Here is a 63,111-nt window from a genome sequence, read left to right on the forward strand (position 1 = left end):
CAGAAAGCCTAGATAAAAATAATACACTTTAACAAGCAAACAGGAGGTAAGGAAAGCCCAGGAGTGAATGCCAGAACTTCCACACAGAAGTCAGTCAGTCTCACTCTTTTCTAATATTTTTCACAAGAGGAAAACACATACAGTTCTGTAACCAAAATAGACATCTGACCTGACTCATTCTGGATACAGTCAGCATGCAAGTCTGTTTATTTGGTTGGTAAACTGTCTGTAAATTGTCTAAACAGGTTAAGATCATCTAGCCCCTCCACCTGCTCTGTGCTAGTCCTGCTCACACTGAGCTTGTCCCAACTGAAACATGGACCTACTCAACCATTATTAATTAGCTCTCCTAAGCCTCCACCCAGCACAACTGGGAGCTGTGTCTTAGTTTGAATAGCTACACTTCTAACACAGTTTACTCTTTATCGGCTGAAGGGAGAGGTTTCACACTGCAAAGTTAAATGCTTGCAAGCTGCACAGGAAAAAAGCATAAGCTATGATTTCTTGCTTGTAATGCACAGAAAGCATTAGCAACATAAGTAAACAGAGAGAAAGGTCAGTAACAGCCAGTTAATAAACTAATTCACACTTCTTAGCTGGAACTTGGTCTCTTAAAATTAGTAAAAATCTAGCTGAAGCCTGAAAAGTTTCCAGATACAGGCAGTTTCTCCTTTGCCATCTCAAATTTCTCTTTGGCAAACTGGGATTAAGCTGCATCATTCCTCTTGACAAGACATTTTACCTGTTCTCTTGAGCCTCAAGACACTAACCTAGTTTAGACACAAAAGCTCTTGTGCTCAACCACATACTTACTTCCAAAGCATGTTAATTATTACACTAAGAGTCCTAGCAATGCTGTATTTAAAAAAAATCAGACAATCTTTAGCTGTAAGAGCATTTAATCACAGCCTGAAAACAGTTCAACGCAGGAGCAGACTCCTCCATACATCACGAAACTCCGTTTCTGTTTCCACCAATAACACACACAAGCCTTTTACTTTCTCACGGCATATCACAAGAGCGTTAATCACAGCCTCACATTCATTCCCCTGCCACATCAAACCATAACGCATGACACACCCCACATCACGGCTCATCTTTGGTTTTGCTTATGGAACACCTCCAGGCAAGGAGCCAGGGACATGGGAATATAAACACCCTACTCTCTCCCAGGTTATTTTATCACATGTGGAGCACAGAAAGAGCATGGATAGTTACACCACAGGATGCAGCAGCACAACCCAGAGTGCTTTTGCCATTTGTAACTGATTATTTTTTTATTTAATGATTTTTAATTTTTTTTTAAGAAGTCATATAGTGAAAACAAGCAAAGAAAATCCAACTATCCCTTGTCAATTACCAAGTACTCTATTACACAAAGTATTTTCATACATTTCAGTGATTTCTTTCCTGGCAGGGCTGATGGCTAACAGCAAGGAATTCAGCCCAAAAAGGGATTTGAGCATCTCCACAGGTAGCACTGCAGGATCTAACTGACCACCAGGCCTTGAGTAGAACTTGGGACTGTGTTAACACAAGCACTGAGCTGACCCAAAGCCCAGGGACAATCAGGTACCTCAGGAGGAGATGCAGGGGCAGACAAGTGACACAGCCCAGGATCCCTGGCAGAAGCTTCTACAGCCTGCCTGGGGCCTTCAGGGGTTTATTAAGAAGCAGGATCACTGGTTCATGATGTCCATCATCTGGTTAGAAGTAAGCACCTCTAGTCCTACTCTTAGAGCAGGAGACATTTCCTTCAGACCACAGCTAGTTTGGCATTTAGCTGAGATGTGGTAGATTAGTCCTTAAAGCTCCTCTATTCTGGAGGGGATCCAACGTTATCATTCTTAGTTCCCAAGAAAGCATCCTAACACTTAAGCCAGCAGTATCCCTGAGCCTGAGCTTTCCCCTCTCTTCCAGGGGCTGCTCATGCATTTATCATTCTATGGAGAAGAGCATGAAACACTAGAGCCTGCCTCTCCACTTCAGATACAGGCACTCGGACAACTCTCTCAGGTTGCAAGATTAATTAAAAAGGATGGATGAAGGCTGCTCCCACTGAACAACCCATTCCCACCTCACCAGAGAACTCCTTCGCAAGGCACGAGGTGGGGACTCCAAGCCCTGAGTCCAAGGAAAAAGTTACACTTGCATCCTCACAACTACCTACTACCATAACATCCTTTCTCCTTCTATTGAGCTTTGTGTTTCAGCCCTGCTAGGAAGTGCCCAGGTACAGCTGACATTTTATTATGGGCATTACTCTTCCGTAGTACCAGAGCAACAATATCAGAGATAGCTGTGAAGAACAACAGTATTGTTAAATCCTGTCAGTCCAGTCACACTACAAGGAAAAGTAACATGTACTCTGAGGTGCAAACATGGTGGGAAGGGTAAGAGGCAACAGAGGCAGCTGTTAGTGCCCTTCAACATACACTTAAACTCCTTCACAATTTAAGCTTCAAGATTTCTTGCCAGTTAAGCAGCTCAACACTTTCCAAACACACCAGCAGTCTGGCCATGTCCTTCTTAAAGTGAGCATTAACTTTAACTAGGCTGATTTGAGGCCTCAGGAACAGAGCACTGCATTCAAAACACATCAAAACTGTATGAAAACCAAAGGTACTAAATTGAACTCACCTTCTTAACTTGCTTCCCCCTAAAGGCTGCTACAGCCTACCTTGAAAAGAGTCCTTTCCTCCTTTGCTTTTGTTTTGTAACCTGACTTCAGAGGCAGCTGGCCTTTGCACCGCGACCAGACAGGGCACCCTGGGATGGAGAAAACCCTACCCACACCTGGGGAGAGCAGCCCCCACCCCAGTGCTGAATTAGTCCCACTCACACCCACTCTGCACAGCTGTGAACACTCTCAACCAGCCCAGAGAGCAGGTGAACATGTTACTAAAAAGCTGTAGTATTGTGTCAAAACCAGAGTGCTTTCATTTGGATGCTTTCCTCCTCAATGCTGCCTGTGATTTCCACCTAAAAATTGAAATACTGTGCCCTTAAAAGATTCTGTCTCATAGGTGTGCCAATTTGTCTTAAAAAAAGTGGAAATGACAGAACCTGCTTTTTGCATTCCTCCCAGTTAATTGGATTTAACTGGGTGGGGAGGAAGGGAACTCTCTCTCTCCGCTGGTTTGGTTACTTTCTGTGTCTGTAATTCAGCTTTTCCCTGACACTACAGAACTCTGCCATCCCTTGCTCAACAGCAAACTCCCATTCCTGCAGTCCAGATGGTTTCTGTGGCTCCACAGCAGACTGTCTGAGATTTCTGTCTAGGGCACAGAAGCATAATTATATTAATTATGAGAGAGAAAAGATAATAGATACAGAAGTTCTTTTCCCTAATCAGCTCTAGGTCAAAGCTTTACCTACAGCTAACAAGGAAATAATCTATTAATGAGCCCACATCAGGAACCAGCATAGTCACAGTAGTGCAAACACAGAAAGCCATAATTTGCAACAAATGGGTTAGAGCTACATTTTTAAAAAATGGCAGTCTTGGGTTTATTTAAATAGAGACATTATTATCTTGAAACTACAATCACCTCAGTGCTTGGTCTTAGCTTAGAAAGAAAGAAGGCATCCATCCAAAGCAATGAATGCAATATACTGAAACTTCAGAGTTCAGGACTACCAGAGTAAATGCTGAAAGTACAGAACAACCTTTGAACCAGCCATTTGGAAAGGTGCTTTTTTCTTATTTCTCCTGCTAAGCATGCTGCTTGTTCAAGAGAAAGATGCCATCCATTCCTCAATTACAGTAACATGTAGATCACCAGGACTCTGGGCATCAGACCACCCCAGGCAGCTTAGAGCTTTCTAGAGAAACTGGACTGTTTTTCTTGTACAAATATTTTATTATGTTTTTTATGTACAAGCAGGACACTGAAAAATTGATTGTTAGGGCCACAGAAATATCAGTGCAGGCTTTACATATGCTACAGCGGGATTTTTTTCGTAACTGCTGGTAGATGTCCCACTGGCAGCAGAAGTGCAACAAGATGCAAGGAACTGATTTTCAGCACTGTGTCGTCTATGCTTCTAAGAGCGAAGTGATGTAAGCATTATAAGCTATCCTCGCTATGCCTTCGCTGTCGCATGACTGATAAGCTTTATCAGGGTAGCAGGCTGGAAGGAAGTCTGATTTTTGTTTTGCCTTTTTTCAGGAAAGAAACCATTGTGCAGATGCAAATCATGACTGACATGCTCTGACAGCAGCCTGCAGTGCAGGTGGGACGCAGGGTCTGGCTTTATGTTAGCTCCTCTAATTCTTCTTCAACTGTCATAATTGAGTAGTTATTGGGGGGTGGAGGATGTTAATGTATATTTAATATACAGACTGCTGGGAGGAGGGTTTGGGAAGAAAGTAGTACCAAATGCTACTTTTTCTCTGTACCACATACTTTAAGAGTACTGTGCTGTTAATGCCCCTAAGGAACAAACTATTAATTTATTCGTGGACCTAGGTTTTTGACACAGCAGTGCTACACAAAAGCACTTAACTATTTTATTCTCTAGATTTTGCAGCAGAAGCAACAGTTGTGATTTCAGCAAGTAGGTGAAGGACTTGATGCTTCAGAGCACGATCCACGCAAAACAGCTCACCAGCATCAGGGAGCACCAAGGAAAGAGAAGCTCCTTAAACCCAGTTCTTCTGGGGGCTCAGGCTCTTCATGCAGGGCAACAGAAGGCCCTTCTTTTCATTTGCAGTTCAGCACATTGAGCTCTGACCTGCCTACCCCTTTGCTCTCACAAGGAAGAGCAACATCTTTACTACACAGCATGGCCAGAGGAAGCAGCAGTTTCCTTGCCCTTCCTTAGCGGTTAGAGCACTCATTCAGGATGTGGGAATTAAACATAGTTCCCTGTCTACTTGCCGGGACTCAGATCCATCTGTTCAGTTTTGCAAGAGCTGAATTTCCTCAGAAAATGGAGACCTGAACACTCTAACCTCTGAGCCATCGTGTAAAAAGAGCGCTCTGAAAGCTGCCTGAAGTGAGCACAGCAGGGAGAGCAGCCTGTCTGTGGCTCAGGCAAGATGGATGTGCCACACAGCTTAGCCCTGAAGAAAAGGCAGGTGTTTCTGAGAGCAGCAATAGCAGGACTGTCTGTGTCTGAGGCTTGAAGTGTGAAAAACTAGGAGCAAATAGTTTTCAAGTTCAGATGACAACGAGCTAGCTGAGAGGGGAGGTGTACTAGTTCTTCCTGTAGACCAGTGCCGGTGACACCAATGCTCCAGATCAAAGGTGGGAGAAACGGCATCTCTTGTGTACAATAATCAGACCCACCAGAACAGAGCCCAAGCACAATGCTTCCCAAACAACGAGAAATAAATAAATCAAAGAACTATCTGCCCCTTCAGGAAATTAAACAAACAATATCCAAGGCCATGTTTCTTGCTCTGTTACTTATTAAAATTTCCCAATAAAAAATAAAACTCTGTATGTCTGTTATTTGCCCATTTCCTCCCACTTTGTTCTTGATTTGCTGGCATACATGAGAGCACACACGGTACAGTCCGAGCATTTTACTTTCCATCCTCCCTGGCATAACGTTCCATGTTTTATAGCTGACCAACAATCCAGGATTGTAGCCTGAGAAACACTGCTATAATGAATATACCACCATCCTTTTTTAAAAGGATATTTCATTTCCAAAGATAATAGGGAACAGCTATCCAAAGCAAGGCAAGGCAGTATCCCCTGTCTTGTATTAAGAAAAGTCTGACAACCTCGCGTCAAAGACAGAGGTCATAACTGCTTTGTTTGTGATTGTAGTTAAGAGTTCAAATAAGGAAAGCATCCACTGTAATGAAATTGTTAGATTCAGTTGCAGGAATGGGAGAAGTAGCTTACACTCTAAACAGGATAAACCAGCTCATACTGGTTTACATAAAACGCCCTAAATAACAATGCCAACACAGTGTGTCAAATCACTGAACCAACAGAGTACAAGATCAAATTGCTGTTGGATAATCAACAAGCCCTCTGAGACAGACTGTGCTTCTCTTCGAAGAACTGGTATTCACCTACTGATTCTCTAAGGTGTCCCACGCTCTTACACCCTAATTTTCTTTATAAAAACTTACAACGTCAAAATGATGGTAAAGGGAAGGGACAAGCATGGCATGGAGAACATCTAATCTTCTCTGTTAAAACGCTCCTTTTTTGGCTATGGCTATCACACTACTCACAGTGTATACATTTAGACTCCCATCCCGTGCAACCTGCCAGCTGAAATGGCCTTGGCTGGTGTATGCATAAGAGTACAGACCTCATCCAGAAATTACTTTGTATTGCTACATACCGAATTTAAACATATCTGCAGTGCACTGGGCTTCTGGTCTGGAAACTCTGTCTCGGTATGTCCCTGTGCTTTTATTGCTGTAATGCTGCAACAATTCAATCACAGTACCAATCTCAAATATGATTCTAGACATGACACAGCAGAAGTCCATTTTTATTTGTCCCAGCAATTATAGCTCACAGCTGCCTGCTTCTCAGCTTTTGGGGGAGCTTGCTTGTTCCTGAGTTTTTCACGCTTTTCAGGGGTAGGGTTCTGTTTTGATTTGAAAGCAGGAGAAAAAGAAAGGAAAGTAGCTGTTAACCTTAAAAATCTGTGAACATGAAAGTTGTGTATTCTTTTTCAAGTAATGAATGTTATTTCCTGCCTTTTTATTTGTGATTGCAATTATGCTTGTGTTGATAATGTAGGAGTCAAGGCAATCTGCTCGCTTTCAACTACGTTGACCATGCAAAGCAGATTATAATCTAAACAATAAGCAGATTCAAGCCAGAAATAAACATGGTCTCCAAGTAAAGGAAGCCTACAGGATATTCTTAGGGTAAGATTTTTCAGCATTGGTTCCACTGATATTTGTTAAGTGAAATAAATTAGCAACAGCCCCTTTACAGACAGTCACAACACAAAACACAGCAATTCCAATCATTATTTCCATTTCTTAACATTTATAGGGGACACCAGTTTTTGGGACTTTCTGGCTTTTTTTTTTTTAAGTGATTACACAGGATATGTGTAGTTAATCACAGGATCCAAAAATATGTCTGCCCACCCTTGTCATTGTTGCATTTCCCTTGACCTATTTACTAAAGAACAAATTACACTGCTGATTTATGGGGTCTGAAAAAAAGCTATTAGTGATGATTTGATTTGCATAAGTATCACCATTGAAAAGTAAATGTTATTTATTATCACAAAAAAGCAACAAAATTGAAGTGGTGTTATTAGGTGGTCACTTGCATTGCAATGGGAAGAAAGGTCAAAAGCATTCAGCATTTTTAAAAAAGGAAAAATATGTTCAAAGTAGGTCACTTCCAAACACCTAATTCATTCCTAACAGCAATTCACTGTAGCTTCCATAATTTATGAATCCCAAGGATGCACTTAAACATCTGCAATTTCATTATTTCATTTTTTTACACCATTAGCTTAAAATTTTGACAAGCCATTGTGCAGGTAACAAGAAGTTGAGGATTGCTATTGCAGGAGAACCAACGAACCCAGCTGTTCACCATGATCAAGAAAGGATTATTTCCTGTGACAGGTCATAGCAGAGGATTTTCTTGCTGTTGTTTAATACCTGCAACAGCTGAAAAAACAGCTGCTTAGTTTGAACATTTAAAGATTCCCCAATGAAAAAAATAACCTTTGTTTTCAGGGGTTTTTGTGTTCTGAGGGGTTTGTTTGGTGATTTTTGTTTGGGTTTTTTTTCCAGAAAGAAGAAAAAACTGCAGACCTCATAACCAACTTGTTCAAGATCTCTCAAATTCATACAATCCCACTCCTCTCTTACTAAAACATAGCAGTCTTTCATGAAAAATAGCAGAGTAGGCACGTCATAACAGCCTCATGAAATAACCGAGGCTGGTTTAAATACATTCAGCATAAGGTACTGAAGTCTTGGAGCATTTCCAGAATGGCAGAGAAATATTATGTAGTCAGTAGTGAAGAGCTTCTCACTGCTCCTGCCCTTCCACAGAAGCAGCCACTGCCACTCCCAATATGGTAGGGCAGCATCTTGCCCTGCTGCCAGCCCTCTCTCATCATCCCTTTAGGATACCCTTTGCCTCGTAGAAAACGGACCCGCCTTTAGCCAGATCTGACCCCTTATGCCAGTTTTCCCTCTCCCTGTAATTACAGGAAGCAAAGCTGATGTCTCAATGACTCCACAGCTTTCAGATTCACACACTTTCTCCAAGAGTTGCTCCATCACCACATGCAGCCACACATGCCTCTCCCATCCTTTTCTGATGTGTTGTGTGAAGCCAAAGGATTACAGCAACAGAGCTAAATTAGTCACCTCTGTCTGCTTTTCCCTCTTTTACCTGATTTTTACATTTAGTGTTGGACTAAGTTTGGAGAATGCAAATAGCAGGTCTGATTCAGCAGTTCTGCTAATAACCAGGTAAGCAACACCACCACTTGCTTGCTGCACCTTACTGGTAACAACTCCTTCCAGAAGCAGCATTCACTTATGGCACTGTAGTTTCAAGCAGGCTGAGAGCAGTAATTCACTGGCTTCCCTTCATCTAGGTCAGGACTTCCCAAACTGCGGTATGCACACCATGCATATGTGCAAAGCTAGTTCGAAGAGATATGCACTAAAACCAGTTCGAAGAGATATGCACTAAAACCAGACCCACAGTTGTTTCTCTGGAGGAAACGGGCACAGTAAATACTGCCCATGCAGCTGAATGCTTCTTCCTGTGCTTGCTGGCAGCTCCAGACCTGCCACCACATCTCTTCACATGAAAAAAGTCAATGCTGAAGGTGGAAATTAGCAGTCTTTGAGCATTTACTCATCTGCACAAGAATTCTTTGCACTGTTTTAAGCCTGGGTTTTCACAGAATCGGGCTCTGTGCACAAGGGTATTTCACTGTTCACTGTTTTCACATCCCAGCATGAAGCACAGAACCAGAGACTCTCCAGCACTGCATGGCAGTGGGTCCCAGCAGTCTCTCTGCCTTCCCCTTTCTTGACTTATCCTTCGGAAGTAACCAACAAACTGCTTAGTGAGGATGTGGATTATGTGACCACGCAGCCATGCAGCTCTGCTCAGTCATCTGACTGCCATGTGCCACTAACTCAGAAGTGAATCTGGACGAAACTGTCATTTCTCTTCATCTTCCTTCCCTCTCCCCTCACCATCCTGTAAGCCTCCTATAGATTCAAATGGTGTTTCCCCATTCAGGGTATTGAAACATTTGTCACAAACTCATTACAACATCAAGAAAGCAAACTTCAGGACATTCAACCAAAAGTCTTGCACTGGTGGGGAGGAAGAAAGGGCGACGACAGTAACTCCCAGCTCCGCGCACACTGCCATAGGAAGCGGCATGCTTCCAGGAAAACAGCCCCCTGAGCTGACACACTGCACCACTGCCCCTTTCCTGTCCCCGAGGGGGAGCAGCTCTCTGGTTACTCTCTTGGTCCTTTCTGCCAGGCAAGTAAGAGCGAGGAAAGGGAAGGCAGAGGACTGCCAGAGAAGGCAGCAGTTTAGCTACCCCTGCTGATGGCAGGCAGAAGTGCGGGGTGCTGGGCCCTACGGGGCACCCGCCGGGCCGTCCTTCCCTGCCCCCTGCGTGGGTCACGGACAAACCCAAGGGGAGGCCAGGGAAGCTGCAGCCATTCCTCACAGCTCAAGATCAAGCTCCGTATGTAGGTGTTTAACCAAGAGTCACCCAAAGGTCACTAAATGACTCAGTCTGCAATAAAACTTGAAAGTCCCAATGCTGTAAATCTGCCACTTGTCATAACCACTAAATCACATACAGAAATCAACATCTGTAATACGTCTTTAGTTTCACAAAGCATGACTGCACTTTAAATTTTGGATCTGGAATGCAAGAGACAATTTTCCAACTACTTCAAGAGGAAAAATTACCTCAGAGTTAAGCCCACTGTTTGATTTGGATAACATTTTCATTTCAACTTAATCTTTATGCAGCTCCCTCCCTCCAAACATATTTTCTTAAGGTTTGAGCTTCTTTTCATTTGCCTGCACCACTGAACTATGTTTTCCAACCAACTTCCACATGTGATCACCTTAATGAAAAAAACATTGTCTGTTCTAACTCGTTACAAGGAATTGGACAAAGTCACTGAATACAAGGAAAAAAAAATTTAAAAAATTGGAAAACCGTGGTAAGTGCACGACCAAATGTTTCTGCAAACATGGAAGTACTCCTTCCGTTCCTCCTGACATTTCCAACTACTGTTTCCCTTCTTGGGTCAGTGCCTGCATCATACAGCATCTTTTCTTGAGAAGACACTGTAACTAGGAGAATAACACAAGACGGCTTGAGAGCTTGATGGCTTTAAGAAGTGAATGAATCAACTGTTCCCCCTAAGTTCATCCTCCTTTCAGAAGTAGTTGGGGCCTAAAATAGCTGGGGAAGTTGAGGCTACCATCTGTATAACCCCTTTCTAATCATCACCACAGTCTGACCACGTTCTCAGGATGAGAAACAAGCTGCTGTGGTCCAAGTGTGTGTCACAGGGTTTTGCCAAGTGATGGAGAAAAGCTGATGGGCACTGAGAAACAAACAAGGGAAAGAGTGGTCTCTTTCATTTGCTCCCGCTCACAAGTATAAAATTAGAGTAGTAACACACAAGGCAGGAAAAAAGATCCCTCAAAAAGATCCAAGTATTTCTTTCATCTCCACAGTCATCTTAGAACCGTAATCTGTTTTCATATATATCACCCCCATAGTGTATATTGCTTCCTCTCACCTTGAGAACCCAGACACTCTCTCCAAAAATGAGTGCACAAGCCCTTACTGTGCCTGAACACCCACCATCTCCAGCCTCAGAAACATCAGCTCAGCAAGAAGAAAACTGCCTACAGCTCTATTGCTACCTAATCCCATGTGGCAGATCAATTTTTCCTCTTTGTAAGTTCCTCAGCTTTTCATTCTCCACTGTGCACCCCTTCTGCTGTCTTCGTGTCTCAACAGAGGCAGAACTCCTCTGAGGGCAGCCATACTGCATACAAAATACACACGGGATGCTGAAGGTCCAGCTTCTACAGAAATCACTTGTGGCTGTATCATACTATGATGCTAACTCCCTGTCAGTCCTCTCCAAGATCATCTGGAATGGGCCTAACTAGAATTAATAACTTTGGAAGGGGACAGAGGGGGGGGGGGGGGGGGAAAAAAAAGAAGGGGAAAAAAGTGACCTAGTGTTTGCCAATAAACCATAAAAGTGTCGTTTAACTTCTCCTTTCTGTGCTCCTCAGATGGTTCTCTTTTTCAGATGGAAAGGGGAACTGTAAGAAGAAAGACTTTTCTCATCCTCTTTCCAAACTGGCATGATGAACATCCAGGGTTTGAGGTGGTTGTTAGGGGTTTGGTGGGGGTTTTTTGAAGGTTGAATGCTTATTCAAAGTCTGAACTTCATCCTACCACTAGCTGTGACTCCACTAGGCAGCAACCTATTCATTACTGTTTCAAACAAAACACAGAAGTTTTATTCCTGCATTGCAGTCCCAGTTCTGACACCATCTATGAACAGACCATTTCCCCTGGCTGCAACAGAGCAGAAGAGACACATCCATCACTAACCGTTCACACCAAGCCTTGCTCACAGTTACCACTTCCTCAAATCTGCTGACTTGTTTAGTCTGGTTATCCCTCCATTAGCCATTTCTACCAATTCAGTTATACAATCAAAACTGTAGGTCTTTGCAAGTCTGATCTGAGAGGTAGAAACTTCATGAAGCATTTGCTGCAGTTAGATATTGTGCATCCACAGCCTTCTGGGGACAATCTACTCAACTGCCTCAGTCTGACCTGTAAAATATCTCTTCCAGAACTACTGCTTAACATAAACAAATCATGCATTGTTGAAAGAAAGCATAGAACATTTTCTAGTCACCTAACAAGAGGGAAGGAGTATGGAATAAAATCCTGGATATGCTTACCTTCCTATCCCTCCCTCTCAAGGGTTTCAGGTCCAAGCGGAACACCTCTTGGAACCCCCTGCTGCACTAGGACTTACAATAGTAATTAGAGCACAACTTCCAACAGGGGCAGATCTGCCTCAGCCTGGGTGGAAAGATTCAGAGGAGAAAAAAAGAAAAAAAAAAATCACAGCTGGTTTTTGCTGATAATACTGTAATCCAGTTAATAAAGTTGCAATTGAGTTTAATTTGGCTCTATGTCCTTTACTGTAAATACTCTGCTGCTGGCATTAAACATGTTAACATCTGAGCATATGGCTGAAACACCACTTTTACTGAAACAAACATCACCAGCTTGAATAAAAAGCCAAATATACAGACTCCTACAACCAGAATGTCTTATTAATGGAAAACTACTAACAAACATAGCTAATTATTGGGACTGCATGAATAGTTCAACTTAAATGGCTACAGTTCCATCACACAAATATTTTCAGTCACCCTGCCAAAGGAATTACCTCTAGTTTACACTTTCATCAACATGACAAGATCAGCAGTAAGAAGGAAGACAAGACCTCAGTAGGTTTGCATTAGATGCAGAAGTTTCTTCATGTAATAAAAGGATTTTAACCTCCTACCCCTGGCACCAGGTGACAGTTCTCCGTCAAGGCTATATAAGTGTTTCATAGTAACATAGTGTAGGTCAGTAATCTTCAAATGTCAGCTCAAAGGGTTTGCAAAAACAATCCAAGTGATGCTAGCTTAACTCCTGGAAGGTAGTAATTCTTCACAGTTTGGTTGCACATTAAAAGAAATACATGTTGGTTGGTGTCATTCATGGAAGCTCTAGGATTCAGCTGGCAAAAGAACACAACGGATAGGTTTTAGTCCAGGGAAAAGTACTTCCTCAAGGTGAGTTGCACTTTGTTTACTTTGATCTCCTTTGTGAACACAAGGCTTCCTCTTCTGGGCCTCAGCAACACGTGGTACGTAGACCAGCAAGATAGTAAGATACAACAGCATGGATCTGAGGTCCCATATCCTACTTTTTTACTATTTAGGGTAAGCTAAATTTATCACTTAAACTTTAGTCCTGCTTACATGACTGTTTTCTGTTATAACCAGCCACTATCGCTCCACATAATATATAACTGTTTGTCAAACAATAACAGCATGACATTACAGTATAGAGGTTGAGGGGTCAGGATAAATCTCTCCAGAGTTCACCTCCTTCACATATCAGCCACTGCCCCTGAGTAACCGACTAATGTTCACTGTTCCTCAAGTTCTCTCAATAGCAGATCAGGAATAGCATTTAATTCTCCTCCCATCTCTTACCTGTTTTTTCTACTTAGAGCATCAGCTCTTTGAGGTGCTATGTGTATTTCAACATACCTACTACAGTGCTCTCTGATCATGATTACAACAAGTTCTAATAGATGCAGAAAATGGTTATGGCTGCAAAATGAGTTTTTTTCATTATTCATATTCTGGAAAATAGCATCTTTAAAATCAGAAAAAATAGCTTCCTAGTTGTTATATGCAATGAGCATTTCATTTTTATGGATACTCTGTATCATTTGATGGGTCAGAAGACTTCAGTGCAACATTGTTTTGAAATGAATAATTTAAAAATAGGTGTTTTTAAATAGGAAAATTTACAATTTGAACATTCAGAAAGCAAAAACCAATTATTACAGAAGAGAAATGAAAATGAGTCAGCTACCTCTATTCACTATGCAACTAATCATCATAAAGAAACAATTTTTGCTAAACTTAAATTTTAATAAACCTACATTTAGGAATGGATTACACTTTTAAGTTAAAAGGGAAAAAATCCTGAAGTTTTAGGAGCTGGTGTGCCTAAGTTCATTAACTGATACAGTTTGCTTGGTCCCTTCCTGGTAAAGGGCAATTCCCCCTCCTTTATTTTTCTCCCTTTTCTGAAAAAAATAACTTTTAATTTTTTACATGAGATCACACATTCAGTGAAAAATACCACACGCTGTGCAACTTGCATACATTACACTTTCAGGCAGACCATAAGCATATTGGTATGATTCAGATTAGCTATACTACGTATATAACAAAGAGCTTGCACGTCACAGAAACATCATTATGATATTTTCAAGAATTGTGTCATTTCTTCCAAGAAGTGCGAATTGAAGAGAGACATCTATGGCTAATTTGCATTTCAGTTGCAGGTCCCACAAACCATTCCAGCTCAAGATAGAGAGCTAAGTGAATCAGAAAGCTACTTTCACAAAGCAGATTATCATAATCAGGGAGCAACACCTGTACATGATTTGTAGATAACAGACAAAGATGTTCTGAGGACACTTAGGTCTACATGAATCTCAAATATCTTCTTGTATTAGGACAGGAGATGTCATTTCCTTTCCCACATTTGGGTCCCCTTGTTCTCTTTGTTCATTGCATGACAAGCTACAACTTTCTTTTCATATGCACTTCACAATGACCCTTGCTCAGTTGCCCTGCTCTTACCCTGACTCCTTTTCTCTTGCAGGATTTCCCTTCCACACACACAGCGCTACAGAAACTTTGACAGGATTCCAAAACTCCTCATCTGAACACTTAGAAGCTTTGTGCTGCCAACCTATAGGGTCAGAGAGACATCTGTTAGTAATAAGGCTTCCTTGATGTTTAAAGTTTTTAAGCAACTAATGCCTACAACATTACTGTAACATAAACAGATACTGTCCCTATTTATAGACACAAAAAGAGAGAGAGGTTTATGTGGTTTATCTGAGTCAGAAAACTGCCCAAGTAAAGGTCTAGGAATTCCTGAACTCTTGATTCCCAAATCATCACATACAAGAAATAAATAATCTAGTTAAAGCAAGGCAATAATGAGACAAGAAGTAAATTTCATTGAACAGCTCTATCGGAGGAATTTTGTCCTCACCTGATTGTGCCTTTCCTCTCATCCCAGCTCTCCAGGGAGAGCAGGCTGCCAAATGCCATTCAGCTAGACATAATTTTGTAGCACATAGCAGGTCTTCTAAACAGCAGGAACTAGCAGGATATTTTCACTTTGACTCTTAAACCAGCTTTGTTCCCAGGCCTCCTATGATTTAGAGTTAAAATGCTCAGAACTCCCAGGTGGTCACAAGTTACACTTTGAAATTGGCTTTTCTGCACTCCAGAAACACCATGCATAGGCCATTAGGGGACTTACTTAAAGACCTGCTTAAGAATTGAGTCTAATCTCCTGCAGAACTCACAAGGATGAAGATGCCAATTTACACCTTCAACTTTCACCACCACTGATGCTCTTTTCACTCTTAAGATAATTACGCCATCAGACAATCCTCGGGCAGATCAGTCTGACTAGCAAAGCTTGCATCTTCAGTCAAGTCCTTCAGAAAGCCTGTCAGTGTAGCCAACCTTCTCATCGTAAACAAAGCTGAATGTATCCTATGTTTTCCTAGACACTGGAAGGAGTTCCCCTCTCAGTGTCGGGGAACTGTCAGGTCTCTGCTAGAAATCAGACCACTCACAGAAGAAACTTTTCTACCCATTTTACAGGTAGCATAAAGATTACATGGTCTGCCCAAGCCCACAAGGTACGCTATGGAAAAGCAGAATTTAAAGTTAATTCTTTGTATTCCAACCCAAGGCTTTTAACACTAGGTAGGTGTTTACTCTTCAGCATATTTAAACTGTGAAATAAGAAATGCTTAAGAAAAACCCCAAACCTGTAGTTGGTATATTAGCAGCAGAGAGCAGTCAGATACACAGAGTGGACAAACCAGTTTCATAACGTTGCAGTATCCCTGTCCTGATACAAGCACCAATAAATGAGCCTAAAGCTAGTAACAGCTACAAAGTGCAGCTATTTCAGTGACACACTTACTCTCTTCATCCCAAAAGAGAAGCTCACAGTACCATCCAGTAATCTATTAGCACTGAGCACTGCACACAAAACCAGATCTTCAGGTCTGAAAAAAACCCCTTAATTTCCAGGCAAGCATTAATACATATACAGAAGCAAACCACAAGGAGTGCAACTGAACACATAAATTTGCATATGTGCTGTAATACCTGGGTAACGCAAGTATTATTTTCCAAATATAATAAACAAAAAAGTTAGTATTAAACTTGGTGACATCTGTGAAGAATCTAGAAACTTTATGAGTAAGTTTTAAGGGAAAAAGCTAACGGGCAGCAGTGTTCTGGCACACAAGACACATTCTTCATGCACAGAATAGTGCAATTCTTTTTGGCATCTGCATTTTCCCTTACAAAGGGAAACCCAGTTTTGACCCTTGCAGTAGACCAAACCATCAACAAAAACCTTACTTTTGACTCAGCATACTGAATCACTGGTAAGATTGACTCAGTTGTAACTTATCAGATCAAGAATGAGACAAAACATGCAGCACTATCTGAATTCTGCCCATAGCTCCAGAACACTTTCAAGCTTCTGCCCCAAGAATTAGCATTTAATTAATTCGCCAAAGCTGAGAAATAGTAATGAAGTGACAATCTACTGCAGTGAGTTTCGGTTTTTTTGGTCTACTCTCTAGACTCCATCTGTAGTTTCAGGAAGAGAGCACTGCATACATCCAGCATCCTGCTGCACAGAACAGTAAGCTGTGAGAAATCAAAGACCATGTGTGGATCAGTCAGTCAACACTGCTGAGCACCCAGGACATCTCTGCACAACCCAAAAGACTCCCAGAGAGTGCTGCTTTCCCCCAGTCAGGAGACCAAAGATTGAAGTACTATTTCTGGGCACTTAGTGGATGCAATTCCAACTTTTGTGTCGTGGGTTAATGTTCTTCTTCCTTGGCAAATGCATCCTATTGACCTCTCCAGTCGCATGAAATACAGAAATGTAGTGCTGCAACATTTAGGCAAAATTGTTTTAAAACATTTCAGTCACTCCTATATAATGTTCTATTCATTACTTCTATTTCTCTCCACCTCCTAGATCTGTCTTTCATTCTTTCTGTTCTCTTCCAGCTAATTTTTCACCTCTTTGTTCTATAAATCCCAGATCTCTTGTCAAACCTCCTAAGAAATCACCTTAAGCTTTACAGCAAGGGCAGGAAAAAAATTTCACACCCTACTGACTTAATATTGGTTGACTAAAATTGAATTAGAACCCATTAAAAAGATTCAATCCCAGTAAAAGCAAGGAGAAGCATGACATAATACTTCAGTCAGTTTAGGACTGCTTTATGTTGGAGCTCTCAAGTGTTAATACACCAACAGGCAACCACAGGCAAGTTATGGTAAGGCACTCTCCTTGCATAACATCTATGACCAGTGCTCCTAAACACACTTCAGAATTACTTTCTATTCTTTCAGGGGTTTTCAGAGGATGTCCATTGTTACTAACAGCACGAAAATAACATCCTAACAGTGACAATAACATACTATTTTCACACTTTAAAGAATAATGAACATTATTTCCACAGTAAAATTCAAACCCCATTTTTGACTAGGGGGACTTAAGTGTGGACTCCATGTCAGTAAGAGAGAGTATTTTGAGCAGTAGCTAATGATTTGCATAACTAAAAAGAACCTTCACCATCCCAATATGTGTGTGTGTGTGGGGGGGGGGGGGGGGGGAGGAGAGTAACCTCTTTTCTCTCCAAAACAGACAAAAAGAGGAAATCAAGATGCAAAGTTATCCTTCCAAGAAATATATACATATGTGTATTATATATTCAACAGAAAATACAGTTAAGATAGATTTATTTCCGGGGGGGGGGGGGGGGGGGGGGGGGGGTAGGGGGGTGGGGTGGGAATTCTCTTCAAGACATCTTTCCAGGAGATACTGGTATCAGATGTAAAAAAGTTCTTTTCATAAAACTGAGACGTGGACACTGCTACACTAAGCTTCCCACTACAAAGAAACCAATTTTAAATACAACAATATAGGCATATAAATACAGACAAACAGAAGACCTAGCCTGCAAAAAAATCCAAAATAAAATAAAAAATGTGTTTACTGCACAGACTTGTTTTTCCTGAGATCTGAAAAATATATTGGTTTTCTGTCCCATCCCCCTAATCCTCTTATTAGCAGACATTCTCTCCACAGCTATTTCATTATGTTTCATTTCTGAAATCCATGTCAGTAGCATTCAGTACATTTTAGTAGCAAGGCTACACATAACGGTGTATCTTTTTGTCCCACTTGGGAAAAACCTTTAGAAAACGTACATAAACACATGTTGAAAGTAGTCTGAAGACAAGAGGGTCATCTGTTTATCTACTCTACACATAAGAAATATTTTAACATTTTCAAATTTATGATAGTATTGGACATTCACAACCACTTCAATTTTCAGCTTTCCCAAGTACTAATTGTTATTTTCTTGCACAAAGTCTATTCCGATCTAGAAATTTATTTCTCCTTCTGTATTTCTAACTCCATGCTGTCAATACAGTTATAAGTTTAAAAAACTACTAAAATTATTTGAAGTAAAAATGAAGTAACATCTGACCTATTCTTGACAGTTCAGCATGGGTACGTTTGTAATCAATATGTGTTTTTCATATGCATACCACCTTTCATTCTAGGTCTAAAAAAAAAAAATCAAAACCAGGACAGCAGTGACCAATGTATAGGGAAGATAATGTGGTTTTTACACAGTGCCCTTCATTGTCCAGATGTCCCTAAGCACTTTACAGAACAGTAAGCCTCCTAGACGTACCACCATAGAGACAAACACAGCAGCTATTCTGCACTCTACAAGTGCTAACCTCTAACCAGAGTAATTTCATACTGAAAGGCTGCACACGAACCCAAGACACTAAGGAAACATTTATTCTATTAAAAAAAAAAAAAAGGCTATTACATCTGTAGGTATAATGCTGCATGTACTTAGAATTCTAAACTGTAAAATAAAGTATGGAAAATCAGTACTGTAAATGTTGGAGGTAACATATCTCTTAACTTAAAAAAAGTAGTCCTTAATATCTGAGGTTTATGTTGTATTTTTCATACCACACCTCAACTCTGCATATAAAACAATGCAAAACACTCTGCAGATGGGAGAACTCCCATCTACTCATAAGTGCTGAGGCCCAGACTAAGATTTCACAACTGACTGGTGCTTATACACTGGATAATATTCTAGAGGAAAGTCTCTAAACCAAGAAAATAATCTCCTAAAATCAAAGAAACGTTCCCAAAGGTGAAAGCTTTCTTACTAATAACTTACTCTTTGTAAAGAAAAGTTAGTCCTCTATGGGAAGCCACAGCCTAACTTTTTCAGTTCTTTATCCTCCATTTCCATCATGTGGCAGCAATATTAACCTTTTGTTTCAGTCATACATACAATGCTCACCTTTGGTCTCAGTAACAAGCTGGATAAAGTTGTCTGTCTATATTAACACTTCCTCTCTTTCTACTTAACAGCTGGCTTTTTTTGGTTCTGTTTTTAATGAACACCATGGGTACAGACAGGTCAGATATAATCCTGAAGTAGAAAAAATGGCAGATGAAAGCTCAAAGCTCAGTTCTATAGATTTTAACAATCTTGTCTCACTGAATGAACTATCAAAAGCCTTCAGGCATACAGAATTCTAAAAACGGAAGCTTTCCATAAGGAAAGTCCTTCCTGTGTGATGAAACACAGAAGTTATCAAAACAGGATGTATTACAGTGAGCACACGTGCATCCTTACTTCAATTGTTATGGCATTAGCCCTTCCTAGTTGAAGCACTCTTTGGAGTGAAGTTGTATTTGTTTTTTTTAAAGCAAGCATGCTCTGCTCCTAACTCGACAAAGCATGCAAAGAAAACTGGGCACAGAAGTGAACACAAAACAGCACACAGTCATATACATGGTAAACTGCTAAGCGTATTAAAGATTGTTGTTTACTTGAAAAGGATTACAGTCAGGGTGGCCAGACAAGCCCTAAGATACAAATTAACAGAGTCTTCTATGCACCTGATGGCTGGATTATTCCAAAATCTGGAGAACAAGGTTGAAGACACCTTATCTCCCATCTCATTTGATACTACACTTCATGAGTGCATAAAAGCAATTCTGGAGTTCTGAGATTCAGAAACAAACAAGCAAGTATTCCTCTTCCCTCTGCTCCACCCTGCACAAAGAAAGACATAGAACGGAAACATTCATTTTATAATGTCAGTGTTTATTTACATGGAAGTTTACACAAGTTGAAAAGTTGTTTCAACAGGAACCCAACAATTAGTGCTTTTGCCTGTCTTCAAAAAAGGGATGACTTTAAGATGTGATGAAGCAGCTTCAGAACACTGACGATCACTTGGGAAAAAAGTGCCAGGAATCAACTAAAACAAAAAAAAAATAGACATCAAGAATTATATTAGTTCTATACAACTAGCCAGACACAAACACTTGAAAAAGCACCATTCTGCCCTTTCAGCTATCTTCCCTCCCACAACAATACTTCTGGGTGAGCTCTACCCCCAGCCTATGTAAAGCACAGCCCCAAAATAGTATCTGTCCACTTCAACACTTTGGCTGAAACAATCCTGCAACGAGTTACAACACTGAGTTGACCATCCCTGGAAAACATCAAAGATCAGGCAGATTATGTTTAGTTGTCTGTCAGAGGTCTGAGATGTAGTACTTCAGTAAAGAAATGCTATTTACTGGCATACCATATAAGGGCAAATGGAATGCAACTTGTTTTCCCATGACATGGCTTACACAGATGTTACTTTGCAAACAGTCTGGAACTTGACTCATGACTGTTTCTCTTAGCATTTCTGTAACTCCCTCTATCTCAAAAAGCACGTACATCTTCTCTATAGTTCCTGCCAGTAGAAAAATCTTTTTTTTTTTTTTTAAAAGTAGTTAACAAAAATGAATATGTAGGATGCATTCTTATTTCTTGACCAAAAACACATGTTCTGTTAGCATGAGAAACAGTCATAACAGTGAAAGACAGAATTTTGTCTTTAGAACTTACACTTGAAAATTAAATATCGCTATGTCACTTCTAGGAAAAGGGGCTGTTTATCTGATTAGTTAGCTACTGTGAGGAATGACAAAAACTAAGGCAAACAAAGCAACCTTTCTCCTTTAAAAAGGATAAATGTCATGCATTTGCCTTCCATGATCAGTGACAGAAAAATTTAGTCTTCTCATCTTTTTTATGTGGACTACACTTTCACTCATACTCAAAACTAATCTCCCGCAAACCATCCATGATTTTCTGTCCATGTTCTATCTAAAAGGGGACAGGCGTTACAGTCTGACAGAATATAACTATCATCATTCTCATATGCACAAACCCACTTTTTTTCAACACAACAGTTTTTATGTCAATTTTTAAAAGCAAACAATTAAATAAATCACATGGCATTTGGGGAAAAACGTACCTTCTGGGGAAACACAATCTCCATTCACAGGCACTGGTGCCTGAATAAAAAAAAAAAAAAAAACACAAACAAAAGACCAAACCAACATATCAGTGTTTAGTTAAAGTTTCAGAGGTAGCACCCAAACTCAAAGCTATTTTACTGCTAAAGTCAAGTGATATTAATAAAAACAGAACTTTCTGTTGCCCCCACAGGAAATGCTCTACCTTGTAGACTTTCCCTTTTTCCCCCTATAACTACTTTACATATTTCTTGATTGCTCACAAATGACAAAACAAACACACTAATAATAAGTGACAGATTAACATCTTACCTAACATAAAGGGAGATTTTCCTACTGTATTGTCTTTGAGGATAACACGATTTGTTGCTTACATACTAAAGAATAAAAATGCCTTTCCAATTACATTACTATACATGTTGCAGTATAAAGGTATGCATGTGAATATATATACACACACAAAATTTACATTACATATATGCAAATCTTTTAAATAAATGTGTAATTAAACTCTTTTACAACCACATTTTGACAGAGCAGGATTCAGTTCTGTGGAAAGTGACAAATTTTAAAATGTAGGTCTGTAAGTCTCCATTTCAAAGCTGGATACACCACTACTCAATTGCAGTATTACACAGCATGTCTTGTGCTATTACTTAAAGGACAAAATTAAAGCTAGTTTTAACACCAGCTGGAAGCAACCTGTCTCATGACGAGGATGTTAGTTATTTGCATAGCAACAATCCTCCACTACCCTTCCATCAGCTCCTCACATACAAGTTTTCCAACTGACATAACTGATCGGAAAGAAGCAGAGAGCACCTCAGACAAGCAATCCTGCGACGCTCACTCATACACACAAACCAAATGCAAAAAACATGTGGCTGTTAGCCTTTGCCATGACACAAGCCCACCCCAAGTTCGCTTACCCAAGCAGATAACCCCAGGAGTAATCACTTAGGTGAACTATACAAAAAAGAAACAACCTCAAAAGCAGGGTTTGCAGCTGTTTGAAGCTTCAGGAGAACAAAGCTGCCAGTTACCACCCATGTCTTCCACACCAACAGAACTTCATGCCACTACTTAATGGCATGTGAAGACATTAATGAAAACTCTGCAGTATCCTGCAGGCAGGCAAACTGACCCAGAAGCCACAAGGCCAGGCTTAGCACAGTGCAGCACTCAAACTGCGCTGTGTTGGTGTGAAATTCCCTCACGAGCCTGCCTGCCTTCAAGCAGGCACAGGGCTTGATCCACTGAAGAACAGGTCAAAGCCTGTGAGGAGGGAAGGGAAAAACAGTATTCTTTTTCTCACTTTAGCTAGGATAATTACCTGCACAGGGCAGGTTGTGGGACTGGTCTTGAAAGGATGTGCCAGTATGACAAACGTAATCCAGGTCTTAAAAAATCATGGAATAGTTTGGGTTGGAAGGGACCTTTAAAGATCATCTAGTCCAACCCCTTGCAACGAGCAGGGACACCTTCCACTAAATCAAGCCTCGTCCAACCTGGCTTTAAATGTTTCCAGCAATGGGGCTTCTACCATCTCTCTGGGCAACCTGTTCCAGTGTTTCACCACCCTCATTGTAAAATACTTCTTCCTTATAGCTAGTCTGAATCTACCCTCTTTTAGTTTAACACCATTGCCCCCTGTACTATCACTACAGGCCCTAACAAGATAGATGGGGACAGACTTTTTATAAGCCCCCTTTAAGTATTGAAAGGCTGCAATAAGGTCTCCCTGGAGCTTTCTCTTCTTCAGGCTGAACAACCCCAACTCTCCCAACCTGTCCTCATAGGAGAGGCGTTTCATCCCTCTGATCATTTTTGTGGGGTCCTCTGGACCCACTTGAACAAGTCCATGTCTTTCCTGTGCTGAGAACTCCAGAGCTGGACACAGCACTGCAGGTGGGGTCTCACCAGAGCGGAGTAGAGGGGGAGAATCCCCTCCCTTGACCTGCTGGCCACACTTCTCTTGATGCAGCCCAGGACACGGTTGGCTTTCTGGGCTGCGAGTGCACATTGCTGGCTCATGTCCAGTTTTTCATCCAGCAGTACCCCCAGGTCCTTCTCGGCAGGGCTGCTCTCAATCCCTTCATCCCCTCACCTGTATTGATTCTGGGGGTTGCCCCGACCCATGTGCAGGACCTTGCACTTGGCCTTGTTGAACCTCATGAGGTTCACATGGACCCACTTCTCGAGCTTGTCCAGGTCCCTCTGGATGGCATCCTGTCCCTCAGGCGTGTCAACTGCACCACTCAGCTTGGTGTCATCTGCAAACCTGCTGAGGGTGCACTCGATCCCACTGTCTATGTCACTGATGAAGATATTAAACAGTACTGGTCCCAGTACAGACCCCCGAGGGACACCACTCATCACTGACCTCCATCTGGACATTGAGCCGTTGACCACTACTCTCTGGATGTGACCATCCAGCCAACTCCTCATCCACCAAACAGTCCACCCATCAAATCCATATCTCTCCCATTTAGAGAGAAGGATGTTGTGGTAGACCGTGTCAAAGGCCTTACAGAGTTCAGATAGATGACATCCATAGCTCTTCCCTTCTCCACTGACGCAGTTCATCATAGAAGGCCACAGGTTGGTCAAGCAAGACTTGCCCTTGGTGAAGCCATGCTGGCTGTCTCAAACCACCTCCCTGTTCTCCATGTGACTTATCATAGCTTCTAGGAGGATCTGTTCCATGATCTTCCCAGGCACAGAGATGAGGCTGACAGGTTGGTAGTTCTCAGGGTGCTCCTTTCAACCCTTTTTAAAAATGTGTGCAATGTTTTCCTTTTTCCAGTCACCAGGGACTTCACCTGACTGCCATGACTTTTCAAATATCATAAGAGTGTGGCTTGGCAACTACATCTGCCAATTCCCTCAGGACTCTGCGATACATCTCATCAGGTGCCATAGACTTACGTATGTTCAAGTTCCTCGGGCAGTCGTGAACTTGATCTTCTTTTACGGTGAGAGGGACTTTGCTCCCCCAGTCCCTGCCTTGAGGTCCATCCACTCAAGAGGTGTGGGAAGAAAGGCTGCCAGTGAAGACTGAGTTAAAAAAGTTGTCGAGTACCTCAGCCTTCTCCTTTGCCATTGTTACTTGTTTGCCAGTCATGTTCATCAGGGGGGTACGCTTCCTTTGACCTTCCTTTTCTGGCTGACATACCTATAGAAGCCATTATTATTCTTTGCATCCCTTGACAAGCTCAGCTCCAGCCATGCCTTGGCCTTCCTGATGCTGCCCCTATACAACTGGGCAACGTCTCTATACTCTTCCCAGGATACCTGTCCCTGATTCCAGTTTCTGTGCGTTTCCTTCTTGCCCTTTATTTTGACCAGCAGGTCTTGGACTTGTCCACGCTGGTCTCTTACCATCCTTTCCTGACTTCTTACACAGGGGGATCGAGAGCTCTTGTATTCTATGGAAAGTGTCTTCCAGGCCTTAACACCAGATCATCCCCTCTCTTTCCAGTAAAACCAAGCTTTAACTCATAAGGCAGGGAGAACCAGTGGTCACCATGCATAACCAGGTGCCTGCCACTTCTGGGATAACTGCTCAGGAAGTTTGAGATAAGGACTCAGCACCTTCCCACCAGGAACAGATCAAAAACTCATCCCACTGAACCAGGAATCTCTTCACTACACAACCCTTTCATGTGGAACACCAGTTTAAAAAACCCAAACAAATAAATAAATAAATACATTTTAAAAACAAACACACAAAATCCCCCCAGAAAACCCAGACCAAAACCCCCCACCAATCTTTTGTTTCAGAACTGACCACTGAACAGAAAATCCTGCTTCTAAGTCCCAAATGGAAATGTACTCACAGAAAACATGTAGGGAGAAAGGTAGTTAACAGACTTTCCTGCTTAGATCTTAATTATTTGAAACACATTAGTAAGCATGCAGATTCAAATTTTGTTGGAGATTTTTTAAATTATCAGGAAAAAACAAATATTCTCCCCTGTAAGACACTGTTCTGCATTTTATCAGAAGAGACTTCATCTAGCCAAGCTTTCCTAGTTCACTTTCCAGTACTATAAGGGAAGAATTATGTGATAAGTCTGAGAAACACTGCTCTACTAACTATATATAGATTGTCTTGGAGATTTTCCAACTTGCAAAGTCCTCAGCAGCTTCTTCACAGAGCAAGTGAGCAAGCAGTTCTCAGAATTAATGTTAAACAAAAGTTTGGCTGTCCTGGTCAGTTTTACAGATGGCAACACTTAAAAGCCAGAAATAAACACTACATCTTAGCACTAGCACATTCAGCTCTATTCCTCCTGGGTTTAGTTTTCAACATATACTAACATTGGAGCTGAAACAGAGATGAAACAATATTCAGAGGCTAGAGAATGCTAGATATTTTCACCACCTAGTGTTAAAACTCAACTGGGTTTGTGGTTGCAGGGGGCTAAGTGTAATTTTATCTGGTTCAAATGTTCAGTATGTGTTTCCATATGCACATATTATCTTCTACCCCTTTGGAATTGACTGGACATGGCAACTTCACCAGCTGTAGAATCATTCCTAGTTTGCCACCAATATAGATGACAGTATGCATGCCCACCATCTAGAAACTAACTCAGTAGAATGGAAATTCCCTACCACAGACAAGCCATTCTAGTCCCACACCTGTAAAATAATGAAAGGTCAAATAACAGCACAATAAATCCTACTGAAATCAACAGGACTACCTTGGGAACTACCCAATCAAAATCTATATGAAATTCTGTTTAATGCACAATTTGGTAAGCATTTGGAAGGATTTGTTTGTTTTCTATTTGATTCTTAGTTATAGTTTTCTTGTTCACCGTGAAAATTGGTTCATAACAATACTGAGTGCAGCCTTTTGGTTTAGGTTTTTTTTGGGGGTGGTGGTGGGTTTTTTTGAGAACTCAATATATCCAATTTAAGGTAATTATCAGTCAACTCAAAAATTCCGTAACTGGAGTCTGACCCAGGAAACAGAACTGCAGGGAACGAGCTCTCACTACACAAGTAGCTCAGAAATTTTGCAGTAGCTGAAATATGTTTCTCACTGTACTTGCATACAAAATCTCTACCTCGCATTTCATTCTTCGGTTTTTATCCAGAACTTAATAGATGGACATAAGTTAGTAGAAAATGTATCTGCTTTTAGTTTAAAAAAAAGAAAAAGCACAAACAAAAAAAAGCTCCAGACAGACACAGGCAGCCTTCATTTACAATTACCACAGCCATTAAAATTCTACAGCCAACTCTCACGTACTTTCACTTCAGTATGAAAGAGATGAATGCCTGACAACCAAAGTGGGCAGTGTAGTGTACCAGACAAAAAGATACCTGCTTAAAATGTGTAAGTCAACCTCCCTGCTTATATTTAGAGTTTGACTGTCTATCATCCATATTTCAAGATCATTTTACTTTTTTTAGTTATCATAGATTAGAAACTGTATTCAGTATGAACAGTATTTAAAAGACTATTGCATCTTTTCCCTGACCAAAAAGTACCAAGAGACAGTACCCTACAAAGACACAATTAAAATACTTAGACTGAACTGAAACACAATGATGGAAAGGAGTATATGATGACAACTTCACAAACACAGTATCACTTAAAGAAAATAATGTGAGGCACAAAAAAGCCAGGAAGAGATAATATTTGATAAGAAGGCAAGTGCTCATAATAAAAAAGATATTAACGTTTGATACAAGGTACCTATTTCATAAACTGATTTTACTAACCTCCACCCCAAAAAACAGGAAAAATTTTGTTTGATATTAAGAGACAAAATAACAGATACTGCCAATTTAAACAGATAATTATGCTTCAAGGTACAAACAGCACAGAACACAAAAGGAAATATTCCTTTGGAGGTTTGTCGCCATCCAAATACATTTGAACCTGAAATTTTAGTTCCATTTAAACACTCACTAAAAATTACTGTAAATTTGAAAGTACAGAGGATATATAGCTTATATATATATAAAAAAATATAAGCATATATATATACTTATAGCTGACACTGACATGTCTAAATACATATTTGAATTCCAAAATGAACTTTTCATCATGTAAAACTTACAGTCCCATTAATCAACATTCACAAGTGCAACCATAAAGGTACTTTTAAAGAAGTGCTGAAAGTAAGAGACCTGAATAGGAAAAACAGGTTTGATGCTTCTTTATGACTTAAACTAACTTTTCTTTGCAACTGACAGTCTTATTTGCTTATGACAAAACACCACCCAGGACAACACATTCTTACTGGAAATGCTGTTGGAATGCTAACTGCACAGACAGTGGACCACTCCTTTGACACCTTAACTTGCATAATCACTGTGACTGCTGGGACAAAACGCTGGCTGCTCAGGCAGCCACGCACATGTGCAAAATACCTGCCATGCTCATGTGGTCGTGAGCACAGGCTCAATCACGGCATATGTTTTTTAGAAAAAAAAAAAAAAGTAACATTTGGGGGTACTTTTCTCCATGTAATTTCTGGTAACTTTGCTTAATTTCTGGCATCCAAATGATCATATTTTAAAATGGAAGAAATTCTCCTCCACTAGCATTTGCACATGAAAGCATCAGACCTGCAGGACATTTTTCTTGCCTGAACAGGAAATCTGCACGTTTTAGTTTTATGTTAATTTCCAGAATATGACAGGCATTCTTTAAGAAACATTGAAAAAAGCATCCCCCTCTCTTACAGCAATGCATTTAATTATGCAAGCAGACAAACAAAGGATCCCTTTAGTGATTAGGGACTACAGTTAGCTAGTCAATGAGTTCTAACACTGGGTGGTAACTCATGGCAACAGGGGAGACAGAGAAGACAGCAGGCTAGATACAAATAGCAGTCCATCTTGCTATTCAGGATCAGAAGAAACAGCACTGCAGAGGGAGAAAAAAAAAAAAAAAAACCCAAAAAATCCCACCAGAACAGTAATGAACCTGCCAGAAAGCACAATTGGACCACTATAATGAAAGGTTTATATTATAATGTTTATATTTCCCCCACAACCTCTGTGCTCTTCTTTTTACTTTATGCCTTAAATTTTTGTTTAAGACCATTTCAGTTTAGCTACTTTATTTTGGTTTTGGAGTTCTGAATCTTCTTCTCCTATTAATCACTTTTTAAAAAAGGTGGGAAAAAAAGTAAATATTATCCTTACCGACTGCACAATCGATCGGGCAATCTCCTCACTGCAACAAAATGGGCTGCCACTCACCAGAACATTTGTGCTGAAAAAAAAAATTTTAAACCTGTTTGATCAATCAGTGGAAAAGAGACATGCACAATTAAACACCTATGGAAAAAAACCACCTTCACATATAGAGCTCAGAAATGTGTACCTGCAAGAAATGAGGAAGTCACGAAGTACCCAGTAATGCTGGAAGGGAACAGGGGTGTGGAGGGGTGTTCTTTGTTTCTTTGGGTTTGAGAGGGTTTTTAGGCTATACATTCTATATTAATGCAAGCAGTGATCATACTCAGTGCTTCTGACAGCTAACTTGGGTACAGTTCAGAGGACCACAGCTAAGAAACTATATCCTCCCAAAAAGTCAGTAGAGATAAACTGGCACTTCCTGAGGGAGTTGAAGAACACCTAGATGGCTAGGACAGATGGTGTGAATATTCCCCCTGTCTCTTGTGTCTTGGAAGGATGGCCAGATTCTGTGGCAGGCCACCCTTGGTTTGCAGTAGTGTGCCTGCAGTATCTAACAAGAAGGAAAAAACAGGTCAGAATTCTTCGCCAACATACAGCAGATACCTGTACTGCCTCCAGAGAGTAGACAAATTCTGGGACCAAATACTTTGCAGAAACATTTCCCTATGAATATATATCCTTTCAGACTGTGAGTTTGGTCATGAGTTTTTAACATCCTACACAGTAAACTGCAAGAAGTTCAATTCCTCAAAGCACGACTGCAACTTTTTAATTTCATCAAGATGAAGCTCAAAGCGCCTCTGAAACGATCAAGACCAAAACTTGAATATTATCCTACAGTATTCCTGCCATGCTAAAATGGAACTACTAACCTGTCCAACTGCTAAGGTGTTCAACCAACTCCAAGAAATGGAGAGAGAATGTCACATTTTCCCAATAAAGTAGAAGACAATAGTAACTACCTCAGCACAGCTTCCCCCACAGCCTTTGCCCTCTGGTTTAGCTAATGGCAGTCTACACCCCTTGGAAAGCACCAGGCAAAGACAACTGCCTGCTCTTCAAAGCCTCTGGTGCCAGAATTGCCAATGCAAACCAATCCAGAGAGCTCAATAAAGTCCATTTTAATTTAGATTAGGCCAAAGACTAGTAAAGAACAATAATTTCGTTCTCTCATTCCAGAGAACAACTTAAAAATATGGAATGCTAAGCTGCAAAAGAATTTTGCAACACAGCAATGCAGCACTGAAGGATGGAATAAACAGTGACAAGAGGATTTGCATGGGATACTGAGATTCTCCCAGAATGATCCCAAACAAATACTCTGGGGCCATTTCTGGAAAGTTGAATTAATCTATGTCACTTTGATACCATCAATATTTTTTTTGGAACCACTTACCATTAAATCATCATCATTCAAGGTGCAATTAGTCAATCATAGTCTATTATAAATTAATTATCAATCAAAACCATGAGTATTCCAGTCATCTTAAAGTAAAAAATCTAAGTGGTTCATGCACAGCTGCCACACGTTGAATACCACCACCAGTACTAGCCCAATACAAAGAGGAAAAGACGTGACTAGATGCTTACCACTTAATAGTACCTCCATCAGCTTTTTTATGAAGCAAAGCTTTCCAGTATTCATGGGTGGATTTAATAATTTCAACAGCAAAATCCTAGTTTACATCAAGGAAAAGTTTTATGAATTAAAATGTTATTAAACAGAAAAAAAGCCACAGAACAAGTTTATTAAAACAATTTCTGGAAAATATAACACCCTTTTTATGAAAAGAAACAAACTTCACTATCTGTCAAATACACTGGCAACACATTCAGGACTTGCCCTTAGTCTGCAGCCAGTAAACATGAAGGCTGCACAAAAAAAATGAAATCAGCGCTAAATGCTAAGCAGACACCTACAGCTGTAGAAAACTAACAGGTCCTAAATGGACAAAGCACATGAGCTATGACTCCTCTGTTACACGTGCACATCAGGGTCAGAGTTAAGGTTTCCCCTCTAGTGGCAAAATTTGCATTTACTTCATTAATTGCCCAATCATATACTTAAGCATTTGCAACAATGTAACATATCAGCTGCTTAGCAGTTTTTGTTTAAAACAAAAAGTCATATTGGGGGCGGCTGGTGATGAAAAAGCTTCAAAAAAAAAAAAAAGTAAAATAAGCCCTAAGCATCCAGATGATGGTATCTTGACTGGTTTGCAAAAAGCTGCCAACCTAACATTCACATTTCCTAACAAGGAGTGACTTGGCAAAATGCCACTGGAACATTGTGAACTTCACCAGCGCTGCTGGAGCACAGCCATGGCTGCCTCACCACATCCTGGGTCTCTAGAAATGCTTGAGAATTATTCCAGCGCTCCAAACCAGCCATCGCAGGGCATTTAGTGCCTCAAGCCTGAACTCCAATGGCCTGACAGGAATATACTGTTAAACTGTTGCTACAGAGCAACACTCTGCTTTACAGAGCAGGAAAACCTCCAAGAGCAGTTCCTGGGAGAACAGGAGAAAGATCAGGTTATCAAACCTTAGAACTCTAAGTTTCATTGACTTAAAAGACAGTTTTATGCAGAGGGGAGTCAGGGCATCCCTTTTACCAGACAAAACACGTGAAGTTGCTTGTGCTGGTTAGAAGGCATTTTATAACTTTGATAGCACACTGCAAGGTTGAACTAGCTGACACATGGACATCATTCAGTAGGAACCTGTGATTCTTTGCCAAAAATAGTCTACAGAGAATGTGCAATACACGATTTGCAAAGCGTTTTTACTCAAATCACACACAATTTCCTCTAGAAAAATCCAGGTATTTTCTTCAGCAAGGTCTATTCCCAGGTCCACTCTCCTTTCAAACACTGGCCATTTTTACTGTAGATAGTTTAAAATGCCATTCATTTTTTAAAAAAAAAGGGGAAAATACTTTTTCAGCTTTCAACCCCAAAACTAGTTCAAATGTTTTTACATAGAATTATCAGGAAAAAGTATACCTTGAGCAAATACCAAGTATGAAAAAATCTGCAACCCACTGTCTGTCTTATACCGCATAGCCTGAAAAGAATGTCAGGAAAAGTTATCAATCAGGACTGAAAAAATACCTGAAAAGACAATCTGTTCATTCTTCTGTCAGGGAAAATGAAAATGCTGTGAAAAAACCCTACACATACACACAGATGTGTGTGTAAGTCTTGTCAGGATTAGGACTGAATTTTTTTTTGCAGATTTCCTTTAGTAACCTATGCATTTTCCCTGAATAAAATGGAAAACAGCAAACATTATTTATTCCTAGCCTAATAAATTGTATTCAAACATCCCTCATATAATTCTTTTTGTTAAACCTCCTCCTTTACAATTCCAAAAATTCTAGGATGTATTAAAGAGGCCACATAATAGAATAATGCAGCTTTAATTTTGGATTATCTTCACCTTGTCTTTAAATTCTCCGTTAAAAGCAAACTGATTTTCCGGTTTACCATCAGGGACTTTATATAGTCGGAACCAGTCAACTGTAGCCTCAAGATAACCCGGTTTGTGCTTCTTGACATCATCAATATCTATAAGTTTTAATAAAAAAAAAAAAAAAAAAAGGTCATTTTTACTCATTTGTAACATTCATATTTTTAAAGTCTCATAAAGGATCTGCAAGCAATTTGATTCCACTGAGCACTTTCAAAGTCATTGGGGAACTTCACTTTATTACATTAGCTGCCCACAGTTGATATCTTATGATTTCACAACCACACTAAACAGGTAAACCAGTTGCCTCCTGCCCTTCGTTAATTAAGACCCAAAGGGACAATGAATAAAAGGACCATACTTGTGACAGGAGAGGAAGAAAATTCCATATTTACAGGCTTTCATCTCAAGCAGATACCTCTTGCAATACTTAGGTTATTCAGTGAGGTAAATTTTTTTCCCCAGCAACTGCAGGAACTGCAGGGACTACAGGCATTTTTTGATAATGAAAGAATAGCTAGTAAAAACAAGTTCAACACATGGATTTTTAAACCAGCACCTCAAAACAAAATAGAGGCTTGATGTCTTGAAGTTATATTAAAGGCATCCCTTCGCTCACATTACTTGCAAATTCAGCCCATTAGATACAAGACAGATACATGCCAGGAGCACTAAACACTAACTCTACTGATAACCCTGTGATATCTGCATACTCACAGTAATAAGCCAATTCTACCTTTACCTCTATAATCCTACTGTGCAAAGATGGAACAGGACACAAAGAGGAATGCATGTCATTTGCAGGACACCCTTCGGAGCCAGAGATGAACACTGCCACAGTGGGTACAGAGAGATTAAACAGTCACACAGTAATGCTGCTCGAGGGCTATACTGCTGTAGCAAAGACACAGTTCATGATCTTAAACGTTTACTTCTGCTGTGCGTATCAAATTCTACCAGGTTATCCCGTGAGACCACTATCACTCTTGTCACTGGCAATGAGGGAGCCCTATCAGCCCCTTGGCAAATTAACTCTCTGGCAATGATTATATGGAAAAGCCTTCAATACAATTTTAATTGATTTTGATACAATAAAGGATTTTGTCCTTTCTGGAAGCCAAATACTTTTTGTAGCTGGTGTAATCCTTCTCTTCCCATTTATTTCCCTCCTACAGTCAATTCTGATGGAAATGGGAACTGACTTTATTGCTGTGCTTTGCATGTCATCTTCCAGCTATTTCACAACCTCAGTCTGCCAGCCACCTTCCATGGTGTTAGTCTCCTCCTCTAGTGTTTTGCAAGTCACTTGCTCATTTCTCCCTTCCCAATTCCCTCTTGCTCTCTCTCCATACTGCTTGGCTACTTCATTCTCTTCTCTCATAGAGACCCTCACTCACTGACACCTCTTGGTTGGCAGTGATTCCACATGGATGCTCTTCTGTCTATCCAGTCTTATAAAACAGATTTTCAGAGTTGCTTAGTCCACAGAATTGACACCTGGTCATGTGCTTTCCATCTTTAAGTGCCTAAATCTCTTTATAAAATCTAGTCTGTGAAACTGAACAAAGACATTCAAGTATTTCTAAAGAGAACAGTAAGAGAAGGGAAAAAGTCTTGTGCTACAGGCCATTCAATTCTCTGTAGACCACCAAGAGCGATGCCATGTCTACTGAACTGTGAAACCAAACCTATGTGAGAAGATATGCTGAGTGTTCATAGGCATCTGATAGATGCCACTCCCAAATTCCACTGGATCACATAGTACCCAAAGAATAAAACATAAAACTTTGAAGAACCCTGTGTAAATTTTTGCTTCTGCACACACTTAATAGGGCTACGTGTTTATGGACTCGGAGTAAAACACATTTTGAACTTGGCTGCTGGCCATCTGCCTGTAGAAGATTAGGGAGTTTCATTGGCAGAATCCCAGAAAAAAAAGGGCACATGAGGCTGTGCTAGAGGCAGGTTTTCTAGCTGGAATACATGTTTAAGAGTACAAGAAGCCTTTCACTGGGGTGGGTGGGTGAGACCAACCAAGAAGGAATGATTTAGAAAAGGGTGGGGTCTTGGCTGGAGGGAGGATGCGTCGTTTGGACACTAATAAAACTGCAGCACCAATTCAAATTGGTTTCAGGGCTCCAGTGTATCATCCTCTTCTCTCCAAGCAAGGGAACATCCCTCCTCTCATCTTGAGCCTTTGTCATCTTCTCTTGTGAGGTTTGAACTCACAATTCCTAGTACTTGTTGAAGAGCCAGTATCTCAAGTCTGTAAAGCAAACCAGGCTGCTGCAGCAATTTCCTTGGCTCCCAGCAGTGGATGAACTCCAGATCTCCATCTCCAAACACTACTTATATTGAAGCATACTTTCTCAGACTGCTGCCCCTTTTTTCTGGTTCCTGTTCCAGCAAACTTCTCTCCTAATTCTGCTTCTTCATTCCTCCTTCTTGGTTATTTGCCTCCTATTCCCATAAAAACTGTTCATCAAAAGTGCTTTACTGTCTACTGACACTTGTGTCCTTCCCCATCTGCTGTTCCTTATTTATAGGCTTTGTTTATATTTCTTTAAAAGGACTCAAATATTACAATAGACTTTGGGGCAGGCTTTCATCATCTCCTTAAGACAGGGATGACCATCTTCATGGATAGTATCAGCTCTCTGAATTTCACACTCTACTGGTAAATACCTTGCCTAGGTAAAATGACCACAGAGAATCAGGCTACAACATTATATGTCTCCTAAAGTACTGGCCTGGCTGTTGTATTTCTGGTTCTGAGAACTTAGGAAGGGGAACAGTGGTTGCTTTTATTTCCTTGGTTCCTTGCAAGTTATTCTTCCTCATCCCCATGCTTTGCTTCATTATTCTTTATTATGAAGGACAGTTACTGGGCACCAAATGAAGAGTAAATGGTTGAAGAAAAAAAACCCAAAAACCAAACAATATAATAGGAGTTGGTGGCAAGCAGCAGGAAAGAGTGCAACAGTGCACCAAAACAACAACAAAAAAAATCCTGTTGCTGTGGAGTCAGCACATAGCACAAAATATAAAGAAAACAGCAGCTCTTGCATCACTCAACAGCTACCTCTTCAGTTCATTAAAAGGCACCATAGAAAAGCTTGAAAGACAGCTGGTCCTCCACTTTGAAATCCAAACAACATCTTTGGGATATCAGGGGGAGCAGGAGAAAAATACACTCAGAAAACAGAACAGTAAGCAAAGAAAGGTAAACGAAAAGATCATGATAAGCAGTACAGTGATTTATTGCACTAATATCTATAGAAGCTAGATGCATAATATGATTTAAAAAATACTTAGATGTCTTTTCCACAGCAGACACTGTTAGACACTTTTTTCTAACTCTGGCTGCTTACCTTCCCTTAGAGCTATGTACTCACACTGATGTGAAAAGGGGCTGAGCAAGTACAGGAGTAGCAAGCATGTACCCGGCCTAATGTGGTTTCATCTCTGCATGCAAACCCCGCTCAGAGCGACAGAGCAAAAAGATCAGGCTCCTGCAGGTACGTTATCAGCACGTACCCACTGGGCTCTAGGCAGTAATCTCTTCATACTGCCTACATACAACCACAGGTCCCATTTTTCTGGGCACCAAAGTTAAGCACCGAGGGTTAAAAAAAGATGGCTAATCACATTAAGGGTTGCAGTTCAGTCTCAATAAGGAAAATCACTAGAGGTTGGCACAAACAACTGCTGCTAGCTCTCTGTCAAGGGAGGGAGCCAATGCAAACGCAGATCCCAATTCTATCCGGCTTCACAAAAGAGAGCAACAAAAGCATTTCTACAAAACTACCATTTTTAGTACAACAGATGCTGCTTCTTGCAAGCAAAGCTAAAACAACATGTTTGCAGCAAGCTTTCTAAACAAGGTCTGTGGGAAGAGAGGACATATGTTTTTAATAACATCTTATAAACATTTACAGGAAGCAGCAGCTACATTCCATATAAAGGCATTTGGTGTATTTTGTGCAGCATGGTGTGAGGGGGTAGGGGGCGAGCCTCGGTACAGATAATTAATTTCTTTATATTGAATGCTACACAAATCCACAACAAAGGTTTTCAGGGCCTCTGCTGCTTCTCTGTGTATAAATACACTCACATGCAAGGGTCTGTAACAATATAGTATGAAGTATGCAATGTGCTTTGTTTTTTGCCATTTAGGGTTTGATCACTTAACTCAAAAAGCTACTCTTCAGTTGCACACTGGAAAGCAGCATGGCAACACAGCACAGTTAACTCTAGCGGTGCCAGCAAAGGGTAGTGCAACAAAGCCAGCAAATATCACCAACTGCTGTTGAATATATCCAGGCATCTTTCCAGTGAGCATTAGCAAAAAAAGGCTGCTAAGATTCCAGACCAGTAAATCACCTCCAAAATGCCATCCAACATATGTGACTTGTCCAATTTGCTCAGGGAAGGTAAAATGACCTTTTGAGCATCAGACTTTTCATAAACTGCTTCAAACACACTTCCTGCTTCAACGCCAGTGATTTTCAAAACCTCTTGTCCAACATGAAGATGCCATGTATATTTAGACCAAATTACAGCATGAAAATATCACTCATCCTTTCTGAGCCTAACCTTGTAAAGCACGGATATGTATGTGAATTCCAATATATTAAATTCAATCCAAATTATGAGATAAGCAGACAAGCAGCCTTTCCACTCCAAGAATCTGCTGCTTCTCCTGGCTAGTATTTTATAAGAAACAAACAAAAAACAACAACAACAACAAAGCAGCCAGGCCTATTACACCACCAAGATTTAGTGTTTCAGTGTGCAGGGAGCTTTCAGGCCCTTTCCCAGACTTGCTTGGTCTGAAGCTGCTTTGCTGGTCCGCTAACGGCCATCTGCCTAGCAACTGCCTGAGCAGAAAGACAACTCAGTGGTTTTCAGGTAGTCACAAAGACGTATCTTATTGAAATAGATAAATCTGAAATGTCCAGTTTTGGTCTAAAAGAAACTTTCTCAGACAGGTACCTGCATCTGACATACAGCTTGTATTTGAAGTGAGATTGTCCCCATGCCCACCAGGATTAAGTGGTATAATTTCAAACAGATTACCTTCTAAAAAGACACTAAGCCCCTGCTATTACCACTGATGACACAGTTCCCACCTGAATAGGTGCTAAGCACTGCTTATCATTCCTGGGTATTGTCACTATAAACTAGAGTTTCTCATTGCTCTCTGTGAAAGAGAGTTCTAGGCAGGGTTTCCAATTTAAACCAGTATTTATCAATAAATGCCTGCAGGACACAGTACAGTGGAGTGCTATGAATAAACAATGAGAACTGCTCAGAAGTTGGGACTGCTCAGTTTTAAATTCTGCAAAGTCTCAGAAAAATCAATTGCACTTATGAGAACTATCACAATCCCAGAAGGAGAATATACAGAGTACCTGGGGCGTGCTTAAAGCAGCAAGAGACACTGCGCGGGCTCAGGATGGGGTTTGCAAGTAATCACCACTCTGGTGTCTCGGAATTATCTTTTCCAAATGTTCACTGGGGGCTGTGCACATACTGAGCTGAAAGCAAATGTGATGATTCTCAGTCCAATTTGAAACGTTTAGCAAATGATACAAAAATGAGTGGACAGACTTAGAAGGCAACACTTAGCCTCATCTTTCCCTAGGTGGCCACCACTGTAATACAGCAGCATGTCAATTATAGAGGGAGATACCAGTTTTATCTGTAGCTGCTATCCCTTTATGCTGAAATAATTAACATCTTTGGGAAGGGGGAAAAACAAGTATGAAAGGACATATTGTACTGCCTACTCCAACAGATTTGTTTGTTTTCAGACTGAAGAAGGATTGCTGTTAAACACTGCAAGCTAGTCATGTTTTGTGAAAGCAGATGGGGGCTTTTTTTTTTCCTCTTTTTCTTTCCTTTTGTAAATCCTGGACTGCAACTCCAGTCCCAAAGGGAAATCATATTAAACTGGATAAATATTTCTGCACTTCTCTGAATCTCAGAAAGACAGTTCTCTTCTTTAAGTTTTGCACCTATTCTCTGATAAGAAAGGATGCACACACTAATCAACTACAGGCAATGGTTTGCCCATTTTTTTTTTTTGTTTAAACAAGTCTAAAACTCTTACTCGCCTCTCAAACAAACTAAAGCTGTAACACAGCTGACACAAATCAGTCATCACTTGAAAAAATGAAACAAAACCAAACCAGAGGGCTTTCAAATAGAACTACTTAACCCAGTGGCATAAACTGTCCCAGTTTTGCCCCTACTTAGTGGACTCCTTTTCAATTCTCTCACGGGCTTTTCTGATTAAACTCTCTCAGAAATTGTTAAGGAAAAAAGGTAAGAGTTAAACAGAACAGTGTATAGAAATAAAGTGCTAATTACTTGTCTTTTAACTACTGACACTTATATCGGATATCACTGCACATTATAGAGAGGTTTAAATTGATACTATCATTAACAGCAAACTATTACTTACTATTTCCTTAAGCTCTAACTGTCAAAGTAGTTAAAGAGTCATAAACACTATGTAGTAATTCATCTGCCCAATGATTTTAATCAGCATCAACCCAAGAGTTTCCTTTTCCTCATTTCCTCTTCTCCCCTTCTTTCCCCACAAGCCAAGTATTCTCCATGTGAAAGCAACCTGCAAGAAAACTGAGAATGAAGGGCCAGTGCAGTGATATACTTACTTTACATTCAGAAACCCAGAAAAAGCCTCAATGGCTGAGAAACATAATTCCTTAAAAAGCTACTGGATAGCCCTATTCCCACAGGAAGGCCACTCTGTGCCTTGGTGCTCCCCACCAACAAAGAGCAGCATCTAATTGTACATACCTGATGGCATATATGGTTTTTGGCCTCGTAACAATCACTGAGACAAACCTCCTCACTTAATTCTGTTGGTTCCCAGTAACACTGCATTTGAGGAAGTGAACCTCCGTTTACCCAGAGAAGAGCTGGACTTTACCTGTGCTGTAAAAACCTAGCTCCCTGCAGTTTTAACACATCTGTATCATCTTCTTATTGAACAGTCTGCAAGCAGAATTACACCTCATGTGCTATTCACACTGACACATTTTAGTACTTGAATTCCATCTGGATACCAGAAGCATGGTTACAGGAGGACAAGTCTGGACAGGGTATTTCCCCCTGCACAGCTACTCATCACCAAGGCTGACATTAGGGTGAGCTGCATTAGTAGTAGTTTACTTTGCAAATTTTCAAGCTAATTGTTCATACTAGCAACAAACCCTGGAAGTAACCCAGTTACAAGTGACAAAACACTGAAAAGGTACAGCCCTTTTCAGAATGCAACACAATGCCTACAAACATAAAAGGAACAAACACTTTCAACAAGGAAAATAGCAGTGTGCTACATAATCTGAGTGGGTAAATATGCACTATTACACAGGAGCTAAGCCTGTAATTTTAAGAGGTCACTTTCTAAGGCAGTTATGTTTCAGAAGTCAAAAGATTTTCTGCATGACAGGTCCTCTTGAAAATCGAAGTGAACCTTTTCAAAAGCTTAGTGTGAAAGCACATATGTCCTCCTTGAAGGAAGCACCTGATTGAAACAACAACAAAAAATATAAAGAAATCTTGGCCTTTCCACTGTATGCCTCTTCTTGTCCTGAGTGGCCTAAACTCCAGTACCATTCTACTGTGCAAGTTGCTGACATAACTTGCATTAAAGATAAAAATACTTGCCATGGATTTTCTGGGCTTCTGGGTCATCCACGCTGATTGCAATTATCTTCCAATCTGTCTCTCCTTCATCAACAAGAGCTAAAACACCCAAGACCTTCACCTGAACAATCTCACCAGAAGAACGAATCTGAAAGAGAACATAACCTCACAAAAATTTGGAAAACACTACAGAGAATTTCTCTTTTACCTTACGGACACAATAGTTTTATTACATTTTTGACCAGCAGGTAACAGAATTGCAAGATAGTTCTGTAAAACCAGTACACATTTATTTAACATTACTAGCCTTTCTACCACCATTGTTATTCTTCAACCCTCAATTCTCCAGTCAGCATTTATTTAAGCAGACAACAAGCCAGAAAATTTTTTTCTTCTCTTCTACCCCACTTCCCACACACCTTCTTGATCTTCACACCAAACTGCAAATCAGAAGTATCTCCTACTCATTTTTTAACCCTTTCTTGCCTCTTGACTCTCTACTTTTTCAACTTCTGGTCTTAACCTATCTCTTGCTGTTCCTTCCTCTAAACTCCAATATACACAACCCCCCTTCCCCAGAAACACGAGCACAACTCTTTTTTGCATTTTCTTGGGAACCTTCTCCCTACCAGCTAATATTCCCTTTAAAACTCTTTCTGGATCCCTCGAAATTCAGCTTTAGCTTCCTTTCCTCAAATAAAACCACCTTCACTGAGGCCACCAATTAAATTTCCCCTTACCTAAAATATCCCAACAGATCCCTCTTCTAAACTCAATTGTTTCATAACCCTATCTTCATAACCCTCCAATGGAGGATTGCTCCATTCTTTGCTGTCTCCAGATATGTAGAATTTTCTTTCAGTGAGCTAAAACTTTTCCCTGTACCTACTAATGGTGTTTGCTGCACCTCTGTTTCATCCATTCACTCCGTATCTCATAACTCTGCAATACCGCAACAGGTTCCTGTCTTCTCCTCTAGAGAAGAGGGATCTACTTCTGTTTGCACTCATGAGAAAACTCAAACTTACCTCCTTTGTGGGTCTGATCTTGTAATTTTATGTGTATTTTAAGTACAATGCTGCCATACTTCCTGATCTTTCAGAAACCTATTCCCAGGTCCTGTACTACTAACAGGGAAAAAAGAAAGAAATCTTTTCCTTTCCCCAAAATTTTAATCCCCTCCTCCTCCACCCAAAATTCACTGTCCAGCCACAGAACTTCAGGGTGGTGTTCACCTATTTGCCCTTTTATCCAGTACACAGACTTTACCAAATCCTGCTTTTTTTTTCTTTTTAAAAATCCACAATTTCCTTACCTATTACCTCCTCAGATCCTCTATTCATGCTTTTGTGACCCCCTGAGACTATTACCATCTTCTCCTCCAAAAACTGTTACCAAATTATTAAATTAACCTTAATAAATTAAATTAATCCTGATAAAGACAAACCTTTGAACCTATTTCACAAACATCAATAGGATCGTTATCCCCACAACATCCTGTAATGTTATCTGTATGGTTTGGATCTTCCCAGGTCTGTCAAAGGAAAAAGAATTATCAATTACCAGTTGATCCGCAATTACAATTCGTCCAACCACTAAATTACTAAGATTAATAAAAACACCAATAAAAACATCAGCTTTCTGAGAACAGGCTTGCTCAATGGCAAACAAAAAACAAACAAACAAACAGCCAATGGACTGACATTGCATAACTCATCCTCATACTCAGGACAAGTAACATGAGGATTACTGAGGACAAAACAAAAATATTAACTGCATTCATGACTCAACAGATACACTACCAAATTGCAGCGATTAAGGTATCAGAGGACCCTGAATATGTATTTTTCTGGTTACTAGTGGTTGTGGGATTAAGCTAGGACATCCTATCATTACATTCTTATTATACTCTTTAAATACCATGGCACTAACATAAGTTGTTTTCAAAAACATCTAGGCTTTGAGCTAACCAAGCTCCTATGTATGGATTTGTCAGAACTCAATTAGCTTTTTTACATTTTTAGATTTATGTATGAAATATTTCTGAGTATTTTGAGATGTGTACATTCCCAAGAACAGCCAACAGTTTAAGACCAAAGAAGCCTCTCCAGGAGGCATGTTCATGCCCTTCTCCGAGCTCTGTACAAGCAAGGAATCATAGCCAAGTTAACTTAATTACTAGACCAGAACTTGTTCTGTCTCTTACTGGCTAGTAATGAGTAACTCGTTCTGAATTGGAGAAGTTTCCCTGGTAAGAATTTTGAGTCCAATGAAGTTTTGTTGAAAAGGTGTTAGAAAACTTTTCTTCCAGGAAGCTATACTATTAGCTTCTGCTGTCCATGGTCAAACCTCCACCTGAAACTTGTTCTTGAGAACTTGACTAATACTAAAAGGCAAAACAGTGAAAAGCAAATGCTCAGGTGTTTAGGTAGCAGAATCATTACCAAAACATTGCTGAAGTAGAGCCAAGAGAGGACTTCAACTTAGAACTTATTTTTCCAATACTCTTCCAAAGTGCTTTTTATTTAAGGCTGCATTATACCAGTACTATTCTCCTGCCCAGCTGCACCCCTCCACCTGTAGGTTAGAAGGAAAGCTCACTAGGAATGGTTTCGTCCTCTGGACAGTATAGCAACTCCTGCAATAATGACAGTCCTACTGTCATTTTTTTATGCTGTGGAACAGAGAAGAAAACAGCAGGCACAAATACATAGCTTTAAGCCATATACTAAGGTTGAACCTCTGGCAACTGCTGATCCTGATGAAAAGTCCTCTTGTGATAACGGAAGCACTGAGCTGGATTTTGTTTGTTACAGCAGCTAGTAGGAATCTGGAGTTATCATCTAGATGTCAACAATTGGAGGTTTAATGATCCAACTAGTATTTTGAAGTTATTGCAGAAAATAAAAATGACAATTATCTCCAACCCTCTGTGGACTCACAAGGCAACAAGGGAAGTTGAACATTTCTCCTGGGGAAAGTGTCATCAGTCCAAAATAATGCACTTTGTGCAGAAAAATGTTCAAATGTTTAGTTTTGGCTTTGTACTAAGGCACACATGAATTTCAAAACACTAAATGGAATTGCTGGTTTCCAACTATACCTACGTGGAAACTTTGTCTACTGAGACTGCTGACTGGATAAGAACTTCATTGCTATACTCCAGCACCTGCCTCTTCATGGATGAAATGAACAAGCAGATTTTCAGGAGTTAACTTTCATTGCTTATGCAGTTAAGTGTAAAGAAAATAGATCACTCTTTCCTAGCTCCATCATGTTCTTCAGTACTAATTTAAGTCCAACTTGTTGTTCACAGAAATGAAAAAAGTTTAAAACTTTTCATTATGCACAAAATTTCAGCCATTAGTTGGGCTTTTTCAAGGCTCAAAGTTTTGAATGTGTCATCATCAGTAAAGTCTCACAGTTCAGAGAAAAGTTAGCTAAGGCAGTTGAGGTTTAATCTAAAAAAGAGCAGCCCTTGTGTTCCTCTTTGTTAAACATATTAAGAAATCCCAATTAAAATTTATGCTGCAATACATGAAAATCCTATATTAGTTTAAAAAAAAAAATGCCTTGTTTAAGCAGAAAAGGGCTACTTGACAAAGTATTCTTGAATAGCAGACCATAGTTTAATTCTGTCACTACAGACAGTTTAATTCTGTCACTACAGTACGGAGATGCAGACTAAAGATTTGAGATTTCATGATCATTTAACTCCTTCCTGAAACACAGCACATACTTACACTCACACCCAAATTCTGATCAAAATTTATGGACACAATAAAGCTCAACATAAAAAATCCTAATTTACAAATGTATCAAAGAGAAACATCCCTCGTGCAACTGATTTGCATTCAGGCAGTATCCAAGATTTACAAGGCAATTTACAAAGAAGACAGAAAACTTTCACCATTATAACAAAAATGTTACCTGTGGGAGGGCACCATAATTCCATATATAACCCTTGTGAGGAAAGATATTTGCCACATATCGAAGCTTGCCTTTCTTTATATCTTGTTTAATGGGATTCAACAGCTCCTCAGTGGCAATCTAAGCAGATCATGAAAGAGAGAGAGAGAGAAAGAGATGGTAAAATGGAAAGCAATTCATTCTGTACCCAACCAGTTAGAAAGATCCATCTGGGAGCATGTGCTTGTGGTTTGAGAAGTATTAAAAGTACGATGGCCTCACTCTAAATCTCAAGGGTCATGTTCAAAAAGCAGCTTATTAAGGTTTTAAATAACGTTGTGAAGTATGCAAGAAAAAATGAATCTAGAAGAGAAAGTAATAAATTTATAAGGAGACTGTCATGGTCAAACATAAATACTGAAAGAACTTAAGTTAGAAGCTCTTGCACTTTATAGTACAAGTTCAACAGACATGCAAATAGTGGCCCAAGTTCTTCTGACAACATGGGCTTTGACAGCAACAGCAGAAGTGTTTCACCTTCTTCTCAGCCTCTGTTCATTGCTCTCCTATTGAATACATCCCTTTTCTCCATCACCTCTCAGCACACAAATGCTTTTTCGTAAGCACAAGTTCTGCATAGTCACCAAGTGCCAACTTAACACAGATTTGGAACAAGTTAAGCCACCGTTAGAAGAAAGCGTTCTTATTCCCGAAGAAGCACTCACAGAAGGACTAAACTAATTAAAGCTGAACAGTTTATTACTGTCATCCTCCCCAAAACCTCAAATACAAACCCACTGCCATATGAATTACCTACCACACATCAGCTAATTCATTGTAACCATGTTTTCGACACTCCACATCACAATCCAACCCATGTTAGCTTGGCTCTTGTTTACAAACACTCGTCTGAATGGCATCACATTTGTTACAGGCTCAGTGGTTACACTGGCTCAGGTGGTACACAGCTTGCGTGCCTAAGCACACAGCTCTTAGCCTATACTTGTTTTACAACATCCTTGTAATTTACCTAAAGCACCACCACCAAAGCCATCCCAAAGAAATTCCACCTTTTTGAACCACACCAAACTGTCAACAGCATGAACTTATTCCACAGGTAAACCCTCCCCAAGAGCTGAGATCAAGGTTCACACATTTCTGGTTTCACGCTTGATTCTACCTGCTTCTGGTCCTAACTTAACAATGCAGACCTCAAACAGGCCACCTGGGACTTTGACAGAAGCAGAGCTCAGCAACGCTCCTTCTTGATGCAAACCAGGACAAAGAGGAGTAACTAACAACAGCAGACAAAAGTTTCACAAAAAGCACCTTCAGTAAAAGCAAGGGAAGAGCAACTGAAATACAACAAACTGATAGGCAGGAGATCTGGTACTGGAGATGTAAGAGTGGGAAACATTCATCCTAAGGCAAGGTTTAATTTTCTAGTCTCCATTCCATGTGAGGGAATCTCAGCACGGAGATGCAGACAAGATTTGGTATTAGCACCTTACCACAGTCTGGACTGAAGGACTGCCAGGACACAACAGCAAGGCAAGACAACTGCCTTAATGATTAATGCAGGAAATTTCAAGTATATTAAAAGTTACAGATTAGAGAACCACATTTGGTCTCCTCTATCAAGCCAGAAAAGTCTAAACCCACCAATTTCTGAACCTACAAGGACAGCAAACATTTCTACCCTTGACATAATGTGCCGAGAGAAGGGGAGGGAGAGCAACCTAAGCTTTACGCAAACAGTTCAAATAGCATTGTCAAAGTGAAACTCTGCAAAAGAGAACCCAGCTTCCACAATAAATCATCATCTTAAAATACAAGGTAAATCTCCAAAGTAACCCTGCTTGTGGAGTAATAACTGTGGCGCTAAACACAGTTCAAATGGTTTTCCAGCATCAGGGAAAGGAGAAAACAAAACCCTGAAATAACAGGCTGGGGAGGTTCTTTGGTGTTACTTTTAATAATCAAAATAGTTAACAGCTCAACCACAAACTTCCTCAAAAGCATCTGGGAAGCATCTGTAAAATTAATACAAGTGTTCAGGAAGGTAGGATATATCCTGGTGAGATCTGTTGTTTCACAAACACTACAGATGAAGCATTACTCAGCTTCTCTATTGTAACTGCAGAGGAACAACCCACTAGGATCTACTTTTAAAATATCTCCCTGCAGGAGTAGGTACTTTCAATCAGTGAGGTCCCCAAGTATTTTTTCTGTCACAAGGAAATGCTTTTTAACTTGCAACTCCATTTGTCAGGATTTGGCCTAGCACACCATACAGTGGAAATGAAAGGAACTAAATTCTCCGAGTGGAATGCTCTACGAGCAAGCAAGAGTAAGACTAAACGTTGGACAATGTCCTGCAAGCCAGTACTCTAGGACTGTGTAGTGCAGGTATGCTGCACTCTGCAGTCAGAGGGCTGTCAAGAAGCCATGCTCACCTGCAGAAGGGAAACAAAATTAGAACCTCAACACTTGTTGTAATCGCAAGAAAAGTGTCTGTATGCACAACCTCAAGTTAATTTAACAGAGAAACTTTTATGTATAGAGTAATCCACACTCTGATTAGACTGCTGAAAGCAACTGCATTGTCATAACTTTCATAAATACCTATATAATCAAAGTATTTTTCTTAATTACCTCCATTTTTGCATTTGTCCAACGAGGCACTTCTACAATCATATTAAACAGGACCTAAAACAAAAAATGACAGAACTGAAGACAAAATCCACTTGTCAATTAGCATTTTACAATAAGACAAATTCTTTCCTCTGTATTCAGCATCAACATACATCACATCCCTCTGTTCCAGCTCCTTTATGTTAAGTACGAGTCGTTAAGTTCCACACAATGATATTCAGCCCCCTTGATTCAACATTTTCCCACCCCACCCCTTTGAAAATGTGAACAACTACAAGTAGAGGAAATCCACATGATGTTTTTTATTCCTGTATCATCAATATTACTCTTCACAGAATGTTCAGAAAGTCAATGGAATGGTTTGCCACAAGGCAGGGGTTCAGTCTACTATCAAAGAGGACTGGACGTTTCTACAGGACATAGTTAGCTTCCCTCAAGCACTAGAAAGGATGATGCTTTGGTTTTTTCCCCTGAGGATTTATTTCTTCAGACCCTCCTCTTTTGCCTCATTCATTTTTTCAAAACCCATGCAAATGCAACAACCACCAACATTTCTGATTCTCAGTCAAAACTGCTTGAAGTAAGGCAAAATGAATCCAAAAGTGATGGCAGAGGAAGACATGGACACAGATACCTCATGTTTCTGTTAGCCTTGTTCCTAATAAAAACAAACTGAAAGTTGTTTTAAGGGGGGTGTGGGGCAATAATCTTAACACATGTAAACTCTCATGTTTTTAGAAGAAAAATAAGTAATCTATGTCCTTCTTGCTGAGGAGGTTAAAGTGACGTTTTCCAGAGGAAAAACTGTGTAATTTGCCATAAGGTTCCTCTTCTGAAGCTGTCAGAGTTAAGCACTATCAAGGAGTAAAGTATTAATTGAAATGGGTAACTAGACCAAACCACCCAGCCATGTCCACAACTTGTTTTCTCCTAGATTACTAACGTAACCTCAAAATATCACATTGCCTGGGACATCTCTTCACAGCCAAAGAAAATTCACATTGGTATCAAAAAATTGCCACAGTTCAGGAAGGCCAAAATATGTTTTTGCGGAAAGTTGTAGGAATAAAATATATAGTTAAACTAGATGAAGATTTGCACTGACTCTTTAACTACACTGCAGCTAAGGCTCAGGCAGACAAATATTTGTTTTTTTGCTCCTTGTATCCTGCAGCTGCAACAAACAAATACCATTACTGGGGTCAATGCCACAGTCTGATTAAAATAATTCCAGCGGTTCTATGATCTCCTCCCAAACAAACCTGGAATATGGAAAGTAAGAAAGCAATGGAAAACCCCAACTGTCACTCAGCTTTTCTTCCATGAGATCACACGCTATGCACAATCCTGACAGCAAATTCCCAGTAAATTTACATTAAATTTGCCATCCATAAGTACTGTGCCCATACTGCAATCAGTGGCATGTCAGGTGGAATCACCTTCCCCAATCAGGTCATAACCAAACGAAACAATAAAAAAAAAAAAAAAAAACAAGAGAAAGGTGCTTCAGATCAGTTTCATAAAGTACATCTTATATACATAAGAACGGCTCAAACAGAGAAGTAATCAGAAAGAGAGCTCAAAGATGTCAACACTAAGGAAACAGAAGAAAGCAACGTACATGCAGCAGCAGGTAAGGGAAGGGTTGGAAAAGAGCCAAATAAAGTCTGCACATCCATCTGGGAAACACTTGGAAAAAAGAAATACACAGCATGAGAGCCAGTGCTGACAAGCAACTCTTAGGGAACTGCCAAGCAGGTCAAATAATTGTTCTGACTGGTAGCTACAGGCAGAAAACTTACAAAGTACTCCCGGAATTATACACGATGCCTTCCCCTCCACCGCAGTCCTGTATTTTTGTTGTTTAGATGTCACTGTATGTCTTCCTGACTTTGTCTAATACAATGGCTTCAGCAGCCTGTAAACCTTGGTTTCGAGCTTTAATTGGTCAAGAGTTATTCCAGGTCTTCACCAAAACAGCTCTCAGGGCTGGACAACAATTGGACTGAAATAAATACAACGCTGCTCTCAAAAACAAAAAAATCACTTGGATTTAACTCAGCTGTAAGAACAGGCCCTCATAACTTGTGGTATCAGTCAAATGTGAATTGTCAAGAGTCTTAAATGTGACAGCCTGACAGATTAATCTGTATGCAAAAAAATCCCCGAAAGTACTCTGTCTAATGCTAAGCTGCCACAAGCATTTACAAGAGATTAATAACTTCATGCAGTGCTTACATTTAAAAATAAGAAGTTTTATTTATAGGGCAATCACATTTTCACAGTGACGAGACAGGATTCACTAGTGTGGAAAGGAGAGCACATACTAGATAATTTGACAGATAGAGAGAAATAATACTCCTCTGGTTTTTTAGGGTTTTTTCCTCCTCTTTCCTACCCTGTTTCCCTCTTTGTCTAAATATCATGCAGGAATTTTTCCATCACTCTTATTTTCCCAGACCAAGCACCTGTTCCTTCTAACCACTTGAAAGTTCTTCCCCATCCCTTGCTGCAAAACCATGCCTACCTCAGCTGCAAATAGAAATGCAAGTGTCAGACACCACCTGTCTTCACAGATTACCATCTGCATATGCCATTCAGTGGTTAGTTTTGGATAGTGAATGCATCTGGTAATTGATATTTTTATTTTAAATCACTAAACCCAAAAATTCCACCTCACCAAACTCCCAAATGAGCACTTCTACCCCCTTCAAGCAATGGTGAGACCACTTCCATTTGACACACCTTCCAGTGATAGAAAAAAGATCTCACATGAAACGAAAACTATTGCTTTGGAAAGTTTACCATTTAACTGCCTTAGTATGACAGCAGTCAACTGGTCTGCCTATGAGATCACTGCTTGCTGCAGTCCAGACTTAATTCAACTCTGCAAGCACCTAATGTAGAAGGGGTTCCACTTCATGACAGCAGACTGTACAACAGGCCAGATGGAGTTGTTCCTACAGGCTAGCCTCAAACAGCTCTGCTGGCTGATGGTTTCTTCAGGACAGTCTCCTGGAGCATGCAAGAAGAGAGGGGGAAACCATTTCCTAGATTCAAAAAAAGGGACAGAACCCACCTGCTAGGGAAGTGACCTGACAGAGCCCAAGAGGGATTTTCAATCCAGGTTAAGCAGCAGCTTGTTTGACTTTGGGTTAATGTGAACACAAGACAGTCATCTGTACTGATGCTCTATTATACCTTGAAAAGGTGATGGGAAAAAAAAAAATCCATTTGCTCAACAGAGTAGTCAAAAGTGCATTTCCTAATTCCTAAAAATGAATACACAAATCAGCAGAAAACGATGTCAGAAGGAGCAACCAGTACATCTAAATGATATCCTTTATTTCCTAAGAAATGCACGCTAAGTACATTACATGGGAACTCACATAGGATGTTTGCTTTATCGGGGTGTTTTCTTTAGCACTGGCTGGCAACTCACTACATTTCATTTCAGTTGAACATCATTTTAAATGTATCATGATATCATGTTTGCCGAGACAAGCAAAAGTGTGTCTCACACAGAGAATAGGAACAGTTTTTGTTTTCTGAAATAAGAAAACCAGAGAAAAACAAAAAAGATATACAAATATACTTCAACATACTCGTACAGCAAGTGTTGAGAAAAGCAAGGAAAATACAGACTGTCGTACCCAGGTAAACTGTGAGTCAGCGTTCTCTCCATTAAGACTGATGGGCAAAAACAACTGCTAGCTGTGGTTTCTTACAGAAGATAACTCATTTTGATCAGGGTTTGTTATTACAAACCTGAATATCACAAGAAGAAAAAAAAATTTTTAAAAGCACATTTGTGACACTATTTTTACAACCTACCCTTCTGGACTCACTTGCATACACCCTTCTCAGAAACAATTCTTCCTTACCTAACTTTCCCTTTCTTGTTCAACTATTTCCTTTCCCAGCCTTCCAAAGTTCCTTAGCAGGTGCATGTGAGGGGAGGGTTTTGAATAGGTATGATTTTGCCCAGGGGTTGCAATATTTAATGCTCAACTCTGAAGGTTCGGCTAGGTTGAAGCAGAAATGGAGCAACCAATGCAGAGCGAGGAAAGTGACAAAACAATGAAGAGAGGAACAGAAACTCAGTATAGTTTCATAAAATGACAAACATCACCACTTTTTAAGGCCTGATTGCCATCCACCATCACTCCTGCATGACAGGGAGAAGAGATATGCTAAAGGTTACAATTACATTAATCATTTTTGTAGTAGAGTGGTTAAAAAAAAAAACCTGAAAGCATTAAAGGCAGCACTTGGGGGCTTCCTGACCCTTCCTCACTGAGACACTCTGAGCTCACAAGACAGAAAGAAGAAAAAGCAGCTGTCATTTCAATTTCTTTTCTGTCTGCTCATTTACAGTCTTGCAGGGATTCTCATCAGCCATCAACTGAACATGGCAGCATGCACATGAGGAACTAACAAGAACGAAAAAGATGAGCCTCAGTCCAGCAGCCCTGTGAACAAAAGACGATGTTTAAAAGGAAAAAAGAAAAAAAAAAAAAAAGAAGGAAAATAAGGACTGCGATGAAATACACCCAGAAATAAATGGAGAGGGCCTTGCTTATAAAATGAGTACCCATGTTATAAGCATTCCCAATGTATCACTTGCTACAAGGTATTTGCCAGTGAAAACAACGAATCAGATGCCAGTAACATCTGGAGACCAAGTATACTGTATTTAAATGAGAAGTCAGTGGAACTTTTCCCATATAAATTAACATGTCACATAGCAAAAAAGGAATGCAATGCCCAGCATAAATACAAAGTGCCTGCAGCCTCATCATAGTGTACTGCCCTAATGTTACAGTGAAAAGGGAATCACAAACACTATGTCAGTTTTTAACCACAGGTATCCCAAAAGTGGTGTCAGGCATATTCTCTGATAACCTAGTTACTGGAAACATTCACCTGCAACATTACTCAATATCCAACCATGACATGAATGAAAATGAAACACTGACCTTCTGAACTTTAAGGAACCATTTATTTGAAGTTAAGCTTGATCAAATCACTGATGCAACTTTCTCGGTAAACCAAGGCTACTCCATTAGATTTTAAGTGGACTGCTGAGTGAAGATTACTTCTATTCTCAGTATTTTTTGCTAATCTACAAGAGCACAAAACAAGGCCTGCAGCTATTGGACACGTCCATAGAAAAAGGCTGGGAAAGTTCAAGACTCAGGATGAAAGCTTCACTGATAGCTAAAATTTGGAACACAGAAATCCCTGAATACACATGATGGACTCACTACAGCCCACATTACACATACCAAAAAAATGTCTAATGTGACCGAAGAAGGCTGTAGTTAGAATACAAAGTCAGTACAAAGTTTGCACCTGTACTGCATGAGAAATGGTGACAGCTTTTCTTATGAAACATACCAACTTTATCATAAGACAACTCTGACACCAGTTCTGAACACTGTTCGAAGCATAAGCCCCTCCATCAGATCACCTATTCAGGCTCCATGATCACTCTGATGACCCCTTATATCTCACCTGCCTAGTTAACTTATCAGAAGTTTTTGCTTGACAGAAGCAATTCAGCTGAAGTCCACAAGGGCATTCCAGCACTGCACAACCCACAGGATACAACAAAACAAAAGCTGTCTTGTTTCCTTCTCTGTATTTTTTTTTTTATTTCCCAAATGCTCTTGTGGGTGTCTGCAAGTTAGAGGACTATAACCTCTACATGCTTGGACAGATTCCTTACCAAGGCCAACATTTTAAATAAAACTTCGCATTCAGGAACACCTGGGTCCTCTGAATGAGATGACATGTGAATACTTTACCAAAGACATACAATGACAAGTAGATTAGAAACCCTTTCGCTACAGCAGTGAAGCAACATGTCACATTTGTCTTGAAAAGAAAACAACGACCTCTTCAAACCTTCTTCCTGCTAGACATGGAAGACCATATTCAACAATCTGCCTCTGACAGTTTTAACTGTAACCACAGTGGGAGCACCCACTCTTCCAGACAGAGATGTGAAACTTTTGATACCTTTCACAGAGATTTATGTGAGCAGGAGTGGATTCCAAGTGCTTGCAATGCTTAAGACAAAGCACAGGTTCAGATTGCAAGCTGGTGATAATTCTGAGACTGAAGCTGAATATGATTTCTTTCAGCATAGTTTCTCTCAAAATAACTTTAGTCTTCAAACAGCCAAAAAACATCTGTGAAAGCAAAAAGATCAGTTGTCAACAGTTGGCTGCACAGCAAAATTTAATTGAGATTTGGGAAGGTCTAAAATGTTGCAAGAAATGGCTGCACTACTGAGAACAGTTCATACAGAAACACCACGGCGTTTCCCTTAGAACTACAAGCTGAGACTGCAAAACAGCTAACAGACTTGTACGATGTGCATTCTCCTATCCCATGAATGTTGAAAGCTGAAACTCCTCTATTTTGAGACTTGTTTTTCCGGCATCAGGAATGCCAAGAACAACTTAAACTAGATTAGACAGACTGAAGAGACTCATGCAGAATTATCTTCATTTTCCATAGCTAAACTGCCATCTGATGAACACCAGTTCAGCATAATTTAACACTCTTAAGAGGGCTTGCCCTTGTCAAAAGTAACAAGTAACTGCCACCCTAAAAGCACAAGTTTTAAAGATGCCACTGTGTTTCCAGGGCAAGAGGAACTATCACCTTTGAATTCTGGCCAAATTCAGTGCAAGGATCAACTGAACACCAGGTATCAATAATAGCCTTTGCATCCCTAGACAACAGTAAGGAGTACAGTGCTTCAAAGGTCTTCAGAAATCAGTACATGGCATTAAATTCCTTGTTTTCCCTTTAACCCCGATTAAGCCAGGCTTTCCCTACATACAAACACACAGGGATGCATTTCTCACTAAGCCAAGGTGAGGAGAGCTTCTGAAGAGCCCAGTGTAAGAAACTGCTTTCCTGAACACAAAGATCCCTCTATTTTCTCTCCTACCCAACTGCCAAACATGATGATGAAAAAGGGTTTTCTAAATTATTTGCATTCTCACATTTCACCATCTAAGTAAAGACCAAGCACGTTTGGGAAGCCCATAGCCTGCATGTTTGTTTGCTTACTTGAATCAGAAGCCCACAAAGACTGGAATGTACCTTTGCCTTTGCTCATTTTCTGTAGTTCTATTAAACCCCAGTCCAGAGCTCTCTCATAGCAGGAGTTATGTGAAGCAGCTTCAGAGTCTACACTGGCCCAAGAGCTGCTCAGCCTCACTGGCATTTTTTTCCCCCCACTCCAAAGATCCAGAGATTAGAAAAAGGGTACTAGAAATGTGTTTTTCAGCAAGCTATTATGATTCCCACTACACAGACAAATGCAGTTTTGAACACTGCATAAAACAGGCTTCACAACTGGTACTGTCACAGTATTCATAAGGAGGTAAGAAACAGAATACTTGACTTCTAGCAAGAGCAGTAATTAAGAATTCATGCTGCAAGACAATGATTTCGGAGAAAGGCTACTGGCACGTACTGTTTCTCCTCAACGATTCATCCTTCACGCATGATTCTCTGTCTACTAAATCGTACTTAAACAGGCATCAAGTAACAGGAAATCTAAAAAGCATTACCTAGGCACTGTAGCTTGAATGAATCACAGGGCAAAGAGAAAGAAAATATATAGTGCAGGATTGCATGGGGACTGTTGTACAGTAGAACCAGTGTATCACACACTAATTGCAGAACTATGAGAACCCAGACAGTTAGGACAGTTCTTTCACATCAGATGGGTAGTTACAGTTTTGCAATATGATGGGACAAACAGATATCAGAAGATTGGGACACACACCCACACATCACAGCATTAAAGAATAGTTTGCTTCATTTTTTTCTTTCACTTTCTTCTACTAAGTTTTAGGTACTCCTACACCAGGGAAAGCACTGCAAAAAATGCTACATTTTGGAAAAGACACCTGCATAAACATATCTCGTTTCACAGAAAAAGCCTGAGCAGACCTTCCATGTTTTTTTGGGCTTCTGACAAGCCTAACTTCAGTGCTGGTTAATACTGAACCATTAGCACATGTGACTTTTCTCTCTTTGGGCTCCCAGATGAGTATCGAAAACAACATATCCTCAGTTCTAAAAAGCAGATACTAAGTCTAATTTCTGCCCTAACGTATTTATGATTTCTGAAGTTTTGTATATATACAAAAGATTACCCACAGTCACAGCATAATGAATATTTCATTAATGGAGGTTTTACGGCAAATGTTTCTGAATGCAATAGAAAAAAAGATAACATATCTATGCTGCAATAGTCATAACGAACTTTTCAAAGACTGGTATAAAAGTCTTTGCCTTTGAGAACATCTTGATGAATAAAAGAATGCTGACATTTCTGGCTCATTCAAAGAGGAGAATATTAAATCCCTTTAAGCCTTCTTCTCCTAAAAGACTTGCATTTAAAGATATGTCAACCATATTCAGTGAGAGCAAGTTCACTCTGCAGAATAGTGAAGTGATGTTGGAAAGGAAATAGCAGGAATAGTAAAAAAAACATAAAAGCTTAGCAGTACCTCAGTTCCAGTAGTCTTTGACCTTTTTGCTGGAATCTCTTTATCCTATAGAGAAAGAGTGAAGTAAAGAGTTACAAAGAAAATTAGAGAGCAATACTGTATTCGCATAAATACAGACAACGGTAATTTTCAATGCAATTGAAACATCCCTTTGTGAGCATAAAGGCCTACACTACAACTTTTAAAAGTAAGTACTCAGTTCTATTTCATTGTGAAATTATAACCTTCCAGATGTTAACAGAGGAAGATAAAAATGTACAAGGACACATCCACTTTCTCCCAGCTACTAAAAAACTTAAGCAGCAATTTAGGCCTGTCCTCAACTGAAAAACACGGTCATCCTTCTGTTCAGTTGAAAAAGATAAAAACCAAAATAAACAAACAAAACCAGTATGAAAAAAATAAGGCTGGAGTTATCCATCACAAAATAAAGTCCACAAAGCTTAGACCAGGGAAAGGAAAGAATATAACATACAACTCCTTATGTCCTCCTCCTGCAAAGACGGCAAAATTAACAGAGACCTTCACAACAACTCCTTTCTCGCTCCCCCTTCAGGCCCCAATATCCTGTGGAATCCTTGCTCACACACCAAAATTAAAACCTCTCCACACTGATCAGACATCGCTGTACTATAATCTAATCTACAGAAAAATCAGAGACTATAATCCACCTCTTCAAACCTTAAACTCTAGATGCAGGGACAGCAAAGCCCCCAGGAAACACGTGATGAAAACGCCCATTGCTTTTCCAGCAATAGTACCCACTGAACAGAGCATCTTAGTAATGACTCTCTGAATGAGACTTACCTCTTCCACAGAACAGCATGCTTAGGGTCTTGCTGATCAAAAAGGTTTCATGCGTATTTTTAATCTCTCGGTTTAAATAATTCAAGAGATTGGTTCATTAGTTCAGAAGTCTCATTCTGAACATGTTACAGCTGCTGACCTTCCCTCACCATTCATATCATCCATAGAGACACAGCAACAAATCAAGAAAACGTCCAAAACCTTCCCAACCTGTTTGTGTAACAAGCATACCATAATAAGCAACCCTAAGCCTAAACCAAAGACTGGCAGTTCCCACTGGTGACACATAAAACAGGCATTTCATTATTGCTATAATGAAACTCCAGGGAGTGTGGCTAACAAGACGTGAAAGTGCTCAGCTGCACCTCACGCCCTGTAATTCTCCGAAGGTGCGATTACCACTTCTCTCTTGGGCATTATTGTTGGCTTCCAATTATAATGCTCCTTTTGGAAGTTAAAGAAATACACCGTAAGTTACATAATCATGGGCTGTACATCTCCTACTGCAAGGAAACGTACACTTTTAATTGCAGATGTAGAAAATTGCCAAATTAAGAAGAGTAATAGTAAGAAATTAATTCAAGCACACATAAACACAAACCTTAAACACAGAGAATTAACACAAGATACAGTGAGGGCTCCCCCTGCCCTCAATCACTTGGAGACTTAGAGACGCCTAGGCTCGTCTACACAGTAATCATCATGTTTCACTGCAAGATACTGAACTCAGCAGAGAAAATCTGGTGGAGTTATTGTGCCTGTATTACATAAGAAAACAGCCTGTGTTAAAGTGGTACTTTCTGATGCTATACATTTGTCCGTTAATTGCTAAAAAAAAAAAAAAAAAAGGCGATGGCTTTTAAAAACTGTATTTTTACCTAAAGAATACCAACAAAACTGTTATTTTGAAATTAACTGTCTTTCAAGGCGTAAATACATACCTCTTTAGATCCAGCAAACAGTGGAATGTCATGAAATGGGGAAATATATTTACCATCTGCATTCTCTGAAAAACAAAACAAAAAAGTAGCATTACAAATCTAAAGATATGCCAGAAGACGTTGGTACTGCTATTATGCATTACAGAAATGTACGATATATCACAATTATGCATCAGTTAAAACTTTTTCTGAAGTTTAATTCCAAGGACTAAAATATAACCTATGTGCAGGACAAGGAATTTGATTGTTTGACAAGGATTCACTGGAATCAAAATCATTGCTTTAGTATTCAATACAACACTTTTCTTCTAACTACCTGTCAATACAAGCTACGTAAAGATGACCTCCTCCCCAACAATACAAACCATTAACAAAGGAAAAAATACCAAGGGAATCTCATTTCCATGGGGTATCAGTGAATTCATCTGGGTTTCTAGCAATGTTGCCCTTGTGACTTCACTGTATTTCTAATAAACTGAGTTTCATGACCACAAAGAGAAAATCCCCCAACACAGTAGGCCAAAGTCTGACCAAAAGAATAAGTGAGGAATGGGACAATTGTTCAGGCCCTAGACATGAAACACCACATCTCAAAAACAGCAGAAATTGACATTAACTTAATGGGGGCCCAGTTTGCACCTCAGCCTTGCTCCCACTGTAGAAAGGAACAAAATCCATTGGAGTTGATGTTTACGCTTTTCAAACTACTCAGAAATTTTTCAATATACTAAAAGCCCAAGTACTGCATCAAAACAGAAACATCAACAACAATATAAGGTGCTAACACAAATCCCAAGGAACTTCTCCTCTGCTAACCCCTATTCACAGTAAAGGGGAAAGCAGACAAGGGACTTCATTTAGCTTTGGACTGCACTCTGACCACCTCTGCAAAGAGTAAACGGTAGTTGTTTTTGCAACTCCTGGAAGCCTCCCAGATGCTCCTCCCAAATAAAACAAAGTTTAGTGGTAAGCTGCTTATTCCCACTAACTAAAGTGACTTTCTCTAGATGAGCTCCTGCACTGGCAGCCCCCTGGGGACCGAGAACAAGGCATCTCTGGCAGGGTACCGGTGACAGGGTACAGAACGCCTCCTTCGCTTCTCTCACACCACCAGACGTCAGAATTAACTACTTGTAAGTCAACGGATCAAAACTGTACAAAACCATGGCTAGAGAAGTGGCATACAAACAAACAACGTTGTTACTAAAATGCGTAATACTGAGACTGCAAGCCACCAGCTCTCACTCGGTTTGGAGAAGCCTCCTGGAGCTCTGCCCATGCCCTTCTGCTGCCTCTTGCTGCTGCTGGCCCCACAGGCCCCTCGGGGCTGACGCCCCGTGTTTTGGACGCCAGCCTCTCCTCACCGTGACGTTTCTGGAGGGAGGGCTGGCCTCGTCCCAGGTAACAGGGCATGCTCCCCCTGGGCGGTCATACCGCAGGGGTGAGGCGAGGCAAGGGTCCCAAGGTTGTCCTTAGGGTCCCTGAGCGCCCCGTGGCCTCTGCGCCCAGGCTGCCACAACACCGCACCACGGCAGCGCTTCACCCCCCGCGGCCCCAGCACCTCCTCACCCTCCAGAGGCCTTCACAGGGCTGACGACGGGCACGGCTGTGCCGCGCACACCAGGCCCAGCATCCCCTCCGAAAGCCCATCTGCCAGGAAATCCCCTCACACTCTCCACAAAAAAATGCCCCCCGGAATTGAGGGCGGGAGCTCAGGGGCGACAACTCAGCCAGCCCGAGGGACCTTGGCGGGAGCGGGGAGCCGCCTCCGCCGCCTCTCCCCATCGTGCCCCCCCGCGAGGCGCGGAAGGAAGGGGCTTGTCGAGCCCGGGGGCTGCTACTTACTAAAGTAGAGGCGGTAATCGGGAGAGTTGGGCCGCCCCCGCTGCTCCGTGCCGTAGCGGGCCATGGCGCCGAGGCAGCGGCGCGGCGGCCGCCCCCACCCCCGCGCCGCCAGCAGCCGCACCAGCCCCGGCGGCGCGCGCATGATGGCGGCGGCGGCCGCCTTCCCTCCCCTTCCTGCGGCTGCCGGGCCTGCGCCGCTCAGCTCAGCTCAGCTCAGCTCAGCTCAGCGCCGCGCCGGCCCCCTGCCCCGCCTGCCCCCGCCGGGAAACCGCGCAGGGCGGCGGAGGGTGCTGCCGGCCGCCGGGGGCTGCTCCCTTGTCCCCCGCCCGCCTCACCGGCGAGGAGGGAGAGCCACTGCCTCACGCCCTGCCGCGGCTGCCACCTGAGGGAGGGCGCGACCGTTGGCCCCCGGGGGCTCCGTTGAATAGGCGGGTGTGTGGCGGTTTTTCCTGAGGGGGTGGCTGCTGCCGGGCCTAGGCGCTGCCCCGTTTTCCCTGCGGGCCCCGGGAGGTGCTGCTTCCCCCTACTGAGGCCAGGGTGAGCACCTCAGAGGAAGAAGGAGGCTGTCGGCAGCCCTCACAGGCCCAACCTCAAGGGAGGGCTCCACCGAGTTGAAAATAGTAATAAAAAAAGCGCTTGAGGTGGCAGATGTCCCTCAGCAGGAGCCAGACGACTCTGGGCAGGTGGTAGCCCAGCTGTGCCGTCGCTGAGGTGCTTTCAGGCCACCAGCACTGCCAAAAGTGTGGATGTAAAATTGGGGGTGATGGTAGAAGGGTTGTTACCCTTACCTGAGGCCCTCGTCGGTGTGAAGACCCTACCCAGCTGCTCCCTGGGGAGAGAAGCGTTTATTTCTTCTTGGCATGTGCAGTTTAATGTCACCCAAGCCAGTCTGTGTCTGTGCAGCTTACAGGCAGGCTATTTGCATGGGTACCCAATGGCAGATGCGTTTTTTATTTTGAACCCTGCTGATACTTAAATTAGATTCTTATCTGTATTCAGGTTGTGATGTTTTTAAAGTTTATTATCCCTACATATGGTCCAATATATATTTATTTACCTGTACAAGCTGGGAAGTGAAATACACTGCTGTGGCCAGGAGTCCCTGTCAGATGCACAAAGTCTGAGTGCAGAGTTCTCCATTGCCTTGTGTTGCAAATGTGGTCTTATCAAAAGCTTTCTCATCTGTAATGGGAAATCAGCTGTGAAACACTTGGAATTTATGAAATATAAACGAGTTTCTGTGCAGGCACTTTTTAGATGCATAAGTAGATGCCATTGTGTTACCTACCAAGGGCAGATGATGCAGCAGAAAAACACACAGAAACCCAGCTAACGCTGCCAGAGCAGAGAACATGATGTTTTAGTAGTCTAAGGTACCCAAAATTTTCTCAGTACTGCAGAAATAATAAAGCTTTAAATAGGCTTGGCTGTATTTCTCAGTATCATGCATTATATTACACAGAATATGACAGAACTGTGCACAGTACTCCTCAAGTCAGATGTAGGTAAGACCAGCTTCCTGGTTAGAATAAATTTACCTAACCTTCTTGAATCTTTGAAACAAAAGAATGTTTTGGTTCCAGTATCTACTCTAAGCAAATTATCCAGAATTATCAAGGCTTTTACTACCAAGGTATTATTTCACCTCTTTTTATTCCCAAGCAGTTTACATCCAGCTCCTCGAAGTATCATTCCAGCTGGGCCAGCAAAAAAGCAATGTATAGGACTGATCCCATTTATTGACCTTGAAACAGCTCCCACTGAAAGACAATGAAAATATTGCTATTTATTTCAATGGAATTAGAACCAGGTCCTTAAGACTTAAGTAGGACTTACATGGTACTTAGGTTTTATGCTTGCCCTCTGCACAGGGGTGAATCTCATTCCAGCAGAATGCCACTGGAGTATAGCAAAAACTCAACAGCAGTATAATCACCTAAGCCTGAAGGACATCCTTACTTTAAAAGTTTGTACTCCACAGTGTGCATTTACATTTATATATATTTTTTTATATATACACACACACATATATGTATAAAATTAATGTTTTGCCCATGATAATGCTGTGGAAATTAAATGCAGAAAACACTACCTATATTATAATTTAAGAAAAAAAAAGTTTCCCTTCCTCCTGAATGAAAATCGTTTTCATCTTTTCACCTAATAAGGCTTTGAAGAATTTCATTAGTACCACTATGTGCTATTTCAGTGCGTTTGCTCTTGACTGGTGATCACATCATTATCATTAAATTTTGCTGTAATATAACTTCTATCTCCATGGCTTATAAGACCATTAATCTGAAGGAATCAATTCTTGCCAGCCTTCTATTTTGCTGCTGCCTGTGTGCAAAGGGCCAGCAGCCGTGGATAGCCGTCCTCCCCGTCCAGCCACCTCGGTGGGACAGGTCACTACCTGCACTTGCTCGCCAGCGCGCACTCGTTCAGCCGTCACCGTCCCACCACCATGCTGATGGATCAGCCCGTATCAGTGCTCCCTAGTTCAGATCAAGCCAAGCAAGGCTAGCTGAGGCAGTTTAGGGACAGGGGCTAAGTTAGTCAGGCTGCTTTTTTGGCTGAAGCAAGTTAAGGAACATGAACAACTCCTTCTGCGGGTCTTCGCACTGACAGTCTGCAGCAGGAGGAGGATGACGAGTCGTTGGAGTCAGTAACCTCTTTCATGGGCACAGCTAGATTTGGGGGAGGATGTATACGTGCAGCCCACACACATGTATCTGCATTTTACGTGCTGATGAATGCCTGATGGCAGCAAGAGAATACATCATCTAGCTAAAAGGAAGAAATTGTGTCAGTAACTAGAATTACGTTTATCAGGTTATGTTACTTTCCATCTCAGTGTGAATAAAGATAGAAGTACCTTCAGTCAGATTGCGAACCCATTTTCGTAGCGGTGAACTCACTTCAGTAACCCTATTGTTTTAAAAAGACTGATCCTCTGTATTTATGCAAAATTCATTTTTAGTCATAATATTCACTACTGTGTATAGGAAGATGTCAAGTTTACACCCTGCTTTTTTCTGAATAAATCGTTTCTCTGAGCTTTTAGTTTCATTTTTAACCATGCTTTTCGTTAGGCTCCCTGTAATGTATATTAGGATTCACTTGCCGGATTAACTTCTCTGGACTTCTGCCTAGAAAGTGATTTGCCTATCAAGAGGCCAGGCCACTGTGGCTAAGTCAAGCTTTGTAGGATATGCCCATTTCTTCCCTCCTGGGCATCTGTACTGAGTTCATTTTAGGCCCTGTGAACCAAGATTTTTCAGTCTACCATTACCCCACCAAAACTTGTTTGTGAGTATCAACTGGAACTTCATTTTTTTTTAAGACTCTTTGTTACTCCAAAGCAACTTCCCCATCACAAAACAGAAATCACCAAATAGTCTTCTTTCCTGTTCATTCTTTCATTTGTTCTTTCACATACATGCACGTACACAAAGAGAGAGAAAAATGGTTTCAGTACAGCTATAAAAATACTGTCTGGAAACATGAAGTTTTGGTGCAAAGCTGCAAATTTATAATCATTCAAAATAGGGACCTAGAAGGAAAATCTTGCCTATTGCTCATGATAATCATTTCTAGGCTCCATTCCCCTCTTGATTTGTGAATTGCCAGACATAAGGTTCTCAAAGAATCCCACAGAAAATATTTCATCTTTGGTAATTTCTACACCCCCCTGTTTTACATCGAAACGTAACAATAATGAAGATTCATCTTCCTGTCCTTTTATCTGTGCCTTGCTCTCTTGCTTGTCTTTTCTCATTAGCTTTGATATCACAGTGCCATCTACTTGATCAACAGAGTCAGGTTATTTTCCTTAGAAATAACTACGTGGCTGTAACCCCAAAGAAATCAAAGGCCTACTCTGTTTCTTAGTGAGTTCCCCTCTCCTCCACACCTCTTACCCCTTTCAAAGCGGCACTGCCCTTAGATGTGTGCCTTTGGGAGCTGGCCTGGCTCCGAGCCTGTTTCACAGACTGACACAAAGCCCTGGACAGTGACGGATCCACTGGCGAGGACAATGCAGGCCCTGCTGACCCTTCTCTCAGCATCCCCTCTCCTCTCCGGCAGGTGTTTCATTTGAGAGCTGGGTCCCTCTCTGTAGGTGGAAAACGTGTCAGCCTTTTGTATGTGTAAACTGGGACAGAGGCTTTGTTCAGAGTAAGAAAGCATCACAGCAGTTGAGGAGATGGATTGCATAGCCTGATAGGTTGAGCCATCCCTTCTTAAAAATACCAACAGCCTAGTCTGAGCCCCGACAGGCATATGCTTTATTAATTTCTCCTACAAATATTTAGACAAGAAACACTACAGACAGGGCTAAAAGAAATTATCACTGTGCACTTACTTCTAAAGACCTGTTTCTCCTCAGGAATCACCAGTCTGGCAAGATCAACAGTCGGAGAGAAGGTGACACTGCCACGCTAAATAACTTTTCACCTGCAAGACAGGCTTTTTTCTCTTTTTGTACTATTGGAATGGTGTTTGAAGTTTTTTTTTTTTTTCTATGTATATTTCAAAGTAATTTTGATTCATTCCTTGTAAAAAATCAATGTGTAGACTCCAGTTTTTTCTGTCCTTAAGCCTTTCCTTTTTATTGCTTTTATCCTCACCCATCAGTCTGTTCTTATCTTACCAGTATAACAGCAAACAGGTAGGGTGTATGTACTAGCAACTTCCCAGTGCTCAAAGTCCTCGGTGGGCCTTATGCGTGATTGTTCTTATCAAAGCCTCATCTTTTTGTCTCTCAGAAGACATCTTTGCTATGACTCGTGTGTACAGGCAGAGTG

General features: G+C 40.8%; 1 protein-coding gene across 1 annotated transcript; it reads right to left on the reverse strand.

Moving 5' to 3' along the window:
• Positions 1-20,050: 20,050 nt before the first annotated feature.
• Positions 20,051-58,541, reverse strand: PPA2 (inorganic pyrophosphatase 2). The gene is made up of 12 exons (XM_074823209.1): positions 58,307-58,541; positions 56,462-56,526; positions 54,714-54,758; positions 46,171-46,224; positions 43,537-43,656; positions 41,054-41,140; positions 39,628-39,754; positions 31,897-32,024; positions 30,046-30,131; positions 28,459-28,528; positions 21,285-21,324; positions 20,051-20,228 (listed from the first exon to the last, which is right to left on the reverse strand). Exons 1-12 carry the CDS (start codon positions 58,446-58,448, stop codon positions 20,200-20,202), a joined length of 993 nt encoding a protein of 330 aa, XP_074679310.1. The 5' UTR covers positions 58,449-58,541; the 3' UTR covers positions 20,051-20,199.
• Between the last annotated feature and the right edge of the window lie 4,570 nt (positions 58,542-63,111).

The sequence above is a fragment of the Strix aluco genome, chromosome 4 (assembly GCF_031877795.1).
Source record: "Strix aluco isolate bStrAlu1 chromosome 4, bStrAlu1.hap1, whole genome shotgun sequence".
In the NCBI taxonomy this organism is placed as follows: Eukaryota; Metazoa; Chordata; class Aves; order Strigiformes; family Strigidae; genus Strix; species Strix aluco.

Excerpts from the sequence above, each read along its gene's own strand:
- PPA2 (XM_074823209.1), bottom strand. The coding sequence starts at position 58,448 with ATGCGCGCGCCGCCGGGGCTGGTGCGGCTGCTGGCGGCGCGGGGGTGG. Across the intron at positions 41,141-43,536 it reads ATTATGGTGCCCTCCCACAG|ACCTGGGAAGATCCAAACCA; the intron begins GTAACATTTTTG and ends TTCCTTTGACAG. Across the intron at positions 30,132-31,896 it reads ACGGAGAATTTAAAGACAAG|GATTTTGCTGTTGAAATTAT; the intron begins GTGAAGATAATC and ends GATGTAAACTAG.